The sequence below is a fragment of the Camellia sinensis genome, chromosome 14 (genome assembly GCF_055761805.1).
Source record: "Camellia sinensis isolate YWXY chromosome 14, ASM5576180v1, whole genome shotgun sequence".
Taxonomy (NCBI): domain Eukaryota; kingdom Viridiplantae; phylum Streptophyta; class Magnoliopsida; order Ericales; family Theaceae; genus Camellia; species Camellia sinensis.
This window is the reverse complement of record NC_138974.1, coordinates 6,670,219-6,724,836: the sequence shown is the minus strand read 5'-3', so window position 1 is coordinate 6,724,836 and position 54,618 is coordinate 6,670,219. Positions and strand designations below refer to the sequence as shown.

The 54,618-nt window shown below is 37.1% G+C and overlaps 3 protein-coding genes across 6 annotated transcripts in view; all 3 read left to right on the top strand.

The window, feature by feature from the left end:
- The first annotated feature begins 24,302 nt into the window (after positions 1-24,302).
- Positions 24,303-25,492, top strand: LOC145807721 (uncharacterized). The gene has a single exon (XM_082906426.1). It carries the CDS (start codon positions 24,313-24,315, stop codon positions 25,393-25,395), a length of 1,083 nt encoding a protein of 360 aa, XP_082762552.1. The 5' UTR covers positions 24,303-24,312; the 3' UTR covers positions 25,396-25,492.
- A 15,876-nt stretch (positions 25,493-41,368) lies between these two features.
- LOC145789101 (uncharacterized) lies at positions 41,369-49,028 on the top strand. The gene is made up of 4 exons (XM_082905937.1): positions 41,369-44,155; positions 44,280-46,025; positions 48,081-48,743; positions 48,843-49,028. The coding sequence occupies exons 1-2, from the start codon at positions 41,823-41,825 to the stop codon at positions 44,731-44,733; spliced, it is 2,787 nt and encodes a 928-aa protein (XP_082762063.1). The 5' UTR covers positions 41,369-41,822; the 3' UTR covers positions 44,734-46,025; positions 48,081-48,743; positions 48,843-49,028.
- A 1,125-nt stretch (positions 49,029-50,153) lies between these two features.
- Positions 50,154-54,618, top strand: part of LOC114296873 (K(+) efflux antiporter 3, chloroplastic) — a 9,878-nt gene continuing 5,413 nt past the window's right edge. Inside the window, exons 1-7 of one of the 4 annotated variants that reach the window (XR_014350686.1) lie at positions 50,162-50,772; positions 50,949-51,070; positions 52,343-52,999; positions 53,138-53,175; positions 53,475-53,635; positions 53,719-53,832; positions 53,952-54,608. Coding sequence is in view for 1 of the 4 variants with exons in the window: in XM_082905935.1 (XP_082762061.1) it covers positions 54,486-54,608 (123 nt within the window). In the remaining 3 variants the exon portion in view is untranslated. Of the gene's footprint in view, positions 50,773-50,948; positions 51,071-51,673; positions 51,767-52,342; positions 53,000-53,137; positions 53,176-53,471; positions 53,636-53,718; positions 53,833-53,951; positions 54,609-54,618 lie in introns of those variants that run through there. The other 3 variants (XR_014350685.1, XR_014350687.1, XM_082905935.1) reach the window with 3 other exon arrangements.

Here is a 54,618-nt window from a genome sequence, read left to right as displayed (position 1 = left end):
CTCTGGGAATACATCAGCATACTCACACACCACATGAGGTAACCCTAGTTCCATACGATCTTTCTCTTGCCCTAGTTCCGTACGATCTTTGTCTTCCAAAACTAAGCTGGCTAGCCACCGCTAGGTGATCATACAACTTTGACTTTCGAAGTGTCGGTGATAGAGAATCTTGTCTATCCCCCTTAAATTGGAATCTTGTTTCGTCATGAGAGTAGGCAGTCACTATTTTTCGATAACAATTAATGGTGGCTTTATGGGTTGATAACCAGTCCATTCCTAGGATAATGTCAAAGTCTGACATTTCCATGACTCGTACGTCGCAAGTTAAACGCAAACTGGAGACTCCGAGTTCACATGATTTGCATATGAGATCTACTCGAGTTTGACCTCCTAGTGGTGAGGCTACACTTATAGGTGTTACTAAACGTTCAGGCTCTAATCGTAAAGTTGTAACACATGAAGCAGATATGAAAGAATATGATGCTCCAGAATCAAACAGGACTTGTACACAAGAGTTCATAAGGATGAGTATATCTTGAATCACTGAAGGATTTCTAGTGTTTTCTCATTCTTGGAGTGCGAAGACCTTCCCGGTGGCACCTTGGTTTGGCTCCCAAGGCCTCCATGCATTGTCATTTCCTGGTTGTTGAGTACTCGATTGTTCCACATTCCGATTAGCTAGCGGATGACCTCTGTCGAATTGGGGATTTTGTGCAGCTCGTGTTCCCTAAGTTGGCATGCATTTGTTTCATTGAGCGGCTCCCCTTGATTGATGTAATAGCTTGACCTTTGAGGACAGTTGTTCCTAAAGTGGCCTTCTTGGCTACATTCGTAGCACCTTCTAGCCTCTTCCCTATCACGTTGTTCAAGATTGTACCCTTGCTGTTGTTGTGGCCCCCTAACATAACGTACCGAAGCAGCATGAGTCCTATTGTTCCTTGAGGGTCCTCCATTTCTTTGCTGGTTGGCTCTAGACTGCTGACCTTGAGTCCTTACAGTGTCCATCTTCTCTCTTTTTAAAGTAAGAGCCTTATTTACTACTTGTGCATAAGTAGGTAGCTATATTCCAACCAGCTTGTCTCGGATTCCCAAGGAGTCCCCACTCAGAGTGCCTTTCTTTGTTTCATTTGCCACTATAACGGTGGCATGGCGAGAAAGGGCCTTAAATTGATTGGCATACTGTGTCACAGTCATGCCCCTTTGTTTCAATTGTAGAAATTCTTGGATTATCTCCTGCCTTACCGAGTTTGGGAAGTACTTTTCCATAAACAATTCCTCGAACTATCTCCAAGATTGTTCTTTCACTTAACGACTTTTTTTTTTTATCATTGTTCGCCAGAAATCGGCCAGGCGAGGGACACTTAGTCTTGCTCGTTCTAAATTTCTAGTGTCTCCAATATTTTCTTCACTTGTCTTATCTATGCCTCAGCCATGTAAGGATTGGCTTCTCTGAAAAAATTTTAGGGCCTGAGTTTTTGAAATTTCGCTATTAATTTTGCCTTATTGTTTTCACGCCTGGGTTGGTTTCTTAATTCATTAGTAATTGCCTGACCGAAATTCATGACGTTATTGCTGTTGTTGTTGTCGTTGGATCCATTTGCCCTAGTTCATCCTGTCATTTTCTCTATGAAGGATATTGTTGTTACACTTTCTTTTCTTTTTTTTTTATAGGATAAAATGCATGTAAAACAGTCCAAGTTGAACACAAAAAATTCTAAATACTATGACTTCATTAATAATAATAATAAAAGATCAGTACATTCATAAAAGAAAGAAAAGAGAAAAAAATATATTCATTTTACCCCTTCCCATCTCATTGCGGTATTTTTGCCAAAAACCCTAAGTTAGAAACTAGGACTATTACCATTAAGTACTACAAAATTTGTTATTGTCCAAACTTCTACACTTGCCATCTCCTAACCAAGCAATTGGGCACAACGTTGACGCACTGTCTCCTCTAACTCCTACGCCTCATCGAGTAACCCATAACACTCCCAGCAGACAAGGACCATCCGCACCCCATTCTGACACATCATTCGCCTAATCATGCAGGTAGGGATCTCATAATATGTGGCAGCTCTATAAAAATTCACCAATGGGTCTAGGGTTCAGACAACATAACTGAAAAAGGTTGGGTAGTCTGGATATCTTAGAGTAGAAATGCATCACCCTTGTTTGCGACGTACTGCGGTGGTAGGTTCCATACTCGATAGAAATTATTGTCCAAATATTCTCTTATCTAGACTGGCCCGATAAACGTGTCCATTCTAGGCGAGCTCCTCTAATAGCACATCCTAGTAGGGATAATCCTTACAAACACTGCCTTTCCATACGACAAGACGAGTGACACCTTCATGTGTCTCAAAATTTTCCATACGACAAGACGAGTGACACCTTCATGTGTCTCAAAATCGCCTTAAGGCCGTCCTCTATCATGGATTCAGGATCAGACTCCTCTACTTCCTCATCAGAGTCAGACTTAGAATCAGAATCATCCTCAGCTCATACTTTGAATTCTTCTTCCAAGTTCTCTTCTGGCTCTTCTACCTTTTCCCAATCAATAGGTTCTTCTAAAAACATCTCCGGTTCTTTCTTCAACCATCCATTCTGATTTTGGTTTGCCATCTACAAAAATCAAAATTTCACTTAGTAACTTACAAAAGTGCTCACTATGACCACTAATAAGTTGTTTAACAAACAGGTTTACGGCTCCTCAAGGCCTCAAGGGTTTCTCAACCTATGCTCTGATATTAAGTTGTGACACCCCAAATTTGAGGACATCATAATAAGGTTTAAAACTTAAAATCACTTTTCTCAATTAAGAACTTCAAATCATTATTGCCACCAAGTTTGCCATCATCCATTAATTAACAAGACAGAAATTAAAAGTTCATAAATTACAACTCCAAATCAAACTTAAAACTTGGTCTTAGTACATTCATGATAAAAAAACACCAGTATAAAATAAATAAATAAATAAACTAGAGAAAACTAAATAACTCAAGAAAGGGGTTCGCGGGACTTAGGCACACTTCAAGCTAACCAAGGCTGAATGTCGCCTTCCAAGACCTCGTTGTTTCCTTCGGTTTCTTCGGAACCTCGCATAAAACGCCAGGGCAATGGGAATGCCAATGAGCGATGAGCTTAATAAGATACTACAACCAAAAAATTCCCACCTCGAAAATAATACTTACAAATAATGAATACCGTGTTGTAACAGAGTAATAAGCATAACAGGAATGCTAGTAGTTGAAATAATAACAATTGATAATAAGAACAATGGCAAGCGGAAGAAGTGATTTATCATAAGGAAAATGCCAAACTTTTCTTTTGAATTCTCATAGGTTTAGTTTATCAGGTAAATCTAAGTAACTTCTCGCGGAGCACCATTTCTACTCAACTGCTAAGCAATGGCCACGGGGAATTTTGACTCCCCCTTGGTCAAATATTTAAATGTTGCTTATTGTAACTACCAAAGATGTCCACGCACTAGGGTTACGTACCCGAGTCGTGACATCATGGTCTACCCTAAGGGAACGGTCTATTCCAAGGGAACGGTCTATGTTGTGATGCCTGCACCACCAATCTTATATCTTCTATACCGATAAGAGCCAAAATACCTTCCCGTGCTATGTTAGGGTTCGCAACTCATTCGCGCAAGATTCTAAACCGGGCTCACCCTATCACTTTTAACTTTTAATGCATCGGTTCAGGTTCATGTTTCTTTACTTCGTCAAATTCACATTTTGATACATGCGCAAATTTTAGTTTGAAAACCACAGTGACATAAGGTTTATATAGCACGACACAAATGTCTTAGGAGTCATCACAAAATTTCTTAGAATTTTCCACACTTCTTATTTTTAGCACTGAATTATTAGACTAAAAATAATGAAACCCATACCAAACGAAGATCAATTATTACAATATTCTAAATGGTACTAGTTCATTGAGTTAGGAAACTATTTCAAGAGAATGCCAAGGCTAAAAACAATTTCAAGACGGAGAAATAAAATTTGGAAGAAAACTGGTTTCTAGGACAGTGAACTACAACAACTTCTAGCACAGGTAATCTGTGTTTGAAAAACAAAAAGCGGCCCCAAACAATGTCAAAAAGAGGTAAGGTCAGAATGTTTTGCTAGATATTTGAGTTGAGAACACATTTACAGAAGAGCTTGAAGACTGAAAACCAATGGAAGATGGTCAATTAATTTTGCTAAGAAAATTGGACAGATTCTGTTGTATTTTAGTAAAACTGCAATTTCTCCTCTTAGACTTATCCATTTTCTATAAAATCAGGGGAAAATTAAAGATAACTCATATATCTAACTATCCCAAGTGGTCATGCAGAAAAATACCATTTGTAGAGAAAATGAGACTTGTTTGAATTCACTGTATCTACAGTGTTGTAAGCAACACTTAGGACAAATATTTATTTCGGTAAGAAAATGGTGTCCAGTGATCTTATAAAAATTTTACACATCTATAGAACACCTATATCTGCTCCTAGTACAAATATGTTTGAAAGAAATTGAAAATAATTTATTAGAGCATTTTTCAACCGATAAAATCTGAAATAGTGAAGAAAATATAAGTTTCAAGTAAAAGCGAACTAACCTTATCTCATTTCACCTCGTGCAATATTATTTCAAAACAATGGAGAATGTTTGGACACATAAGAAGATAAAATCAGTAGCTAAATCATCTAATCTATGCATGTAAAGAAGGAATAGAAATCCTATAGTCATGAAATTCTCACTCTATCAAAATGTGAACATGCATTGAGCTATTCTAATCACACTTGCTATGTATGTATTAATAATGCATGTTTTTGAATATATATAATATAAATTCAGTTAAGAATATCTAAGGGAGGATAGAGGTAAAGTATTTCTACCTCAAGAGCTTTTACAAACTATGCTCAAGATTAGCTTAAAAATAGTGACCACCAAGCAAGCACCCTCTCATTTCTCCCTCTTTTTTCTTTTCTTTTCTCCTCTTTCTTTTTCCCTTACTCAGCCGTGTGTGTAGGAATAGAGGGGTTGAAATAGTGCTCTATTTGTAAGAGTTTGGTGGCAACATATTTTTATTTGTTTATTTATTTGTGGTAGATTTTTTTTTTTTTTTTTTTTTTTTTTTTTTTTTTTTTTTTTTTTTTGGACTTGGGAAACATTATCTATAAGGCATAGGCCTTAAGTGTGTAAGTGGGTTTGGATGTGTGCCTTTGCATGCCTCTTTGCAGCCTCCTTGGGAAGGAAGGTGGCCGAAATCCTCTGCCAAAATCTGATTTCAGCTTTTTTATTTTTTTATGTGTGTACAAAATAAATTCAATGTATATATAACCTATTTACTAGATGTTTTGTTCCCTACTATCCTCTGACTAGCTTACCTCTGACTGGCTTAGTTATTATTTGTTTAACTCATTTAATTTCCACAACTGTATTTAGATACAGAAATTAATCACAGAAAAATAATTAAATTTATTTAAAGGAGTTTAATATTGGTATTAATCATGATGCTATGAACATTATAATTTAATAATTTAATAATTGCTATTAATTGACTTAATTTTATTATTAACAAATTAATTAGTTGTCTAAAAATTCAAGTCCTTACAACGTTGATGGTGATAGTGGTGGTAATAGTTGTAGTGGTGGCGATAGCGGTAATAGTATCAGTAGCGATGATAGTGGTATTAAATGATGGTGGTACTTATGGTAACAATGACAATGGTGATGAAAGTGGTACTAGTAATAGTAGTGGCGGCGGCGGCGGTGGTGGTAGTTGTAGCGATGGTGGTGGTAGTGGTAGTAATGAGTTTATAATAGTATATATCAATATTTATATGTAGTATTTATAAATTCAGTCAAAATTAAGTAAATTTCATATGACTTCAATTTTTTTTGAGTTTTAGCATACATTTTAAGAAGCACTTAAATTTTTGAGTGATATCAATTTTGGTTATCAAACGAATTTAATTGATTTTCACTTAATGGATTCAGTTTTAAGTGTTAAATTAGGTTATCAAACACCCCTTAAGTGTAGTGTTGAAATTTAAAGATAAAGAAATGATAAAGACATAGAGTCTGAATTTGTTCAGGAATCCTCCTTATCTTTGCTTTCATCTATTTATAGCTTTCTCTTGGCCTTCGAAGTAGTTAAGCTACTTTTCCTCACCATGATCTCCTTTGTTGTAGTTATTTCTTAGTATCATTTCTTCTCTTCATACGTGCATAACTGCTAATAGCTCCCGCCTTGATAACTTCTCTCCTTTGTGCTTCTCGCGTATTGAATAACTAACTGCTAGAACTTGCGTCCGCTGCTTACGTGAGTTACTTCAAAGTTGGGGTTCTTTAATGACTTGTGTATCTTTATAATTTCCTTTGCTTGTCACATGTCACCTTCTAACTGGATGGTTTAATTATGTCGCCAACATTACCTCCCGCACTAGTGTAAGCATTATGGGTTACACTAGTGGCTCTAACTTCTACCGCTTCATTTTCTTCAAGATCTCCATTACCATGAATGTAGCTACTACCAAAATTGCTAACCTTCACCACGATCTTTCATCTTGCAAACTCTTGGTTTTAGTATTTAAAGATGACTAATTCGAAGAAATGGAATCATTATTACTTTATTAATCAACTCTTACTTGCATTAATTGTTCCTTAGAAGCCTTGAATCATGGTTGGCATTGACTAAATGTATGATGATGCTGCTGAGGATTTTATCCAACCTCCAAAAGCAAATGCAACCATCCCTTTTGCATTTCTTGTATCTAGGGACTCAGTTTGAGTCTATTCATATTAGTGAGTCATTTTCTTTTGTTCCTCTCCCAAAAGATTTTCAAGCCATAGCACAGTATGCTCTTGATCCTTTTCCAGGGTTTGGTCAACTACCAGCCTTAGGTTGGGATACTCTTGCTCCTTCTTCCCCACCCAGAACTGTTACTGGCTGGGTCACATGGAAATCTCGCGCACTACACCATTACTTTTTTGACCAAGTTGATTCTACATCCATTCCCAAACCCATCGAAGTTGGGATGTATACCCACACCGACCTCGACTTAACGGACACAAGCTTGAGGATCACTTCCTGTACTATTGGTGTGATAACCACACCATGCGCATCATTTGCATTCATTGAATTATGAGATTTTGGATGTTAATTTGTGTGTGTGTGTGTGATCTGTGTCCGATTTGTAGATGATTTCGTTAAGGATTTTATTCTGAATTAGAAATTGAAAGCCTAATAAGAAAATATAATTGATGAGTTGAATTAGTTTAATTTCATGAATAAAACCTTATAGGAAATTAATTAAATATTTGGTTCAATTTAGTAAAATTACATATGATTAAATTACGCCCCAATTGGATTTAATTAGATGAATTAAGTTATGAGGGGATTTTAAGTTTGACTTAATTAAGCTAATGTGTAATTAGTTTTTAAGTTTATCCTACTCATGTGATTAATTGTGAAGTGGTGTGTAGATGATTCTAGCCCTTATGTGTGTGTTTATGTTGGCTGATAAGTGAAGAGGTGTGTTTATTTCTCATTTTTGCTGAGAGTGAAATCAACTTAGAGAGAAAGAGAGAGAGACAGAGAGAGCTCAACTTACGCTGTGTTTGGTTGGGGATTTGGGAAGAGTTTTGGAAAGGGAAAGGGAAAAGGAAAAGGTAGGTGAAATGTGAATAAAATATACTTACATTTCACCTAGTTTCACACACTTTTTCCCTTTCTCTTTCCAAATCCCTTTCCAAATCCCCCAACCAAACACATTAGAGAGAGAAACAAAAAGAAGCTCGAGAATTGAAGAACAAGAAGTGAAACCAAGAGGGAAACTCAAGAATTTCTACAAATTAACAATGCTAGATAAGAAATTGAAGCTCAATTTATGTAAAGATTTCATAGTACACTTGAAATCAAGAAAAAATTGGAATCAACTTCATGAAATTTGTAAGAAATTGGGTTTTGAGTAAGAAATTGAGCTATAAATATAAGTCATGGAAGATTATGTTATGTTTATCATTTTGGTTTCAGTTTTCAAGTTCTTGCATGTATAAGAGTTTATATCTTGCATGATTTTCAAAAATTTTATGGATTTTATACTTTAAATTTCATGTTTAGTCTTCAAAGAAAAAGAAGTTTGAAAATCTTTGCATGCATGGAGGTTTTGGGGTTCAATCTTGTTAAATTGATGAGGTTTTAAGCAAATGGTTTATAAATAAACATGTATTTATGTTTTCTAAAGTGTCTTCATGGTTTTGATTAAGACATGCATGAATTCAAGTTTTGAAAAAGTGTTTGGAAACTATTTTTAAGAAATTCAAAATTTTGAAAAATTGCAGACCGCTCGAGCGCACAATGAAGGCATCCAATAAATATTTTTTTGCAGGTTTGAAATGCTGTGAACCTCTATGTTCACTGCTCGAGCGGTGAAGTGACCGCTCGAGTAGTCATCCTAGTTCTAAGTTTTGAAAGTTGCTTTTTGTTTGCATTTTCATTCTCATCTTTATCTGAGCATTCCTAGGAAGAATTTAAGCCTCATGAAAGATTAATAAGTAAGAATTCAGTTTATTTGATAAGAAAAGATAAGAGAAGTAAGATTCGATTAAGTGAATAATGTTATGTTTCTATGTGTATGGTTGTGTGCAATGTGTAGGTTGAACCGCTAAGGATAGCATCCGACCAAGTCACTGTGAGTAATATTTTTGTAAAGATATTTTTCGTATAAATAATTATGAAACAGTTATGCTATATGATGTTTTATGAAATCTATGTTTCGTTTACAAAATGTTCGATATGATAAATATTTTCTAAAATGTCAAGTTATGCTATTGAATTCTCAAATGATTATGATATGATTTGTTTTCTGAAATTATGTTTTAATAAGAATGAATGAGTTTCATTTTTGATCTCCTGAAACTTCCGTTCTATCTTCAACTCGTCATAGACGTTTTGCATATGTTATTGATTCGTTATAAACGTTTTGTATGATACCGATATTTGACGATCGTTCTACATGGCTCCGATCATGTATGATCGTTCAGTATGGCTTTGTACCTTTATAGACATTCTGTATGTTATCGATCCATTATAGATGTTTTATATGATTTTGTTCCAATGTGGACGTTCTGTATTAGCTTCGTCAATATAGTAATTCTATATGCATTTGTTCTATCGTGGACGTTTTGTATGGTTTCAATTAGTTGACATCATCCTATCAAGTTTTAATAATACTATTGGAATGTACCACGCAATGTATTTAACTTGGAAAAAAGGTTTGATGAACTTTATTATGAAAATGCTTTGATCAAGTTAAGAATATGTTTTTATTAAGTTTTGGAACTCATTCATTTAATCTCTTTATTTTGATATTACTCATTGGACTTCTAGCTCACCCAATTTCTCTTATATATATGTAGGTGAGCATCAGGAGGACTCGCATTAGAGATTACTTTGGAGTCAACCTTTTTGTGAAGCCCATCCGAGATGTGCCTTCACGTTGAGGCTTTAGCTTTTGTTTTGACCAAGTTCTGTAAAGTTTTGGTGTATCAAGTTTTGTAAAGTCATATGTATGATCTTGCGTTATGTATGAGATGAATGTTGGTAAATATTATATATATGTTATGAAATGTGTTGTATATTTCTATTCACGTCATATATGCATAGCTCAATGGACAACATTAATTCTGTTTTGTTCCCGCTTCAGGTCCTGTTATTTATTAAATATTTGTGATTTGATTAAGAGGCCGTATGTAATCTATGATTATTGGCCGGTCACGTCCTTAACTTTCAGGAGCAAGTTGGGATCGTGACAATTGGCACATGGCTTTAAAGCCATTTCAAGTTACTAAGCAATGAGCCCCTTGTGAGGAAGCTTCTCAACGTTTAAGTCCTAGTCTTTTAGCAAAAGAAGTTGAACTCCACCATTTAGACTAGTTCCAATGTGTCATCTCCCCTTGCTTACCATCCTCAGTGGCTCTCTAAGCTTTGAATGGCTATTAAGGATCGTGTGATAGGAAGTTATAATTCACCTTCCAGTTGCCGCATTTTCATAGCCAAGATTCTTTTGGCTGCTTTTAGCCATCTTCCCTTCGAAACTCATTGTGATGAAGTTCCTCACAAGAAGAAAATACATAAATTAATTATATAAAGTATTGATTTTTTCTTTAATATTCATTTTGAATTATTTATACATATTGTATATAGATATATAAAATATAAATATTTTGTAATAAATAATTTCGTGTTAAATAAAAAATTAAATATTAATTAATATTAAGACATCAATAAGATAGACAAAAAAATATAAAATATAAAAAAAAATTAATTTGATCCGTGCGATGCACATAATTAAACACATTCTATCTTATTTATTTATATTTATTTGCATATCGAGATAATTTTTTTTTTTCAAATGTCAAAATAATTAAATTATAATTATATATATGAAATCAAATAGTGTCCATATAAAATTAGTTATTATAATTGAAATTGAGTTTATGTAGAACTTTATATGTAAATGAAAAAGACATGCACATGTGGCTTTTTTTTTTATTTATTTAAAAAGTACGCTTTTAGAATGTGTCACATAGAAAGGAAAAAACACAACTTATATTAAATATGATATGATATCACGATTTGCTATTACAATGTTACAATGAAGGGTTTGAATTATTTCATATTGAAATTTGAATTTGAGAGAATTTGAATAGCTAGTATGCATCAAGTTTGGATGATTCAAATAATTTATTTTGAAGGGCACCTCAATTTATATCATTTATAAAAAAAAATAAAAATTAGATCAATCTGATAATTGTAATTTTTTTTTAATTTATTGAATTTGTCTTTAAAACAATTGATGACAAATATATTTTGAAAATAAACTATTTATTTTTTTGAGACAAATATAATAAAAACGAAAAAGTTACGACTATTAGATTATCTTAATTTTTTTCCATGAATGATATAAATAAAAAAACCTTATAAAATGAATTATTTAAATTATCAAAATGAGACCAGTGATAAACTCCATTAATCTTATCAAATTTTCTTCAAATTTAAATTTGAACAAAAAGAAATGCTAAGGTCCCAGTACACTAAGCTCACATACCACTCATTTTATATTTGCACTGTATTACTCCTTCCGCTTCAAAATATCAATTTTTTTTAGGTAATTTAATTTTTTTGACAGTATAATTATTACATTTAAAAAATATTAGAATTTTAAAACTACCCTTTGATTTAAAATTAAAATAGTTCAATTTTTTTTAAAACATCAATTATCATACTTATATTTTTTGTGTATATTAATGTTAGTGAATTTAAAAGAAATGCAAAATAGAAAATTCATGTTGTTTTAATACTTGATTTTTGAAAATGGACTAATGTTTTGAAACTAATATTTTGAGACAATAAAAAATAAAATAATAGACCAATATTTTGGAATGAATGGGAGTATATAGTTCACTTTTAAACAAAACTAATAGAAAATGCCTACTCATTCAATTATATCTTCAAGTGAAAAAAATACTGCAACCGTCACATAATATTAATCTCTTATTTCTTTTTTCATTATCCAAAAATATTAGTTTCTTTTCAAAAATTAAGGAGTAAAATACCATGAATTTCCTATTTTGCCCTTCTTTTAAATTCATTAGACAAATGTAACTAGGGCTGCAAACGAGTCGAGCCGAGATTTAGTATATTTGAACTTGTTTATTAAGATTTTAGATCCTTATTAACATATTCTATATCTGAGCTTTGTATTCCTGTCGTATTGTATACTTCTTGAGTTAATTTATTTTTCAAGTACGAAACAAATTAATGGAAGTCGAAGTTGATGCATTTAAAGAATTTATTGAGTTAGACATTTGAGACCCACCATTATATACAATTTTTGGAGACAATTGTATTTTATTTTGGAGACATTTGTCTAAATATTTTTGGAGATGATTTATGTATTTGAGATTATTAGTTCAACTAAAATTATAAGTTTGATGTTGATTTGATTTATTAATGTAATAACCCCGACCTCCGATTAATGTTAAACCATGATTAGTTATGCCTAACAGTAATTTAGAAGAAATCCGAAATTAATTTGCATATGTATTGCATTATCTTTGCGTTTATATCTGTTTGCCATAGAATGGCCTGTTCATGTTTTGACTTTGAACTGCGAATTGAAAGCCTTATCGGCGCCCGAGTCCGAAATTTATTAGTGTTTTAGACTCGTTAGAATATATGTGATTTTATGGTATATTTAATTAGAATTTTATTTGGTATGATTAAATTGGATTAAATAAGCTAAATTACATTAGTTGGACTTATCTACCATTATGCCACTTAGTGGCTTGATGTGAAACCAACCTTATTACATTTAGTAGCATATTTCCTCAGCCATTTTCTTGGCCAAAATCGACTAGAGAGGGAGAATTAGGAGAAGATTGAATTCATCTAGAGAATTGGCTTGGAACTTAGGAGAATTGAAGAGGCTTTGCAAATTTGAGCTCCTAGACTTGGAATTCAAGGTTTAAGGTAGGAGATATACCTTTCAATTGTGAATTTAAGATTAATTCTTAGATGGTTCATGGAAGATTAGAGTTTAAAGTCTAGAATTGGTTCAAAGAGTTGGATTTGAGAGTGAATTCATGCATGCATGCACATATTCTTGTATTTTGGAGTTGTTCTTCATGAATTTCCACATGTATGTCCACATTTTTGTTATAGTCCATGAATTCATCCTATTCTTGAGCTTAATCTTGTTTTGGATCATGTTTTGGAGCATTAGAAGTCACGAGAATTCATGCATGTTACATGTAAGTTATGTTCTTGATATTTTATTTGAAATTGTGTTTAATTGACTCACCTTTGGGCCATGATTTCTTGAATTGAAGCTTTAAACATGTTTTATGGGTTACTAAGTGTTTTCCAAAGATTTGGCCCAGAAAAATGAGTTTTGGAGGGTTGAAGGTCGAGTTTCATGCTTGGAGGTCAATCTGGATTTTCCAGAATTTTGACCCACGCTTGAGCAGGGACTTTCACACTCGAGCGTGAAGCCTGAGTATATGCACTTCCCCTCGAGCGGCGAGAGTCACGCTCGAGCGTGAAATGCATATACCCAGAAGTTTGTGTGTCTTGTAGTCCGCTCAAGCGGGGGGAAGCCACGCTCGAGCGAGGGTCTGTGTCACACGCTCGAGCGGGGGTCGAGCTCCCGTCGAGCGTGAATTGCATGCATCCAGTACTTTTTCATAAATTTGCAGTTCGCTCGAGCGGGGAAGTCCACACTCGAGCATGGCTTCTTTTTCTGCATGTCCGCTCGAGCGGGGAAAGCCACGCTCGAGCGTGGACCTTATCTTCAGCAAAATTTGAGAAATGTTTTCCAAGGCATCATTGCATTCTCATTCCATCCTAGGCATTCCTAGGCCATGTTTAAGACTCTATAGTGAGGATTTAAGGTTAGAAACACACTAAGAATCAACGATGTAAGTTTTGTGCAATTAGAATATGTGTTTCAAGTGTGTGCCAATTATGTGTTATGTAGGTCACGTGCCGCGTGTCGTGTGATCAATCTGCTCCGTCTGTCTGTTTCAAGGCCAACTGTGAGTAATAATTTAGTAAAGTTATGTTCAAACTGTATCTACTTTCTGTGTGATAAAACAAGATCTGTTTTCCGAAATGATATGTTCTGTACAATGAATGATTGTTCAATTTCTGATATGTATTCGTGACATCCTTAGCATCATGTAATATCTGTTACCTGTTACCCGATATCGGAGGTTCCTTTACGGAACTTATTTCTGTCTGTACTCTGTTACCCGTACCGGAGGCCCTGCCACAGGGGCTCAGCTTTTGTTCTGTTCTGTTACCCGGATCCGGAGGTTCCTTTATGGAACTGGTTATTCGTAACCTCACGTGTATACATTCTATTATGTTCTGTTCTGATTATGCTAATGGATATATTACATAAACTTAATCATGACTTATGATTTCTGTTTGTATATGATCTGGACAAACTATGATTTTGATATGAATTGAATTATGATTTCTGAATCTGTGCGAACTCATTCATTGAAACCCGTTACTCTCTTATTATTCACTGGGCTTTCGCTCACAGGTTATATTATGTATGTAGGTAAGCCGGCGTGTGACCAGGGCCAGAGTTGATGGCCTTCTGTTCTGTTTTGTCAGCCAACTGTTGTGCCTCCCGAGGAGGTTCCGGTCGAAGTCTAATGTTATGGCTGTTTTTGTATTCATGCTAGTCTCTGTATGTGTTTTGTAAGGACAGGTCTTGGGATGTAATACTTTGTAAATATTGGTGTCCTTGACTGGCATGCTTATGTATAAATATAAGTTTTGAAATGTTCTGTCTCATGTACATTATCACAGCTCATTGGATCTTGTCTATTTTGTATTATTACTTCCGCAGCCCCTTATTATTTGCTAATCTGTTCAGAGGCCTTTGGTAATCCACGGATTACTGGCCGGTTACGGTGCCAAATCTATAGGGGCGAGTTTGGGTCGTGACAATTAACGACCTGAAAGTTGGTGCATTACATTTCTAATTTGTTTATCAATCTAATTTAATCATTATTTGCACTATCACATTGAGTATTTATTTTACTATGTTATATTTTAATATTGTATAAAATTATTATATATATATATATATATATATTTAAGTTATAATTTTATAACACGATATAGTTAAAATTATTTTCACGCATTGCATACTTCGCAACATATGTTTGAAATTGATTTTATATGTGCATATACATAAACATACACATAAATAATTCAACTAAAATTATAACATGCATTTATTTAATTAACAAATAGTGTTAAAATTATCAAATTAAATAATTATTAAATCATTCTTGATTTTCAAATTACTATTTTGTCTTCAAATTTAATCATTATTCTTATTATTAGATTGAGGGTTTTCTTTACCATGTTATAATTTAACATTATATAAATTATTATATATGTAATTTGTTTAAGTTATACTTTTAGGAAAATACTATGGTACACACCTCATCTTTTTTTTTTTTTTGATAAGTAAAAGAGAAGAAATTTATTAATGAATTGCAAGCATAAAAGGAAAAAATATGGCGAGAAACCATAAGAGAGGAGAGAAGTCTTGTGGAGCAGCAAGTAGGGATGAATGAGGGTGGATACCAGTCTTTCATTAGAAGCATAGAAGGAGTAAGGGCAACCTGAGCTTACAAACAATTTTTGTGGATAATATTCCTGAGCCTATGGATCCAAAAGGGCTCTATACTTTATTCACAAAGTTTGGTGCAGTCAAAGATGTGTTCTTCAAAAGAAAAAAAGCAACAAGATCAAAGTTTGGTTTCGTCCACTACGACTGTCCAGTTGCAGCAAAGGTGGCTATCCAGAAGGCAAATGGAGTATGGTGCGGAAACAGATCCCTAGTAGTGAATAATGCTGAGTTTGGAAGAGAGCAGAATGCAGGACTTCAAACCACAGATAAGCAGAAAATGCACGCAAAAAGAAATGCTGGGATTGGGTGCATGGAAAACCATCCTTTGCAGAAGTGGTGAGAGGTGGGCAGCAACAAAAAGACCCTGTAAAGGTAGTTATAGCTGAGGAATATGGAAATGGTTGGCTGCACCAAAGTGTTATAGTTACACTTAAGAAACAATATAACTTTACAAACTTTAGAAAATAGTGTGTAAGAAGAGATATGCAGAATGTTCGAGTTCAAGAAGGTGGAGGTAGAGTAGTAGTTTTGTCTTTTGAATCAATTGAGGCATTAAGGAATATGAGGGAGGTACTTGGGGATTGGACTGATGAATGGTGTGAATCCATGGTCGAATAGAGTAATGGATTTATTCTAGATCAAGAGAAGGAGGTATGGCTATGATGCTATGGCATACCTTTTAATCTTTGGAATAACACAAACTTCAGAAGAATTAGGGAATTATGGAGAGAGGTGTTAGAGGTTGATGTGAACACCATGTCTATGACAACCTTGGCTTGTGGTAAACTGAGAATCTTGACAAAGAACATGGAGTTAATCAATAAGAGTATCAAGTTAATTAATAAAGGGATTGTAAGTACAGTAGGGTGATTGAAGAGCTAGGTTCATGCCATTATCCACAAAAGGAAGATAACTCATCAAACTACCAGTACAGTGTAACAGAGAAGGAAGCTGGGAAGAGTGAGGAGGATGATGACGTGGATGAATCAGATGATGAAGTGGCAGGCAATGGTGAGGCGGCATTTGAAGTGGGTGGCAACAACAGGGCATGGGAGGGCAGCAAAAGTAGTGTTGCTACTGTATCTATAGTTAATGACACATGCAATGATGTGGAAGAACCAAGAACAGCTGGTACAGGTTTGGAAAATGAAGAAGGCATGCTTGGGGTCATAATACAGAGCACTAACATGGGAAGTCGAAGGGATACAAAGAGAGGGCCTTCAGTGGGCTTTATGAAAAGTATAAGCAATCATGATTTACAAAGGCCAAGCATTAATCTTAAAGTGGTATTGGATTAGGCCCAGTCCAAAAGGCTATTTGTGGGCTTGAATCAAGGTAGGATTGAATGGCATAAAGAGGTAACCCAAAGCAAAAACTCCTCATCAGTAGATCAGTTGCTTGTAGAGGTAGTATCAGGCCCAGTGGAAACATATGGGCAAACTAATCAAAAAGTGAAAGACTTACAGCAAAAGAATGTGATTTCTAAAAGTCAAGTTGAGTAGAGTAGAAACAAGGGTGAAGCTAATCTGAGTCATATGGTGCAAAGGAGGAGAAGATTGGGGAAAAATAAGGTGTAGTCAAAGCATGGACTGTATAAAGGAGCTATTTTTAAGGCTGCAGTCGAGGCAATCTCATCTTTTTTTGTCACAAAGTAGGAAGGATCAAAGAAGTAGTTATCTAAGAAATGAAGCTATAGCTACAATACAAGTTGGGAAAAATCTGGGGGTAGATTTCGAAGGTAAGGAAATGGAGGTGATTGAAAAAATTATCATAATGGAACAAAATGATTTGGCCCAGGTATTGAAAATGAATGAAGGAGTGGATGTTTGAAGAAGCATCTTAGGAGTACAAGGGGTTATTATAATTTTTAATGAAGATAGTATTTTGGAATATAAAAGAGTTCAAAAGGATGGAGAAGAAAATGAGAGTAAAAGAGTTCTTAAGGCAAAAAATGGTAGATATGGTTCTTTTTCAAGAAACAAAAAAAACAAAGATATCAGAGCAGTTTGTCAAAACTCTTTGGCCTGAAGATCTGGTTGATTTCATGGCAGTGGATGCTGAAGGCAATGCTGGAGGATTGCTTTGTGTGTGGAAACCTGAGGTATTTGAACTAATTGACTGCTGCAGTAACAGGAATTGCATCATCCTCTCAGATAAAATTCATCTTGTAATTGAATGTGTGGTTGTTAATGTTTATGCCCCAAATGATAGAATTATGAGAATGAAACTTTGGAAAACTTTGGGCAATCTACAACCTAAGTTTCCTAAACCTTGGTGTATCGGGGGAGATTTTAATGAAGTTAGAATAGTGGCTAAAAGGAAAGGTTGTATAAGAAGAGATAGGGGGATGATTAAGTTTGATGAATTTATTAATAATTTGGGGTTAATAGATGTTCCCATGATTGGGAGAAAGTATACATGGTGGAACTTATAGGAAGAAGAGAGGTGGAGTAGATTGGATAGATTTCTTGTTAGTCCAGAATGGCTAGAATGGTTTTCATTTAAATTATGGGGTCTGTCACGGTTGTTATCAGATCATTGTCCTCTAATCTTTATGGAAGATGGTTGGGATTGGGGACCTAAGCCATTTAGGTTCCTAAATGCTTGGATTCTTTATCCCATTTTCATGAACAAGGTAAAATCTGTAAGGGCGAGCACTCAGGTGGAGGGTTGGGCTGGATATAGGCTCAAGATCAAATTGAAGTCCTTGAAAGAAACATTGAAAGTATGGAACAATGCAGTGTTTGGAAATGTTGAGTTTAAGCTCAAAGAAGTAGATGATGCATCGTATGCACTGGATTTGGCTACTGTAGATAGGCCCTTGCAAGATCATGAAGTATTAAGTAGAAGAGAGATCGAATGAGAGATATGGACGTTGAGAAAAATGAAGGATTGGGTATGGATGCAGAAATCAAGGGTAAATTGGGCTCTAAAAGGTGACAGGAATACTAGGTATTTCCACATCATGGCTACACAGAGACAGAATAGAAATCTGATGGACTCCATCACAATCAAGGGTAATACTTTCAACACACCTGAAGTTATGAAACAAGAAGTTGCAAGGTATTTTGGTGAAACATTTGCTGAGAATTGGTTGAGTAGACCTAAGATTGGAGGTGTATTTAAAACCATTGAACCCTCTCAAACTGAGTTGCTATTGAAGGATTTTTCTGAATCAAAAGTTAGGGCTATAATCAAAGAGTGTGATGGGAATAAAGCACCTGGGCCAGATGGTTTTAATTGGATTTGCATCCAAAAGGGTTGGAAGCTAATGAAAAATGATATAATACAGTTTATGACTGAGTTCCATGAGAATGGTCGGTTGGTGAAGGGATTGAATTGTTTCTTTGTAACATTAATCCCCAAGAAGGAAAGTCCAACTAATATCCTAGACTTTAGACTAATCAGTCTCATAAACTCCATTTACAAAATTCTTTCAAAAGTCCTAGCCTACAGATTAAAAATGGTGATTCCAAGTATTATTAGTCCAACCCAATTAGCATTCCTAAGTTGAAGAAATATAGTAGATGAGATATTAGTGGCAAATGAGGTGGTATAATGGTGGAAAAGATCCAAGAGAAGTGGGTTAATACTAAAATTGGACTTTGAGAATGCCTATGATACAGTAAATTGGGAATATTTGTTTGATATATTGAGGAAGTTTGGGTTTGAGACAAAATGGGTGGATTGGATGAGGACATGTTTAATGTTTGCTAGAATTTCATTTCTTATTAATGGATTCCCATCTGAGGAAGTGTTTCCCCAAAAAGGCTTGAGGCAAAGGGATCCAATCTCACCATTTTTATTGAACATTGCAGTTGAAGATCTTAACATGTTGTTATCAAGAGCCAAACAACTTGGATTGATAAGAGAGGTCAAGGTTGGGGCTGAAAGCCTGAATTTATCTCATTTACAATTTGCGGATGACACAATCTTATTTTGTGAAGCTGACTAGATGGAGGTTACAAATGTGAAGAGGATTCTAAGATGCTTTGAAGTAGTGTCTAGTCTTAAGATTAACTATCATAAAAGTGTAATGGGGTGGGAATTGAAGAGGATATAGTGGATGAATTTGCTTCAAGATTAAATTGCGCAAGTCAAAAGCTCCCTTTCAAGTACTTAGGTTTGCCCTTAGGGGCTAATCCTAGAAAAAAGCAAACTTGGAAACCTGTGGTGGATAAGTTCAAAAATAAATTAACTGGATGGAAAAGAAGAATGCTCTCTTTTGCTGGTAAGGTGGTATTAATTAAATCAGTGTTATCCAACCTTCCACTCTACTACATGTCCTTGTTTAGGATGCCTCAAGGTATTATAAAGGAGCTAAATAAGATACAATCAACTTTTCTTTGGGGTGGCACTAATCTGAAGAGAAGGATACATCTAGTGAAATGGAAGGGTGCTTCTGTGAGCAAGAAACTTGGACGTTTGGGAGTAAGGAACATTAAATCAGTTAATGAAAGTTTATTAGCCAAATGGTGGTGGAGGTTTGGGGTTGAAGATAATGCTTTATGGAAGATATTGATTTGTTCTCGGTATGGAGCTGAGGGTGGTAAATGGTCTCCTTTCTTTATGGCTGATTATACTTGCTCAAGGATTTGGAGCGATATCTTATCAGTGGCACAATCTAATCCCAAGCTTTTTGATTTTTTTAAGGAGAATGTTGATATCAAAGTTGGGAATGGTAGAAGGATTATGTTTTGAGAGGATGCATGGAAGGGTAGTTATTGTCTTACAAACAAATATTCGAGACTATTTCGTATTTCTATCGATATAGGGGTAACATTGAAAGAGATGGTGGACAGAAAAGCAAGCTATGTTGATTGGGTTTTCAGGTTTCGAAGGAATTTAAGGGTATAGGGAGAGGAGGAACTGAGAATTTTGAAGGATGGTTTAGGATCTGGTCCAGCTTTTTGTTTGAACACTTTGGACAGTATCATATGGAAGAAGGGAAGTTTAGGGTGTTTCAATATAAAAGCAACCTATAATTGGTGTGAGCTGAGTTATGGGCCTATAAAAAGCTTATCTAGATTAATCTGGAACAATGATGCTTCTTCAAAATCCCAGTTTTTTGCATGGTTGGTCTGGAAAGGGAGAATAAAGTCATTTGATTTTTTGCAAAAGATTGGGGTCGTTGATTCTAATATGGGTCCAAGCTGTGTTCTATGTAGAACAGAGGAGGAATCTTTAAATCATATAATGCCACACTGTCCCTTTGTTTGGAAAGTCTGGTCTAGTATCATCAAATGGTGGGGAGTACAGTGGGCTATTCCTGGCATTGTGGAATGCCTATTTCAGTGGTGGAATGGATGGAAGTTTAAAAAATGGGGAAATACAGATTTGAAAAGCACTACCATTAGCAGTGTTTTGGTCAGTATGGAAGCACAAAAATGATGTTATCTTCAATAAGGTACAACCCAATATGGAAGAGCTCTGTGATCTCATTAAGGTTAGAGTAGCCATGTGGATGAAGTCAACTTTGGTGAGAAGAGATTACTCAATTAATTAGTTCTTTTCAAACGTGCAACAGATCAGGTTATGTATCAAGTGATTGGGCAATCGTGGTTTTGGTTCTGTTACTTACCTTGATGCTGCCGTGGGTTGATTGCTATTCTGGATTGTGTGGTTGAGGTTATGATATCATTAGTATCAATGGCTTCAGCTGTCTTGTGAGAGGTTGTCTGGGTTAGGAGGCATGTCTGCTGCTGTATGCTGTTGAATGATGTTGTGTGGTGCATGTTTTGGTGCTGCTGTAGAGATACTAGGAGGGGAACTGAAATGCGGATATTGCTGGTCTGTTACTCGGTTGCTGCTGCAAGAATTATGCAGACACTCTGCAAAGACTTAAAGTGAAAGTTGAATCAGTTTTGTATGAAGGACGGACTCACACAGATTTATTCCTCTAGGTTCAGGTCCAGGCTCTGTTCTGTTGGAATGTGATGCTTAGTAGTGCTTTTGGTGTGTTCTTTTGGTGTAGGGGTGTTTTTGGTGTGTTCTTTTGTTATGCTTACTAGTGCTTTTGCTGTTGGACTGCCTTGTTGGGCTTTTGGTATAGAGGTGTGTTCACTGTGGCTTCATTTTGGAAAGGTTGTAGTCACTTATGGGACTCATGCTCAGTATTTCACTTAATGTGTTCTCTGCTATATGCTGTTGTTCTGAGGTGTTTGGTGCAGGGGAAGAGGGTGTATTCTAGGCATTTGAGTTTTGTTGGTGTGTGCAGATACTCTGAGGTTGCCCCTGCTCAATGTTTTGGAATGAGTGTATGTTAAATGGGTTGCATCTTATCTGTGAAGATCTCTATGAGCTCATTATAGTTAGAGTGGCCCCTTGGAAGAAAACTCACTCATTTGGGCAAGGTTCACAGTGAATGAGTTTGTGTTTAATATACATTAAGTTAGAAGTTGTATTTAGGCCAAGTTTGGGAAGACTAAATAAGTGCACTTTTTGACTTTTTATGAAATATGGGTTGGATTTGGGTTGGGTTTGAAGTGATATGTTAAAGAGGTGATGTGACTTAAATAAGATGATGTGACTTAAATAGGATTGTGACTTTTTGACTTTTTGGATTTTTTGGAGGATGCCAAACTTGGCCTTAGTGTGTCTGGTAGGCTTTTGTTCATTAGGTTTGCACTACTGTCAGTTTTTCTCTGTTGCTAACCCTGTTTGTGTGGAATTGCTGCTGCTTTGCCTCAGTTTCTGTTTATCTTGCTCTGTTGTTAGTTTGCTCTACTGCTGGCCTTGTTTTTGTGGGGTTACTGATTCAGGTTCTATTTTGTTAGACTGTTTGCTTAGCTGTGGATTGCTATGTTGATGCTTGGGCTGCCATACTGATATGCTTGGATTGCTTAGCAGTGGACTGATATGCTGTTATGCTTTGGTTGGTTGCTCACCAACTTGGAGTGCTAGCAAATGATAGGATGAGCTTTTTGGTGCCAACATAGTTGGAATGATTTAGCTCGTTTTGATGCTTTTGCACTTCTCTCTCTGTATTTATGTAAATTTTCTTGTACTTTGTACTTTGCTATTTCATCAATATAGTTGTTTTTTTGCCGATCAAAAAATAAAATAAAATGAAGGGCCATGCTACAGACCCCCAGTGGGGTGACCCCCACTGACAACCCCCAGTGAGGTGTCACCCCCCCATTGGCTGAAAAAAAAAAAAAAAAAAAAGGAAAACAATTTTTAGGCCAATGAAAAACGACCCCCAGTGACCCCCACTTGGGGTGTTAGGCATTTTTCTAAAATGAATTGCAAGCATATAATTACATATGACAGAAACATCAATAAAGGGAAAGGGGAGAGGGGCAAATGCAAAAAACATCATAGCATAATATAGTATCTCAACTAAGTTGACACCAATATACATGTCCAATCATATGCTAGCATCACGCCACGTTTGCCATTTGTGAGTTTGATAATCACAAATGGTGTAACTAAATACTATGGAAGTCATAAAAAAAGATTAAATTATAACTAAATATCACATGACGTATAACCAAACAACTTTTAAGTCGTAATCAAAATTTTGTTATAATTAATAACACAATAAGTCATAACTATTGACTCAAAGATGGTAACTGAAGATACATATGATACACACCTAATGGTTTGTGTACCATAGAATTTCACATACTTTTATAGCATGATAAAGCTAAATTACATTGCATACTTTGCATATTTTTAAAAAATATACATACATACATTTGTACACATCAACATATATATGAACAATTAACTAAAATAATCACATATATTTATTTAAAATATGTTTTTATAACACGGTAGAACAAAATTATTATTTATTATTGCATATGTCGCAATATACTTTTTAAAATAATTTTCTAAAAATTAAGAAATACAACTTTTCTTAAAAAACGTTATTCCATGAATCGCAAGGGCCAACATGTAAGGCAAGTTTGGATACCTTTCAAAATAAATTATAAATCAATGGTAAAATTTATTAATTTGACTAATTAAAGGGATAATTTTTTCATAATTTTGTAATTTCTTTTTCGTCTTATCACTGATATGCAATTTTTCTTTGAGATAATAGTAAAAAAAAATACTAAAAAATAAAAAATAAAAAAGTCAAAGATTATACACACCAAAAAAAAAAAATCAAAATTTTATTTTTCTCTGTACTATTTGTAAAATTTTTCATAAAAAATTAAAAATATTATAAATATATTAATTCCCAATTTTTTTCAACTCATATTTTAATTTAAAAACTAAAAAAATAGTTAAATAATTTATTCCTAAACCAATAAAAATTTTGGATGTCAAAAGTTTTTTAATTGAAAATAATATACTATAATTATTTATAATTTGCTGTCAAAAGTCGACAAAGGGGGGAGTCAGTGGTCCAAAACTATCATCCATAACCGCCATTCCTGGAAGCACGCAATCACCCCAGGATCAACGAGACCCAACGTATCGACAATTGAAAACGTCTGCTGCATATTCTAGGTGGTATATTTTTATAATTTGATGGGAAATATTAGGAATTATGAAATTTTTTTTATGAAAATAATTATAAAAAATTTGTGATTTTTAGATTACTTTGATTAGTGTGTAGTGTTTTATTCTATGTGTAATTCAAATGTCACAAATTTTTCATGATTATTTTTATGAAAGACTTTTCATGATACCTAATATTTCTGTAATTTTATTGATTATATATTTATTATTTTTTATGTTTTCGGTTATATATTATATAAAATAATTTTAAAAAAAAAAATTAAAACAACACACAGTCTAATTAAAATTATTAAAAAACAGAATAATTTCTCATAATTGTAATTTCTCATATTAATTTTCTTACCATCTTAAGTCTCTGTATCATTTATCTTCTTCAAGTCATTCATTCTCCTGATTAATCGGCTGCTATGGGAACCAAGACCCCTTCCTCCACCACCACCGCCGCCAACTCCTCCACCAACTTCACCTCCACCACCAATTCCACCATTACCACCACCACGACCACCTCCACCTCCACCACCACCTCCACCTCAATTCCCCAGCAAGCGGCAATCCAAGTCCTGGAAATCACTATCATATCCGCCCAAGACCTTGCACCCATCTCCAAATCAATGCGAACCTACGCAGTGGTATGGGTTCACCAGGACCGCAAGTTAACCACGCGCGTTGACAACCACGGCCATGCCAACCCTACCTGGAACGACAAGTTTGTGTTCTGTGTGGACGACGAGTTCCTGAGCTCCGACGCCTCATCAGTCATGGTCGAGATTTACACTGCCTCCTGGTTCCGTCACAACCTCGTTGGAACCGTACGAGTTCTCATAAACAATCTCATCCCTCCATCTTCAAGAAAAAAAAACAATTTCATTAGCACCCGATTTGTGGCGCTTCAGGTTCGTCGTTCTTCAGGTAATCCACAAGGGATTCTTAACATGGGTGTTTCGCTTGTTGATAACACCATGCGATGCATTCCTATGTATTCAGATCCTAGTCCCTCTGCCGCTGCCAATGGAGAAGCAGAAGGAGCAACACAAGAAGAGAAAGAACGATTAAATGCAAAGATACAACTTTGGCGCTCGCGGAGTGACAAATCTGAAGACAATATCAACTCTGACGATTTCCCTCCTTCTTCTAAAGATGGTTCTCTATGCATTGGTTCGATGATAAATGGGTCTGTATACAATGGATCAGCGGTGAACGGGAACGGATCAGAGCTTTGCTCGGACGTGGGACCATCAGCGTCAGTTGTAGCTGCAGCAATCGCAAAGGGGTTGTATCCATCGCCAACAACAACAACAACAACAACAGAGGAAAAAAGGATGGTTTCAAGAGGAGGAGGCGAAGTAGAGGATGGAGAAAGCTCCTCCATATTAGAGGATTTGACAATTGAAGAGGCTAAGGCCAAAGGGTACAAATCAAAGGTGGCAAGATGGCGGACAGAGTTTCCAGGGACGGTGGACCATTATTCCAACAGGGACGACAGCAACCATTCACGGCGGCACTCTGATGGAGGCCTGTTTTCATGCTTTGTGTACGGGATTGAATTCAGCATCAAATGTGGTGCTAATAATAAGAATAATAATAACAACAACAATAATACAAACAAGAAGCCTAGTAGAGGTACTGGTGGTGGTAAGTCCATGAAGCGAAGCCCTTCCCATCAAAATGTAAGCATTTGCTGTAAAAACTCTTAAGCGATTTCCGAATTTATTTAGAGATCGAAAAAGGACTCTTTATCTTCTCTCCTTCTTGTTGACGCAGTGAAGAAAAGTTTTGGATTGGTTATGCTTATGCATATGTGTGTATCAACATGATCCTGCAGTGCATGGATTTTACATTTCCTAATTTGCGCATGAAATGCAGGAATTTTTGTATGATAATTTTTATTTTTTACACAATTTATCTTTGAAATCGGTTCCAATACATAATTGTAATGTAAGATTTTCATTACATTATTCAATAGTTCTAAAATAGTAACGTAAATTTATTTTTATTTAAAATTTAAAAAAAAAAATCATTTTAACAATTAAGGTGATTCTTTCCCAATCATTAAATGATGTGAGGTTATCTATAATTAAACATTATTTTCACTTACTCATTATTTTAAAATGACAGATTTACATTAAGACTAATTATTCTTCACTCATTTTTCGTTTATATAAAATTACTCTTTAACTTGATAGAAAGAAAGTTGTAGGAAAACACTAAACATACAAAAATGCCAAATTCAACTTAGACTCGAGTGTAAATTAAATTCCCAAGACTTAGACTTGATTCTGCCTGTAGGGGCTGATAGATTTTGTGTGTTTTGTGGGTTCGAAAATGAATCTGGGGACCGCATTCTTTTGCATTGCGGCGATCATGGCTGATTTGGTATGCAATTCTCAAGTGGTAGGGTATTTCTTGGGTTTGTCCTGTGTCATTATCCTCTCTAGTGTGTTGGTGGTTACACTCAAAGCTTAGAGGTTTTAAAAGAATTATTTGGGAACCCATATTTGCAGGGGTATGTTGGAAGATTTGGCTATCTGGGAATGATGCAGTGAATTTAACCATAATCAACAATGTTGGCCTCTTTTGGTTGATGAGATTAAAGTGCTCTTGGCTCATTGGTGTTCGGTTAACTCAAGTTTTACTGGCTTTTCTATCATTGATTTTGTGCAGCATATCGAGGTGGTAAGGATTTTGAAGACCAAAAAGATTGCTGGGTGTTGATGACGTTTCGGTGTGTGGATCTGTTTTGGGTTCTTTTTGTTTGATCCACTACAGTTAGGTGTTTTGGCCTTAGTTTGGCAACATGTATAAAAACCTAAAAGTTAGCGTTTAACCCATTTTGAGTCACATCATATTTTACATAAAATAGTGAATTTTTTTTTAAAAAAGTCAAAAAATCAATTTTTAACTATCTTTCCAAAGCAATCCACTGTGTAGCGTATTTCATAAAGGTGCATATGATTGTGTTGTCTTCCAGGTGTCAACTTCGTTCGGATATTATTGTTCAACCATAATACAATTTTTTTTCCATGCTTTTATTGATGTGTAATCCTTTATTTTGATTATTATCAATAAAATTCTCTATGCCGGTAAAAAAAATAAAAAAAATAAAAAAAATTAAATTAAATTCCTATATGCAAAAAATATATATGTATAAAAAATAAAACGACTAATTATAAACCCGCCATGTAGTCCATTAACTAATAAAAATATATAATAATATGTATATCATAACTTAAATATAAAATGATGTTGCTAGTTTAATAATTATGATATTTTGTCATAAGATAGAAGTATACAAAGGTTACGAGTTCAAATGTTTTATCTAATCCATTTATAAAGTATTTTTCATCTCTAATAACAAAGTTAAATAAGATAAAAGATGATATATATATGTAATAAGTACATGTATATAGATATTATATACATAATATATAGGTTGAGTCAAACTTTCATTCTTTCTAAGATTGTACATAATTATAAGGAAAAATTGTGAATACATCTCTTTACATGTTGAGAGGGAGATTTATGACTTAATAATGGGCCGAGCCAGTTTGGGCCAGAGTCTGGGTCTTTACTCGGTCAAATATCGAGAGCATGCAGGACCGAAGACGTAGTCCGGTTGAGTCCATGCTCGGAAGAAACAACCCACACGATCGAGCGAGTTTTGAGCAAGGTCAGGCGCGTGGCACATATTGGGACGGGATATCAGCCCAGTCCTGTGAAGTGAGTTTGAGGTACTAATGCGGCTCGAAAATGTGCGCCGTGCGAGTCGGATAGAGTTTGTCCTCGGAAAACCAGATGCGATTGAACAGGAGCTCGGTCGTGACTGTGGAGCTCGGTTGAGTCCACGATCAAGAATTATCGATGAGACCAGACAAGTAGCACGGTCATAAGGTGATGGCGTGGCGCTGCACTAAGCATAGCTTGGTGGGAAGTATTACACGACGTGACGAGACTACAGGAAGAAGATTCCGCTGTCTGTACGCGTCAATACCATTTGGCGATTTCGTCATTTGGTGTTTAGCTTTATTAGCGCTGACACATGAGAGAACGTAAGAGGAGTAATTCCACGCGTCCAGAGGGGAATGGAAGTAGAAGCGCGCGCAGAAACTATATAAACAATGCTACGCCACCATACACAGGTCTGGAACATCTTCTGATCAGAGCTTACCTACCACTTTGTCCCCTCTCTCTCTTTGCTCCCCCCTCCTCTCTCTCTATGCGCTAACTTTATCGTCGGAGGGATTTTCTGACAACCACTCGCCGGGTAGCTCACCATCGTTGTGTTCTCAGGTTGAACGACGTCATTCGAAGTAAGGAAGAGCTTGGACAGCGAGGAGTACGGAAGCAAGAGAATATTTGCTCCCCGCACAATTGACGTCGTCTGTGGGAATATTTTAACAGACAAAACCTTGTCCTCCAAGCTTGTATGATCATCTTTCATGGCGAACAACGATGACATTCACTGTCCGCCATCGACGACATCACCCCAGAGTCTATTCGGAGGAGAGACGGCCTACTAACCATTCCGACCATGGTTGGCATAGAGACCTCTTCCAAGGGGCTCCCTAGAGATGTTCGAGACAAGCGCGCAAGGAGCACTAACCATTCACGGAGTCCAGACAGGCACTGGCGGAGAAAAAACTCTCACGCTCAGCGCTTGGAGCATAAGCTGAGAGAGCAAGACACCATCATTCGGAGGATGGCAGCAGAGATTGAGGCGCTGAACTGACAAGTCAAGGGAAAAGGTATTGCTGGAGTGGGTAACCACAGTGAGCGCACCCAACCCCACCGTTCAGGCAGCCAGAACCAACGACGGACACCTTCCCTCTCCATCACCAAAAGCTATAAGGTTAGTGACTCTGACCGGCCGGAAGAGAAGTCATGCGCACGGGTAGCAGCTATTGTCCCTTGCGTCCATCGAGGACGTCGAGGTACTCTTACTCCACCCGTCCGGAGGACCTGTGAGACATCTTGAAAGAATAAGCACACCGACGGAAGGCACAAAAGGTGCCAATGTTGCAGAGGTTATCCCACGGAGGTCATGCCAGTGAAGAGGTCATAATGCCGCTACCACGCCCAGTTGTACATGTACCTGTGTATAGGGACTTGGCGAGGCTAAGTGCCACTCATTTCTCTCTCGAGATAGAAACCACACCGCTCCCTGTAGGCTTCCACCAGCCCAAGTTTACGTTCTACGATGGAAAAACAGATCCATACATGCATGTGAGCCACTTCTAGCAGGTCATGGCTGGCTACAGGGGAAATGATGCCCTTATATGCCTTATTTTCCCATCAAGTTTGGGTGAGTTGGGCTTGAAGTGGTTCGAGAGGCTGTTGAAGGAAAGTATCGATAGGTGGCAACAGATGGCAGAGGTGTTCGTGACCCAATTCAAAACCAACACTAAAACACCCAAAGAAGTCGACCACCTTCTGAGTGTCAAAATGAAGCCGGATGACTTGCTCAAGGCGTACAACGCCAAGTACTGGAAAGCCCTCTTAGCCGAGGTGGTTTTACTTGGATAAAAGAGTTGATGACTTGTTCAACTCCAGTGTTAAGCCGATATGTCTTGTCTGGCCAAAAAAGTTGATGACTTGTTCAACTTCAAGTCTCTTAGCCAAGGTGTTTTACCCAACTAAAAGGGTTGATGATTTGTTCATTTCCAGCGTTAAGCGGAGATGTCTTGTCCGATCAAAAGAGTTGATGACTTGTTCAACTCTAAATCTTTAGCCGAGGTGTTTTGCCCGGCTAAAGAGGTTGATTACTTGTCCAACTCCAGTGTTAAGTCGAGATGTCTTGTCCAGCTAAAAGAGTTGATGACTTGTTCAACTCTAAATCTTTAGCCGAGGTGTTTTGCCCGGCTAAAGGGTTTGATGCCTTGATCAATTCCAAGTCTTAACTGAGATGTTTTGCTTGGCTGAAGGAGTTGATGACCAACTTCAAGTGTATAGCCGAGATGTTTTATCCGGCTGAAAGAGTTGATGACTTGTTCAACTCCAAATTCTTAGCCGAGGTGTTTTGCCCAGCTAAAGGAGTTGATGACCAGTTCGACTCCAAGTTTTAGTCGAGGTGTTTTAACCAGCAAAAAAGGAGATTTCTTGTTCCACTTATGATTTATGGCCGAGATCTCTGTCTGGTAAAATGAATAGATGTATTGTTCAAGAATACTGCACGGTTATAAAGAAGGTATACAATGTAATTGCAAGAGACTAAAGTTGTAAAAAAATTTCATTGATTAAGGTTGCAAAGTACAAAAGTTGGGGCTAATAGCCCGGTTACAAAAGTTCAACCCAGAAAGACAGAAAATAAAAAGACTAGACTGGAGGAGAAAGGTCGGCAAATTCGTCCCTGCCTCCGGCGGTGGTCTCCAAGTCAACTACAGCGGTTGCATCGCCGTGCTCCCTATGGTCGGTTTTGTCCTGACCACCCTCTTCCTCAACCTCGGCCTCAGCCTCGGCCTCCTCTTGTAAAGATTTGAAGACGTTGTTGGCATTAGGCACAATGTAACCTAGTAGGAAGGCGAGGGGTGGAGAGGTGAACTCCTCAGTCTCGGGTCTTTGACCGAGCTTCTTGCAAGCTGCCTTTTAACCGGACTTGAAGAAGATGTCCTTGGTGGCTTCGACTTGCTTTGTGTAGCTCTCATCGTCCTCTTTGAAATCGAGGTTGTTGACCTCATCCACCGCCTTGTCCTTTGCCATTTTCACCTCCTTGAGCTCGATTTTCAGGGCATCTCTCTCTTGCTTGGCCTTTCCGAGCTGACCAAGTGGCCTCACATTATCAGTATTTGCGATTTCAATCGAAGCCTTAGCTCGGCCCAACTCAGCTGAGACATTCTTCCCAGCAGCGTTCAGCTCAGTTACTTTTTGTCGCAAGCTGACAATGCGGTCCATGACAAAGTGGGTTTTCTGAATAGACTGCAAGAAATCAAAAGAAGGTTAGACCGAGTAAGAAACAAATCGAGCAGACAGTTGGAAAGATTTTAAAATTCGAAGCTTTTACCCTCGTCATTGATTTCACCGCGGACTTGACAAGCCAGGTGTCTAGAACGTGCTCAGTGCCTATCATGTCTTCCGGCAGAAGTAGAGATTTGAAAAGATCAAAGGCAAGGAGATGTTCCTTGTCCTCCTTCACAGAAGCATTGGTCGGGATAGGGCCTCTCTGGGATTTCAACCTCTGCTGCCAAGCAGGAACCGGTTCGACTTCGGTCGCTACGTGCTCAGTATTGAGCTCAGTTGCTAGCTCAACGGATGGATCAACCGAGCGGGCCGTCTTACTAGCCTGGCGTTGCTCAACATGTTGTGTAGCCGTAGAAGCAAGGTGATCACAGTCCCCGAGCTCTGGCCAATGGTTGGTATAGGAGGTGGGTTGCTCGACAGCTCGGTAGAAATGTCGGTGATTAGGTTCTTAACACGGCTCCTTTTTGCAATCTCTTCTTCCTCGGTCAATCACATTAGGGACACATCTAGCAGAGTTGGGTCAGGCGGAGAAAAGGGAGCCCGGAGAAAATCGGTAACCTTGTTCTTGCGGGGAGCTGAGTAACGGTAGCTCGGTACGTACCCGAGGAGCTCGTAGTAATCTCGGTGTCGATACCTTAGCACGTCCCTGATCGCCTCGTCGTTCGGATAGAGGTAATTGGCTTGTAACTCTTCGATAGCTGCAAAAGGAAGACAATTAGCTCGGCACAATTAATAATGACAAAAATAAGTTATTAGAAAGCTTAGAGTACAAGAAGAACTGAAGCCCTTGCTAATGTACCAACCGGGCACATCGGCCATTTCGTAAGTGCCGGTCACCCAGAAAAAATCATCGTCATGCATGTCTTTGTTCGGCGTCCCAGTCACTAATCGTTCCCTGCTCGGTCCATCCTTCGTCCGGCCAAGCATGTATTGACAAAGGATGTCAACCAATCCTAACTGCAACCCTAGCCGATTATTTAGCTTGGCCACTCCGTTTATGATCCTATAAGTGTTGGTAGATACTTGTGTAGGAGCCAGTCCGATACGTCTTAAGAATTCACACATTAAGGGCTGCACCGGGAAGTGCAACCCTCCATCGACTATGCTTAACACGATAAAGGAGCAGGACTCTAACCTGCCTCATGGATTTATGCCCTCTTTACCGAGCTCCAAGTGTACGTCGGTAGGGATGCCATACTCCTCGCGAAACACCTCCAGGGTGCCCGGCGTGTTTACAAGGAAGCAGTAAAGGACCGGCTTATTCAGCTCGACAAAATTTAGGTTGACTAAGCTGTGCATGGTGGCTGCTCGGTCTTTGAGAGCCCTGGTGTTGGTATGCCTGGCCCTCTAGGAGTTTGCAGTTAAAAATCAAGTATAAGTGGCAGCGCGGTCGAAAATGACTTTGGCGGAATCTAACTCGGTCGAAAAGCAGGCCAGATATTAGCCTGGTCACATGACCTTGTGCGTCTTGTATCTCGGTTTTCTACTCTAGTTTCACAAACAATGAATTTGCCCGATCTACTTTCATTTTCATATCAACATAGTACTATTAGCCCAGTCTGTACCAGATTTGCCCCTATTCATCTCAGAAGGCGATGAACAGTGGCTGAAAATGGGGAGTGCGAGGGTTTCCCAGCGCAGATTGGTTGTACAAAGCCCTAATTCTTTATGTTTCGTGATATTATCATGCCATTTTGAAGGAAAGTAACACGACAAGCTCAAGAACATAAAGAACAATTAAGAAAAACAGAGGTAATACGAAAAACTTACGGGTTGGGACGTGAATCGAAGTTCCAGGCAGAGGGATGCTTTCCCGCGGTAATGACAGAGCCAAATCCACCAAAGAAATGCTTCGATATAGACAAGAGACGCAGAGAACTAGGGAAAGAAGACAACTGTAGCTCTGGATCGTCTATAGGGAAGAAAATGAATAGTAGGAGTTGGGATGTGAAGAGGCTTACAATGTATGTGTGAGAATAGGTATAGGTGCCAAAGTTTGAATTCAGAGAGACGTCGTGGGGCAGTTGGATAGGAGTTACGGAGCCAATCAGTGAGTGAAAAGCATCTATGATGAGACCGATGTCAGTCTTGAAAAGACAAGTCGAAAAGCTAAACCGCCATCCGGTCAAGCAGTAAGACTGAGCATAAAGAATAGCATGGTTGGAGCTTGTGCACTGGTTTGGAAGCGTGGCTATTGAGGTGATTGACCGAGCACATGACAGCTGGGCGAAAGAAGGAGTTATGCCGGAGAATGTAATCTCGATCACACTAGCGTAACCAGAATTAAGGGGCAATTGAGGGAAATTTATGACTTGATAATGGACCGAGCCAGTTTGGGCCGGAGTTTGGTCTTTACTCGGTCAAATATTGGGAGCATGCAGGACTAGAGACGTAATCCAGTCGAGTCCATGCTCGGAAGAAACAACCCACACGATCGAGTGAGTTTTAAGCAAGGTCAGGCGCGTGGCACGTGTTGGGACGCGATATCAGTCTGGTCTTGTGAAGTGAGTTTGAAGTACTAGTGCAGCTCGAAAATATGCGTCGTGTGAGTCAGATGGAGTATGTTCTCGGAAGACTAGATGCGATCGAACAGGAGCTCGGTTGTGACTGTGGAGCTCGGTTGAGTCCACGATCAAGAATTACTGATGAGACCGGACAAGTAGCACGGTCATAAGGTGAGGGCGTGGCACCGCACTAAACATAGCTCGGTGGGAAGTACTACGCAGCGTGACGGGATTGCAAGAAGAAGATTCCGATGTCTATATACATCAATACTGTTTAGCGATTTCGTCATTTGGTGTTTAGTTGTATTAGCGTTGACACGTGGGAGAACGTAAGAGGAGAGTAGGTTCACATGTCCAGAGGGGAATGGATGTAGAAGTGTGCGCAAAAACTATATAAACAATACTGTGCCACCATACACAGGTCTGGAATATCTTTTTATCAGAGCTCACCTACTACTTTGTCCCCTCTCTCTCTTTTCTCCCTCTCTCTCTCTTTCTCTCTATGGCTAACTTGACCGTCGGAGGTTCACACGTCCAGAGTAGATTCACACGTCCAGAGGGGAATGGATGTAGAAGTGTGCGCAAAAACTATATGAACAATACTGTGCCACCATACACAGGTCTGGAATATCTTCTTATCAGAGCTCACCTACTACTTTGTCCCCTCTCTCTCTTTTCTCTCTCTCTCTCTCTTTCTCTCTATGGCTAACTTGACCGTCGGAGGGGTTTTCCCGCAGCCACCCGTTGGGTAGCTCATCGTTATTGTATTCTCAGGTTGAACGACGTCATTCAGAGGAACAAAGAGCTTGGACAACGAGGAGCAAGGAAGCAAGAGAATATTTGCTTCCCGTACACATGTTATTGCTATAGTTTTAGGACATTGATTATTTATTTGCTAGTGAGGTTCTCTAGGGTTTGACACTTTAGGAGGATAAAGACAAATTTTAACATCTATGGTAAAAAATGTCCTTATAACCCTAAAAAATTTAAACTTTCTCCAGGACACTCTTGATATCTCTATCTCTCTCTAACCACTTTCTCTCTCTAAAATCGCCAAATAGTCACTCAATATAGTTTCACTACTTCATTTGCACATTCATCACCAATTTGTGTTTCACCAGTTTAGATCTAAATCGTGATTCATCGCTCACAACCATCATCATTCATCATTGATATACATATATGTTTAGAATATATATATATAATATTTATGTATTTTTTTTATAAGGTATATATGTTGTTGACTAATAGTGAAATTTGTTGCACAATTTGATTTATATTCTCTCTCTCTCTCTCTATCTCTCTCTCTTCATATTCTTTTTCTATATCACTTTTTGTTCAAAACAGTTTTATTTTACTGTTGCACAATGAAATTTCATTGTGACAGTGAAAATTCATTTAGAGAAATTTAACTATAAGAAATTTCTCTGAGTGAAATTTCACTGTCACAGAGAAATTGACGTGTTTAAAAAATACTAAAAAAATATTTTTTTTGTTAGTGAAAATTTTAAGGGATATATATATTTGTCAACTAAATGCAAAATTTTTCTTAGCAACAAATAGCCAAAAAAATAACAATTTTAGCCAAAATCTAGCAAGGTACTCATGGATATGGATATATATATATATATATATATATATATATATATGATAACTATCTATCATCAACAATTATAAATTAGACCTAAAAGTCATAGATCAATTGTTCAATTCCACATGAAGTAAAAGAGAACAATACCTAATTCCTAATATAGTAAAACTTACAAATGTTTGAATCCTGAGAAAATGTAGAAGTATAGCCCCTCATGCAAAATTTGGCAACTATCTGTGTTGCCAAATGTGTTTTAGGCCTATGATTTTTGAATTCAGATCCTTTGTAATGTATTGTCTATAATTGTAATGCCTCAAAATGACGTCGTTTGTTGTTTTGGAGAAGCGTAGGGGGAGTGAAGAGAGAGGGAAAAGTTTTTTTTATTTTTATTTTTTATTAAGTCATTTTGAGGTGGTGTATTACAAACAATACACTACAAATGATCCAGATTGAAAATTTCCTATGAATGATGGATTGTTCCATTCCATTTTTAAACAAATACCATATTAAAAATAAAAGTTTAAGTAACTTGAAGCACCAGAAGAAGTCCTCCTCCCATTCTTTCCATTTTTTAAAATAATAACAATGTTTGGTACAAAACTAAAACATTGAACTATTTCAAGAAAAAAAAATACTATCAAAGTTACACGTTTCTGTTTTCATCATTGGGTGACTAGGAGGAGGTTCTCAAGTCTTAGGACCAGTCAAAATGGGGTTCCTACAAGGAGGCAGTGGTCGTTTGGAGGTGACGGGGAAGAAAGCCTTGCCAGTAATAATGATCGAAAGAAGTAGATATGTTGAAATTAATTAAAGTGTTTGGGGTGTTCAACCAAAAAATGCCAAAATTCAAAGCTATGGTCAGGGTGTTCAAAAAAAATGGGGTGCCGAACCAAAATTTTGGGGTGCATTTAAAGCTACCCTAAAGACAGGTAAGTTTACATAGCTAAATTGTACCACAATATTATAATGAATATCCAAAGGTGAAATTACATTTAAGGGTGGGAAGCTTTTGACTTACCCAGCATTTGTGGTATTGTATAAGCACACACACACAAGATGCCTTGTTGAATTCTACAAATTAATTGCAAAATTTTACTTAATAAGCCTAATCTGTTGATTAGTCTCGTTTGAATAGACCCCATATTGGCTACTGTTTTCTCGATTTTATTTTATTTTTTAGTACAAATTATGTGGGAAAAAACTTACCACACCTTGCAACAACTTCAGATTGCTTTAACACGAGGTTGATTAGCCTGAAAGATACTCAAAAGAAGAATTTCGACATGTGGTTAGCCAAGGGACTATGCCTAAGTCAGTAAGGGTATGTTTGATTGGAAGGATTAAAGCATAGGATTGAGATTATTAATCCATGGGCCCAATCATCCTATGTTTGTTTTGACATTTTGGTTTAGGATTATTAATCCAATGGATAATTAATCCAACAAATTTGTAGGATTATTAGTAATGGGGTAGAGGTGGGATAACTAATACCACACTAATTTAATAGGATTATTAATACCTCACTATTAGTGTTGTGAATCAAACATGGCCTAACAGTATGAGCACCAAAAGTATATAGCTTAAGTGTAAGTTGTTGTGTACCTTTTGGATTTAGTGTGGCTTACTTATATAGGCCCTAATTATGACCATTGAGTTGGTTAAGAGATCTCTGCTACAACTCTACATTGTTCCATCTTACATGGGATCACGTTCCATACTTGCGAATTTTTAAGAGTAGATAAGTCCACATTTAGTAAAATATATGCTAACTGTACAGACTACCCATCTGAACCCATACTCACCTTGACATCCAAATTGACGTATGTTTAACTTGTCCACCTGAGGTAGACTAGCTTGACAAACTGGTCTTACACTAATCTAGCTCAGTCGATCTGGCTTAACTTGGTATGAAATAATGACATGAGGCTTGTAGTTTGAATTTTACCTCTTATAATTTCTCCAAACTCTAACTTGCCTGAGCTCGTCACAAGGGAAGTTAGAGTTTCTCAGTTCAGATTTTGCTGAGTATGATTCTAAGCTGGTTTCCTATATCGACTTTATCATCCAAGGTTATTTGGAAATGAACCATCATTCTTGTATTTGAAACAATTCATTCGTGACAATTTCTGAATAGACATCATTTCATCTAATGCTTCTTAGTCTTCTTTACCATGTGGCGCCCTCTCATTGGCCTTGAACCTGACCACTGCATCATGCGAAAATCAAAGTGTCAAGGGCCAATTTCCCTCTTTGTGCCGTTTTGAACATTTTAGTCCCATTTTAGGGTGTATTTTTATCTTTATTCTCAAAGTAGGGTAAAACGGTTTTTCTAATGCCGTTTTTCAGAAAACGGTTTTCACAAAACCGTATTCATCGATTAAAATAATAATAAAATTTGAAAATAGAAACCGGCTTTTCTAAAGCCGTTTTTAATTAAGTTTTTAATTATTCTGAATTAATTAAAAACGGTTTTCGTAAAACCGTTTTCCCATTAATTTTTTTTTTAATTTATATTTTCAACATAAATATTTTTTGTTTAATTTTTTTTTTAATGAAAACCGGTTTTAGAAAAGCCGTTTTTCAACATTAATTTTTTATTTATTTATATTTTCAACATAAATATTTTTTGTTCAAAATTTTTTTTTAATAAAAATCGGTTTTAGAAAAGTCGTTTTTGCATTATTTTTTTTTAAATAAATATTTTATGACCAAATTTTTTTTTTAATAAAAAACGGTTTTAGAAAAGTCGTTTTTGAGAAATTTTTTTTTTTTTAAAAACGGTTTTACAAAAGTCGTTTTTTGACCAAAAATATTTTTAATAAAAATCGGTTTTAGAAAAGCCATTTCATTATATACGAAACAGCTCCCTTCTTCTCCCTTACGAAAGCCGTGTTTGATCCAACCCATTTTCTTCTCCCTTTCTCAGCCGAAGAAGACCGACGACGAAGAGGCCGTGTTTGATCCAACCCATCTTCTTCTCCCTCTCTCAGCCGAAGAAGACCGACGACGAAGAGGCCGTGTTTGATCCAACCCATCTTCTTCTCCCTCTCTCAGCCGAAGAAGACCGACGACGAAGAGGAAGCACACCACCGGCAGAACACCTTCATCAAACACCCACTTTCAGGTTTGTATCGCATAAATGAGGGATTTCATTTTAGATTTGGGATTTTAAATTTTGAAATTAGGGATTCAGATTTGGGATTTTAAATTTCGAAATTAGGGATTCAGATTTGGGATTTTGAAATTAGGGATTTTAAATATTCAGATTTGGGATTTTAAATTTTGAAATTAGGGATTCAGATTTGGGATTTTAAATTTCGAAATTAGGGGTGTAAACTTTTCATTCAACAACGCCAGAATTATTTGTATAAATCCTGCGTTGGTTGCAAACCCATTTTCTCGTCAGTTCCATGATATAAAAATGATGTTTGTGAATAATTTTTCAAATTAATTTGATAGGTTGTGATCATATATATGAAAATAGTTTCCATGATATTTTAAAGAATTTTGTAAGATTGACGAAAACTTAGTTAATATTAGGAGCTGTAATGATGAATAAATCAATCAAATCCCTATATTTAGATGAATAGCATGATGATTCCAACCATTTCTTCCTAATAACAAGCCAATATCTTATTGAAGACCTAACAACCACCTTCAAAATGAAGTATGTCTTGAGATTTATCATACAGAATGTGATTGAAATAGAGATTCAAGGAAAAGAAAGAGAGAGAGAGAGCTTACATGTGCTAATGTAGTTATATAAATGTATCAAGAATAAGAGCTGCAAAAGAGAAACCCAAAGAAAGAGAAAGCTCTCTCACAGATACAAATTGGTGTGAGAAGCGAAGCAAAGATAAGCTCACAACCAATATAGGAGAGAGAAGTGCAAAGATGATTCTTCAGTTCTCTCTCTCTTTTAGCACAAAGCTCAAGATAATCAACAACAAATGACAGTTTTTCTAATTAATTTGAGAGAGAGAGAGAGAGAGAATTGCTGAGTTGGGGATTGTCAATGAGAGTGTGGTGGATTAGCTTAAATAGAATGGAAAGGAATGATTGGTAATGATTTGCTCTAGTTGAAAAGTGATGTTAGGGTCTCAAAGAGGGACAAGTGCACATACAAACATATAATTAGAGAGAGAGAGAGAGAGAGAGAGAGAGAGAGAGAGAGAGAGAATCCACGTGAAAGGAAAGTGAGGTGGATTAGGATGATAGAAGAAGAGAAAGAAATGGATGGTAGAGATTGGTTTTTGTAGAAAAGAGGCAGGGGTGTTAAAGAGGGACAAGTGCACATACAAACCTATAGAGATATAGATAGATACAAAATAGTCAAAAGAGTATTATCGGCCACGTTTTATATTGATTCATTCAACTCTTTATTTGTTTCTTAGCTATTCACACATGCATCCCTACCCTATCATTACACAAATATTTCTCCTATGTTTTTGCCCAACTTCCGGATATGGTAAGAAACACTCCGCATGCAAATATGTCTCCAATCTCTCTCTCTCTCTCTCTAGAACTTACATATATCGCACGTCTCTCTCTCTCATCAATTGATATACGCGGCAAATACAATTCTTAACTTGAGAATTTGATGCATATCGGATACATGCTTGCTATAGAATTTTTGAAATTTAGGAAAAACAAGATAAATGTTAAAACATTAATAGACGTAATACGGCATGTCTTTAGAATCATGTGAAATTTGATCGAAATATGAAAAATGACATGGCCAACAATATTCATTGCTTCGTCATGGCATACGATGAATTTTGAACAATTTTTAATGTTTATGTCTTCAATTTTGTAATTTTGCTAGTTTTGAAAATAATTGATTCACATATAACTCAATTTAAACGAATCCAATTGGGACTAGATTTTTTTTGTTCATAACATGTATTTTTCATTGTAATTTTTAGATTTGAGCTTAACGCAAATATTTTCATTTTTGATAATTTTTATAATTCCTTTGATTTAAGATTGATGAGCACATATTGTTTTTTTCAATTTATCTTTTAGCTTAATTAGAACCTCGTTCTATTATAAATAACTGTTGTAAACTTTAGAGAAAAAAAAAAAAACCAATTTATTTTGGAGAATTAGTATTATTACCAAAGAGAATATCTTTTTATTAAATTTGTTGTTGTTGTTTGTGTTCGAATGTTCATCTCATTACCTTCCCTGCATCAATACCTCTGAGACCAATTACCGTAAGGGGCCTATGGTGGCTGTATTGCTGTCAAGGGAAAGACAGGGCAAGGGTAGTTAAGTAATTCATTTTACATCATGAAGGGCAATAGAGTAATTTACTTATCAAAGTTAACATCGTCAATATTCTACTTGTTAAATATAGTAACTATATATTTTATCTATTATACATACCATATTATATTCATTACTATACTTAGATTTATCTCCTTCTATATGAAGCAATCTTGTATACATTATTACAACATTTAATATGATACAAATTTCTCTCTCTCTCTCTCTTACATATTGTAATATAGTATCAGAGTTAGGTTAACTACTAAGTAATTTTTTGTATAAATCCTGCGTTGGGATTGATCTCTCATATTAGTTAGTCAATACGGCCGGATATCAATCCAAATATATATATATATATATATGTATGTATTTTTGAGATCATATTAGTCAGTCATTACGGCCGGATACCAATAAAAAAAAATATATTTTTTTGTAAGTGGGTTGAGGAAAGATTAAAAACAAAGGACAACAATGAGTTGATTGGAGTTTTTGGTGATTGAACATCACATTGTTGTCCTCGAACCCCCTACGGCCATTGATGGACACTTGGACTTCATAATTTTCTGAGACTTTACCTGTTGAGTGATCAACATGGAATTAATATGCCAAATGACCGAGGAATGGAGGGCCATATTTTAGAAGATTTAATTTTAATTTCTACATTTGGATTTTAAATTTGTCAATAGAAATGGCAAGAAAAAAAAGAAAAAACAAGATAAAAAAATTCATAATTCTACAAGTTTGGGAATAACAAATGCATTCAAATAATAATATAATAGGTTTGAGAAAACTTCACAACAAACTTAACATATTTTTCCTTCTATTTTAATTACTTTTTTGTTAGTACATAAAAAGAAAATTATAAATATGTGCAAGAAAGATCCTCAAAACACATATAAAAAGAAAAAGCCCACATCTACAAAGGGAATCAAACCTTTTTTGAAGAAAGGAAAATTCTATAATTCAGAGCCTCTAGATATAGAAGTCTGGCCCTTTTGGACCAAGCCCTACAATAAGCCCACAATTTTCTTGTATGAGCCCACAGCCTAGCCCAACCCATTACATCGTATGCAATAACAACAGATCTAAATCGAGCCCACGGCCTAGCCCAACCCACTAAGCTTTTTTTTTCTTTTTTTGTTTGTTTGTTGTTAATTTTGGCTAGTACTTTGTTCGGTGGTACTGTATGGGTGTGCTTATGTGATGTCAAACTTGGGTTATAAATTGATGTTAAAGAAATCAAATGTTGTTATTAAAATGTGATAATTTTCCCGTCTTCTCTAATAGGATCAAAATTTCGTTTCCCTACGTTCTTTCGGTTAGGTTGGAAATGAAAATAGAATTGGAAACTTTTCAAACTTTTCGAAAAGTTTGAGAAATAACAAAAGGATTTGAAAGTGCCTGAAAATATTTAGGAAAAAAAACAAAAACTTTGATTGATGTTAATAAATTCTCAATAATTAATTACTTGAACATGTTGAGTGTTATGCATGCTTAGTTGGATAAAGGGGTTTCCCATTTTAAGAAAAGTATATTTAAAGAAATTGCGAAATTCTTGTAACAGTAGGCATGGAAAAATAAACAATCGGTGCATTGCTCCTTAATGGATTTTAGACTACGAGCACAATTGGTAGCTAATTTGTTCTCATAATAAAGTCTAAAAAAATCTTTTTTGGTTGGTCTTAATTCTTGTGGTGATTTTTAGCCAAAAGACCCATGCCTAAAGGCACTCCTGTGTAATATATGTGGTGTTTGGTCTCAAATGTGCTTACTTCATTATTTTGAAATAATTGAGTTACTTTGAATGCAAAGTGTAGGTATGGAAGTTGTGAGCATTATGTTCTATTGGGGTGGAAAGATTTTGAGCAATCGCGATGAAGGTGTGTCCTACGACATCGAACCTCAGGGGTTGTATAATGTGTACAGGGGGATAACATTGTCCGAATTGGAGGCTATGATGGTGCCGAAGGTTGGTACGCATAGGGAAATAATGCGATTAGAGTTTAAATGTAGACTCCCATGTCGGGGGCAGTATAGGTTGTTGCCAATCAAAGATAATGAGACCTTAAGTAATGTCTTAGACCTCCCACATAAATTAGGCCCTGATTATTTTTTGGAAATCTATGTGGAGAAGGAGAGCAATTTTGGTAGCACAGGGATGCCATTTCCGGTGGGTGGGACATTCACTCAAATGTTGACACAATTGCAATCCCCTGACAATACACTTACACAGTCTGCACACATGTTCCCTGCAAATTACCCTCTATTCAATCATTCTCAGAGTTACAATGAATTAAATGCATCACAGAACGTAGATGGTTATTATAGTGCCGGAGCAGGTCCAAGTGCTCCGACAACGTATAATCCGATGGTTCTTACAACCCCATATCCCCACCGGAATGAAGAATGTCCACCGGTTTGTAATGTTCAACGTACACCGGAGACGGCTGTCCAAAATTATACATACTCCGATGATACAGTGCCATTGTTTGACGAGGTTGGAGTAAGTGATGAAGATTCCGCGGAAGATTTGGATGTCGCATGGGAAGGTGCGGACAATGACTCCGGCGAAGATGAAGTTGGAGGGCATCATGATATGCAGGAGGTACACACAAATGTCCATATCCCTTTCAACCATAATTTGCATTTCGACAATGATGGTTCCATCACTAGCCGTGATGTTGTCGAACGTTGGCCATTGTGGGACTTCGAAACTGCTCATTTGGAGAAAGGAATGATATTTACTGATAAGAAAAAACTAGTGCACGCTGTTCAGTTGTATAACCTGAAGCGCAATCGAGAATGCAGGGTTGTAGAATCCAAAGGAAACAGTTGGGTCGCCGAGTGCAAGCACGGCTGCAACTGGAGGGTTCGGGCAACGAAGTTGAAAGACAAAGATTTCTTTCAAATTAGAAGGTTTGAAGCGTCGCATCAGTGTGTGTACCCCAGAATGAATAGGGACAATTGTAACCTCAAGTCCGAGGTCATTGCTCATTTCATCAAGGCACAAATTGCGGTAAGTGCCATGGTAGATAGATTATTGTTTTTAGGATTTCATTATGACTGTAATGTATTCAAATATAATTTATATTTGCAGATATCACCAGAATTGCCTCTTGCTACCATAATTGAGGACGTGAAGGAGAAGTTTCAGTTCACTATATCATATAAGAAAGCGTGGCTTGCAAGGACGAAGGCAGTTGCAATGGTGTTTGGTGACTGGGACGAGTCGTATCGAAGGTTGCCTAGATATATGGCTGCATTGCAGTCATTCAATCCAGGCACAGTTGTCATGTGGGACATGATTCCGAATTTGCACTCTACCTCAATCGGAACTGAAATGTACATGAACTATGTGTTCTGGGCATTTAAACCTGCAATAGAAGGCTTCAAGTATTGTCGTCCAGTGATATGCATTGACGGCACACACTTGTACGGGAAATACGAAGGGAAGATTGTTGTGGCCACTGCAGTGACTGCTGCGGACAAGATTGTACCTCTTGCCTTTGCCGTTGTTGACAAGGAGATGATCGAGAGTTGGGGTTGGTTCATTACTCTGCTTAGGCGACATGTGTGCCGTGACCGAGAGGGGGTCACATTGATATCCGATCGACACACAGCTTTGCTTAGTGTCCTCTCAAGAATTTGGGACAATCCAGCAGTTCAACCAAGAGGGTACCATAGGTATTGCTTGCGACACGTATGTAGCAATTTCAATGAAAAATTCAGCAATATAGTAGCCAAGGATCTTGTGTGGAGAGCTGGTTCTGCACGGCAAGTGCGGAAGTTTAATAAGATTATGGACGATATCTACAAGCTCGAGAAGAATGCTGAACGGTGGTTTAGACGGATGAACCCTATTCATTGGACATTGTGCCATGATGGTGGTTGTCGTTGGGGCATATTGACGACAAACCATATAGAGGGCTTCAATGGTGTATTGAAAGGCGCACGCAGTGTTCCCATTACAGCATCAGTTGAGATCACTTTTTATCAGCTCGTGAAATATTTTGACGAGGGCAGGACCATTGCTGAAAATGCAAGTAATCGGGGTCACTTGTACACGACTAATGTTCAACGATGGATTGACGAGCACCAAGCTAAAGCGAATGTGCATATGTTGGTACCGATTAATAGGTAATTTTTATTGGATGCATCGAATTCACTACACTTTAACATTTTGCACTCGTCGATCATTGATGTTGTGTCATAATTTTATCATATATGCATATTCATCCACGTACATACATTTTTCCTGCAGGGGAATAGGGGAATATGAGGTGAGGACAGCACCGCATGGGATGGGGGGTGGTGCTCGTCAAATAGTTAGTCTCCGACCACCGAGTTGTTCATGTGGGAAGTACACATTATTTCACTTGCCATGTTCCCATATGCTTGCTGTGACAGCAGACTTGGGCGAGGACCCTTTTCCTTTCGTTGCACCAGAGTATAGGTTGGAAGTCCACAAGCGTATCTTCGCGCAGAAGTTTAGGCCCATGCCGCATGAGCAATATTGGCCTGACAATGATTACCCAACTTTGCTTGCTATTCCAGCTCGACAACGTGAAGTTAAAATGTGTCGTCCTCAACATAGCCGCATACACAACGAAATGGATACTTCCAGACAAAGTGGATTGCACCATTGTAGTTTGTGTTTGCAAAGAGGGCATGATAAGAGAAAATGTCCAGCGAGAATCCGATCGATTCGACAGTAGTTGTTTGTCTTCTTTACATATTAGTTCCACGCTACTTTCTTTGAATTGGAGTCAGTATTCAGTAAATTGATAATGTATTTACGACTTCAATTACTAATGACATAGATTTGGTCAAATGTGGCAAATCTCTTTAATTGCTTTAGTTGTTGCAAGTGTCCTTTGTGCACTGGATTGTGCAGACTTTGGTGCGTTGATGGTCGATTGTGTCCTGACCTCGATGGACACCAGTTTATCTAATGTTACAAAAATGCAAATATTCACAGAATGACTTGATAATCACCAATATAAATGCAGTTTATATTCAATGTGTGTTTTGCCACATTTTGTTATGTGGGAAACTAATTTTTTTTTAATTTTTTTTTCCAACATCCATTACGTGGGTGAAGGCCTATTTTATGAATTCAATCATTTCTCAGACATTTACTATGTATTCGTATATGCTTAGTTCTTGTAAAACTTTGACTAATGTATTTCAAATCTACATAAAACCCTCTTCAAACTTTCGTACTTCTTTCCTGTCCAAATGACAACTCTTTTAAAGTGAAAGCACGTTTTTTCATGTCCTACAGGTTGACGTGACAACACACTGACAATAACTTTAATCACATAGGTACCATGTGAACCTTATCTCCTATGACAATAATGTGAAATGAATTACTAATCACCAATATAAATGCATGTGATATTTAATGCGTTGCCACATTTTGTTACGTCGTGAATTTTTTTTTTAGTTTTCAAAAATTCATTACGTGAGGGAAGACCATTTTATCAATTCAATCATGTGTCTTAAATTTAGTACATATTGGTAAATGCTTAGTTGTTCTAAAAAGTGTGAGTAGTGGATTTGAAATCTACTTAAAGCATGGGTTTTCATGTCATAAAGCTTGACATGACAACGCACTGACAATATCTTTAAACTCACGGGTACCATGTGTACCTTATCTCCTATGACAATAATGTGAAATGAATTACTAATCAACAATATAAATGCATGTAATATTCATTGCGTAGCCATATTTTGTTAGGTGGTGAACTGTTTTTTAGTTATCAAGAAATTTTTCCAGGCAACCCTTTGTTTTTGTTTTCCCTAACTTGTTGCAGTTTGTATACCTGCGATATACTGTCAGGTCGTATTCTAATTTTGTCAGCATATGTATGTACTGTTGTCAAACTTCTTGTTATCGGATATCCATTTCATATATGAAAACTTGTGCAGGTCTATGACTCATTTAGCAGAGGAGATCCCATTATTGACTCATCAGCATCGAGCCGATACGATATGGCGTCAGTCGGTATGAATTATTTACTTATAATCGATATTTGAATACTACACAAACACTGTAGTTGTTACATAATATAATGTGAAACTGTAAATGTTTGTCCATGGATCATCCTATTTGGACATTTCAATGGCTTAGACAAATTTCCCCAAGTGTAAACGTTAGTCCATAGAGAGAGAACGAAGAAGATTATATTAAATGGACCGCTAGGTTAACCAAAAAAAAAAAAAATCATCAAAATTGGTTATATAATCATCACAAAGGACTTTTAATATAAAGGACTTTTAATATAAAGGACTTTTAAATACAATTCCTAAAATAAAAGAAGAAATAAATATCACAAACAAAATTCTTTTTTATAGAGGTTGAATTCATAATCTTATAGCACAAAATAATATTATATAATCATCAAATCAGAAGTCCTAGTTCATCACCCATTACCTACTCAAAAAATTATTAAATAATCCAATTTCAGCGACTCATAGTACCATCGGAGTGTGGAAAAGTAGATCTGTCTACTTCCTTACTTGAACAACATTATTTCATTTGATAAATTTCAATAAAAAATTTTAAATCTAGGTGGAGTTTGCCCTTTCAAAAATAGTTAAAGTGTTGTAACAGCGGGAACCACCCACTGGTTGTTGGAATTCATGGTACGGACTGTTTTCACACTATTAACCCACATTGACTTTTTCAATTTTTATGAGATGATTTTCAGAATAATTTACATGAATTGTTTGTAGTTTTTTTTTTTTAACTATAATTTCAGAGTTGCGTATTGCCCTGTTGTTGCAACTTTTATTTTTAAATAAGTTAAAAAAGTTAATTACCATAATGTTAGCAAAATAATGCTTTCGGCGTCTTTTTTATTGCTAACCTTTAACTTATAATAAACTGTACCAAATAAACACATGAACGGGTTCATTTGGGATGTGGGTTGACTCTTTGGCTTTTTAACTTTTTGGCTATTTTAGTTTGGGTCTAAAAAGCCTCACTTGGGATAGGCTTTTTGGCTTTTATAAAAGATAAAATGAAATGAATATTGTTTAGATGTAACATTTTGTGTTATTGGCTTTTTAGCCTATTTTGTTTTTTTGCCATGGCAAACGAAGGACCAGTTGTTCATTCCTTCTCTTCTACCTAGTTAATAGAGTGAGTCAACATTATTTCTTGTAAAAATTGTCATCACGTAAGTAGTTGGGAACATGAAATAAATAACACCACATGATACTTTTGGATGACTCAATAATTATCCTTACTAACTGCCTAATTATGTAGTTACTCTAGGAGAAAAATATGTTGATTCAATTTTGTTTAAAATTTAAGAAATAATAAATAATTCACTTAATATGTTATGATTTCTCATTTGTTGATTCATCTGTGAAGCGTTTTGCCAATTCCGAATAACATAATCTTCTACTTGCCAGCGATTTCTTACTTTATATTTTCACTGTCCTAAAAATTATATAAAATAAGAACACAAACAATTTCAATTATTGACAAAGTGACTATTTTAGCTTGTTCGTCTACTTAAATAACTTTTTTAACTTATTTCATACTACAACAACTTGCATTAATATAGTTCGAGCGACATTTTTCATTTCAAAATAAAGGACTTTAAACTCTTCAAAATATATTCATTATATGTTATATTAGTCTGTAATATTTCATTGTATTCATTTGATCCCCAACTTATTCAATTCTTATCTCAATGATGAAATGACGGCTTAGTTATATTTTACGCCCTTCTAATTTAACTAAAAACCACATAAACCCCCATTGCAGTCTACAGTAAAGGAAACAACCCAACTTCGTTAACAGGTGTACCAAACATTCTAGAACTTATATTAGTTTTGATGGAGCCTTTTATTTGTATGTCATGACACTGCAAATCTGTGTCTGTATGTATTTATCTTTGTACATTTACACCACTTACGCACTATGCACCACTAAAATGTTGGTTATCTCACCCACTGTTTCAGTTAATAGAAGATGGGTTCATTATGAAAATTCAATTGTCATTTGTACAAGCATTATGTCTCTTACACACAACGTTGTCTTGTGCAGGCGAAAGATCAGCCGAAATTGAAATGACGACGATCTGATTCAGGCTTATGGGACACCGCCTTGGACCATAGAGTCCTACGTTGCCTACTCCGTGCGGGGTTCTACGGGGTGTATCGGATTGGACCTATTCGATTGGACCACCATCTCGTTACAACTCTCGTAGAGAGGTGGCGCATAGAGACGCGCACATTTCATTTTCCTGTTGGAGAGTCCACAGTTACATTACAAGATGTGGCTATTCTATTTGGCCTACCGGTTGACGGACACGCAGTCACAGGAAAAGACCCAGGAAATATGTTGGATGATTTGATAGCGTTATGTGTGGAGTTGTTAGGAGCAGCACCTACACAAGAAGACTTCATAGGCTCATCACTTAAGTTGAAATGGATATCCGAGCATTTCCGTCACCTTCCACATGATGCATCCGATGAGACGGTTCATCATTATGCTCGAGCCTATATTTTGTGGCTTATTGGGGGGGTCCTCGTCCCTGATAAGTCACAAAATATAGTCAAGATGATGTTTTTGCCACTACTTAGAGACTTTGACCGTATCCAGGAGTACAGCTGGGGTGGTACCACATTGGCATGTTTGTACAGGATGTTGTGTCGGGCAACTAAGGCTGATACGAAGGAGATAGCTGGCCCACTAGTATTGTTACAAGTGAGTTGCAATGACTTGTAGTTTTATCTCATATTCTCAATTGCCATGTTTTCTAAATTGCCTACTGTAATAAATTAATAATGGCATCATTCATTGTAGGTTTGGGCGTGGGAGAGATTGAGCAGGATCGCCCCTAGTCGGAAGTCAAACATTGCTGCTGGCGAGCGTCCCATAGGGGAGGGCGACCAGCTGTTACCACCTGGCCCGCGAGCTTGCAGGTGGAGGGTTCCCTTCAGCCATGAGGTGATATCGACTAATGTCGGTGTCATCTTCCGGGACCAGTTCGACCGCATGGTGGAGGGAGAGGTTTGTAATTTGTTCATGTGAATTTACCCATTTTTTTGTTTGTCAACCTCCGTTGTACGAATAGATCTCTAAATTATTGCATTGCTATTGCAGTTCATATGGGAGCCTTACGGGACAGAGGATGGCATCATAACCAGCTTCCCATCGTATTGCACTGTTGGTCGAGACATATGGATGGCGCGAGTGCCACTTATATGCTTCGATATCATTGACTGGCATCTTCCCGACCGGGTGCTTAGACAATTTGGGCGAGTTTAGAGTGTGCCTGATCGCTTTGACGCCCACTTGGCTATGCATTTTAGGGATAGGCGTGGCAAAATGGGCATTGATTGGGCAAACGAATACCAGTCATTTATTGGTGAGTGGAACAACAGACGTAACACCATTGTCCATGCTGAGAGGAGCAATGAAGTGCTTACATCTTCGGACCCATACATGTTATGGTTTCGCCGCCATACACGTCTAGTACTTAGTAATCCGAGTGACATTGCTGCCTTCGGATACCAAGGCGTCGGGGGCAGTTTAGAGGGATTGGTAAGTTATTTATATTCTCCAAAACAACATTTGCTTAAGTTTGTATATGTTTGTTATTTGGCATTGATGGTTATGTAACACAGCTACCATTACATTACAGGTTCGTAGAGTTACGAGGGCATATCACATGGCAGACACTGCCCATATTACACGCGATGCTAGAGAAAAATCGGATGCCATTGTCGAGATACGGGAGTTATTGTACGATGGTTTGCAACAGGCACACCGACGTGATCGACTAGATTTCGGCCACTTTGGCGAGGATCCTTATATGGGGGTAGATATTACAGTGACATCAATGCCGCACCCGAATATACCATCCACTGAGCCATCGACATCAATGCCTCCACCGCATCCTACAGCACGTCATGCACATCAATCGGACTATTTCGATATGGAACACTTTGGTGAGGGGCCTTCCATGGTCCTGTCCCCTCATGGTCTATCTACAGCAATGCATACACCGCAGACTTCCCCACCTGAATGTACCAATTACACATCCCAGTTTTCCCCTGAGGTAGATCCTCTAATGTCTGAACCTACTTCCACACACCATGGCCATATATTGGACCCCTCCTGGTCACCACCACCATATAGGACAGCAGTTGGTACCCCGGTGACTCCCTTAACACCACTGTCTACTGCATGTCTGTCTACTATGATTCCCTCTGCATCGACATTGACCGCACCCGACCCTTTCACAATACCATCATCTCCTACCCCACCATCATCTCCTACACCACATATATCCTTCACCTACCATGTTGATCCATTCATTACCCATGACTTTCACATTGACGGGGAGGGGGAGGGCCAGGTCCATGCACCTACCAGAGGGACACGTAGGGGTAGAGGTTGTGGCGGCCGTCGTGGTGTAAGTAGAGGCCGAGGGCGAGGGCGAGGGCGAGGTCGAGGGCGACGCCAAGCAATAGACCATGACAATAATGCAGCGGATGATGACGTTTCACAGCTTAGTGCCGTATGTGAAGGTGTGCCAGAGGTGGTATCAAATGAGTGTACTGCAGCCATTGGTGATGTGCAGCCAGCTTCTATAGAAGCGGGCGAGGGAGTCGTACGTGCGGCAGTGCAAGATATACTGAGAGTATATAGTAAGAGACCCAGGAGACAAACCCATGGAAGGGGTTGTGGAACAGGGGGAAAATTAGGACATTAGGAACAACCAGCATTGGTAAGTATATTCAAACATTATGTTCAGGTGGTGTTTTCACGTGGATTAGTCTACATTGTTTAAGTTGTGGCTTATTATATAGCTCTGGCTTTTGGCTTATCTTATCTTGTAATTGTGGCTTATTTTATAAGATTCTAGATGCTGATGCTGCTGCTATTTTTGTTACTGTTTTGAAGGAAGGGGTAGCTGCTTGCTGTGTTGCTGGTTGCTGGTTGCTGGTTGCTTGCTGCTTCTTCATTCTGGTTGCTACCGACTGTGTGTTGCTACTGCTGGCTTGGATCAGTGAGCTGATAATTGGGTATGAATTTTATGGTCTTAAAATAGCTTTGGATGTGTTGCAGCTCCCCGCTATTAGCTAAAGAAGTCAATGAATTGATATTTTCCTGTTCTGTGAAACAAGAGGTTATATATTTATATACATTAGTTAATTTTTTCTTCTTACAATTTACTACCCTTAATGGGTAGTCAGTTGTTTGGTTGAAATTGAATAGCCAAGTTGTCAACCCTAAATTAATTTTTTGTGCACTTTTAGGGTCAGAGCCAGATTTCTTACATCGTGTTTGTGGAATATAATTTAATATTTCATGCGTTTTTAATTGAAATATACCTTATAATGTGGGGCTTTTTGAAAATTTTTGCCATCTCTGTGCTTTTGGCGTTTTAAATGTTGTCTACCTTATATTGACATGCACTCATAGCATTTATCAAATTGTTGGCAGCCTATATTTCATGTCATAACTCAACTCTTGTTTGCTTGATTCTCTTCATTCTAAAAAATGTTACCTATGGATTGGTTTTATTTATCCATTTTGTGAGTCCATATATAGCTGATTAGAAGTTAAGTTGCTTACCTTATCATGGTTGATTGATGGAAAAACATATTGTCTCTGCTCTCATATAGGACGATGATGGAAATCTAGAGGCACTTAAAGTTGGTGCTGGTCAAGAAAAGCAGAATCTCTCTAAATGGTGGAAATTTAGAACTTAATCCACGCATATAGAAACTGTTTCCTAATATATGCTTTGCAACACTTAACGATAGGACATGACATGCCTTCTAAGGGAAGAAAATTAAAAAAACCATATCTCCTAGACTGTTGCTTTGCCAAAGAGTGGCACCATTGTTACCTAAAGGCTTTTAGAAAATTAAATTTGTAGATTGATCAAGGTCTTAATAATTGATCTAGGCTAACATTGTTCACTAGCAAAATGGGCATATGAAGTTGCAAAGTTAGACATAATTTTTTAAATCTTCTCCAGAGGCTTTTACAAGTTCAAACCATTCTGACGACATGATTTGGCAACAGATAAACTTGTGACATAACTTGGAAAAAAACAAAACTCAATCAAATTAACTATAGAAAGCTCATTAACTTTTGAATTTTTTGCACACCTCATAGTTGATGGTGAGGAGGTTTAAGTTTAAAAAGTAGTAAGTAATAACTAATTGTTAGTATGTACCCATTTCAATTGCATATTGATCCCTTGATCTCTGGTTTTTTCCTTTGTAGCCCTTTTGTTTCATATCTGCAGGTGACTGATTACCTCATTTTTTTGGGGTCTTTTATAGCTTCTTGCTTCATCCCCCACTGCAAAGTCTCTACGTCTACAGTATAATTCCACAGAACCAAGTTCAGTAGATAAAGAAGGTTAACCCACAAACGCTGGTCAACATCCCTCCTGTGGAAACCAATTCCCTCAACAAAGAAAGTTGCTGGCTTAAAATCCCACCAGTGGTGATTGAGGCAAATGATTTGTTATGTGATGATCAAACTGCAATAGAATCCCAGCCTCCAGAAAATAGTGGAAAACATGAGGGTATTCCTGTGACAAATGGAGAGTTAAGATGTAGGGAAGATATAACTGTCAATGAGACTCATAAATCTGCCCGGACAGCTTCTTCTGCAGCAAAGCAGGAACGTGCGAAGAATGGGGTACAAAACAGACCTGCAGTGCCAAGTTACATGGCAGCAACTGAATCTGCAAAAGCAAAACTGAAAGCACAAGGCTCGCCAAGGTTGGACCAAGATGGAATTGAGAATCATAATCTCAGTAGGCGTCATTCTTTGCCAGCTTCAACTAACAAGAAAACAAATTCACCGTCGCCAAGGGCACAGAGACCAATACATTCGGGTGGAAAAGGTGGAAACAAAAGTGATAGATCTATGTTGTCATCTAGAGATGGAAATGGTAAGAAATGGAAGAACTCCAACCAACCTGCTAAAAAGTAAGTTATATTCGGCTCTTGCATGTAACATAGCCCACATTCCATACAGGCATCTCATTCTCTCTCTCTGTGTCTATCTCTCATGTTTTTATGTCCTTTACACTCTCCTTATTGTTTCTCTACTTTTGTTCAAGCCAGGAATTCCAAGCTTACTCATATGCTGCAGAGCTCTCTAGGTGAGGTTCTTTGGTGTTTTTAGTATTTTGCTTCCTTGAAGTGATTTTTGTGCTTTAGAATCCACTTTAAATGTTGTAGTGCCACTTATAATCTGCCATGCCGCTGTTGTTCAAAAAGTATACTTTTCGTAATGAGAAAAATGAATGAGTAATTGATGTGCTCAATTGTTTATAACTTAATTGTCGGGAATTAACTACATAGGATCCTAATCTAAAATATAAATTTTTGCAACGGAAAGTCAATTTCTATCTACTGCCTTTTGTTCAAGTACAAATTACTGGAACTTGAAATGCAGGAGGAGATTGCAAGACCCTGATGTTTGTCCAGATCAGCCCAAGTGCTGCTGATTTGGGAGAAACTCTGTGCTCACTTAATTTTGCTAGCCGTGTGAGAGGGATAGAGCATGGACCTGCTCGTAAACAGGCAGACCTCACAGAGCTTGTCAAATATAAGCAACTGGTATGCAGAAAGATAACTTCTTTTCCAAGAACTATTATTTTTGTCAAAAGCTGTTGCAACTCATGATTATAAATTTAAAACAGGCAGAAAAAGCCAAGCATGATGAGAAGGAAATGAAGAAATTGCAGGATAGCTTGCAGTCGTTGCAATTACCACTTGGTTCTACAGAACACTTCTGCAGAAGTCTTCAATAGAAGGTATTGTTTTAAGGCAATTTCTAGATGGATGTTCTAACAAAGGAAATGGATGTTTTATTTATTGGCTTGAAAGATAGGAATCGAGTTTTAAGCCAATTGTTCTTTGAATTACTCAACAGGTTCGAGATCTTGAGAACCAATTAGCAGAGGAGAGAAAAACCAGACTAAAACAAGAAACTAGAGCTTTGGCTGCTGTTTCTGCTCAATCTCCAGCTTTGTCAGCTCTAAACCAAGCACAGAAGACCATAGCAGAGAAAAAACCACCATTGGGTCCCTCAAGATTGAGATTGCCTTTGCGAAGAATCACCAATTTCTTGCCCCCGCCATCACCACATCACAAGACCAGCACTCCCACTTCTTCTATTCTCCCTGTCTCAACAGATGACAAGGAAAACATGTCGAACACAACCAAGAGAAAGGCACCCTTGAAAGCAAGACGTGGATCCATTGCTGTCAGACCTCCTCCTCCAGCAACAAATCCAGATTTGACCAATGCAAATTGTAGAATATGTTTGAGATATCAGACAGGAGAAGGATGCAAATTTAGGTCTTCTAAGAAAAAAATGATAACTATACTAAACGCTCTTCTGCAAGAAAAATAATAATGATCCTATTAATTCTGGGTCCATGTTATATTTCTTGTGTTAACTTTTATGTGTTATGGCTTGTTGCAGGTTGTGTTGTCCACTCTTGCTTTCACAGCATTTGAGCTTCCCCCTAATGGGGCTATTGGAACAAGAATATTGGAGTTCTTTTTTCACTCAAGGCCTGATTTGGTGAGAATTT

Excerpts from the sequence above, each read along its gene's own strand:
- LOC145807721 (XM_082906426.1), top strand. The coding sequence starts at position 24,313 with ATGCGAACCTACGCAGTGGTATGGGTTCACCAGGACCGCAAGTTAACC.
- LOC145789101 (XM_082905937.1), top strand. The coding sequence starts at position 41,823 with ATGCAAAGTGTAGGTATGGAAGTTGTGAGCATTATGTTCTATTGGGGT. Across the intron at positions 44,156-44,279 it reads ATGTTGGTACCGATTAATAG|GGGAATAGGGGAATATGAGG; the intron begins GTAATTTTTATT and ends TTTTTCCTGCAG.